This window comes from Prunus mume, linkage group LG7, assembly GCF_029339155.1.
Source record: "Prunus mume cultivar Tortuosa linkage group LG7, ASM2933915v1, whole genome shotgun sequence".
NCBI classification, from domain to species: domain Eukaryota; kingdom Viridiplantae; phylum Streptophyta; class Magnoliopsida; order Rosales; family Rosaceae; genus Prunus; species Prunus mume.
The window spans coordinates 11,663,194-11,733,106 of record NC_142704.1 but is presented as its reverse complement, the minus strand read 5'-3'; the positions used below and the strand labels follow the sequence as shown (position 1 = coordinate 11,733,106).

At 38.3% G+C, this 69,913-nt stretch overlaps 9 protein-coding genes across 14 annotated transcripts in view; 2 read left to right on the top strand and 7 right to left on the bottom strand.

Annotated features, from left to right (window-relative positions):
* The window catches only part of LOC103336628 (RNA-binding (RRM/RBD/RNP motifs) family protein), a 5,228-nt gene extending 2,832 nt beyond the window's left edge, over positions 1-2,396 (bottom strand). For all 5 annotated transcript variants that reach the window (XM_008239694.3, XM_089041142.1, XM_089041140.1 and 2 more), the window contains exons 1-3: positions 1,471-2,396; positions 1,149-1,272; positions 741-870 (exon numbers count right to left, since the gene is read on the bottom strand). In XM_008239694.3, coding sequence (XP_008237916.1) covers positions 741-870; positions 1,149-1,272; positions 1,471-1,695 — 479 coding nt within the window. In that variant the 5' untranslated portion in view covers positions 1,696-2,396. The remainder of the gene's footprint in view (positions 1-740; positions 871-1,148; positions 1,273-1,470) is intronic.
* A 3,350-nt stretch (positions 2,397-5,746) lies between these two features.
* On the bottom strand, positions 5,747-6,726 carry LOC103336627 (Translation elongation factor EF1B/ribosomal protein S6 family protein). The gene is made up of 2 exons (XM_008239693.2): positions 6,548-6,726; positions 5,747-6,464 (listed from the first exon to the last, which is right to left on the bottom strand). The coding sequence occupies exons 1-2, from the start codon at positions 6,631-6,633 to the stop codon at positions 5,888-5,890; spliced, it is 663 nt and encodes a 220-aa protein (XP_008237915.1). The 5' UTR covers positions 6,634-6,726; the 3' UTR covers positions 5,747-5,887.
* A 3,819-nt stretch (positions 6,727-10,545) lies between these two features.
* LOC103336624 (cinnamoyl-CoA reductase 1-like) lies at positions 10,546-12,432 on the bottom strand. The gene is made up of 6 exons (XM_008239688.3): positions 12,245-12,432; positions 11,877-12,046; positions 11,527-11,709; positions 11,281-11,443; positions 10,989-11,181; positions 10,546-10,859 (listed from the first exon to the last, which is right to left on the bottom strand). The coding sequence occupies exons 1-6, from the start codon at positions 12,360-12,362 to the stop codon at positions 10,724-10,726; spliced, it is 963 nt and encodes a 320-aa protein (XP_008237910.2). The 5' UTR covers positions 12,363-12,432; the 3' UTR covers positions 10,546-10,723.
* Positions 12,433-23,154: 10,722 nt separating this feature from the next.
* LOC148915467 (uncharacterized) lies at positions 23,155-27,692 on the bottom strand. Its single transcript, XM_089055647.1, is given in 3 exon segments — positions 23,155-25,367; positions 25,370-26,013; positions 26,016-27,692. Coding segments are annotated over 3 exon segments (2,901 nt in total). The 5' UTR covers positions 27,679-27,692; the 3' UTR covers positions 23,155-24,773.
* Positions 27,693-28,672: 980 nt separating this feature from the next.
* Positions 28,673-30,391, bottom strand: LOC103336625 (cinnamoyl-CoA reductase 1-like). Its single transcript, XM_008239690.3, has 6 exons — positions 30,144-30,391; positions 29,899-30,071; positions 29,619-29,801; positions 29,373-29,535; positions 29,081-29,273; positions 28,673-28,971 (listed from the first exon to the last, which is right to left on the bottom strand). Exons 1-6 carry the CDS (start codon positions 30,259-30,261, stop codon positions 28,836-28,838), a joined length of 966 nt encoding a protein of 321 aa, XP_008237912.1. The 5' UTR covers positions 30,262-30,391; the 3' UTR covers positions 28,673-28,835.
* A 448-nt stretch (positions 30,392-30,839) lies between these two features.
* LOC103336626 (cinnamoyl-CoA reductase 1-like) lies at positions 30,840-34,092 on the bottom strand. The gene is made up of 6 exons (XM_008239691.2): positions 33,894-34,092; positions 33,239-33,408; positions 32,745-32,930; positions 31,698-31,860; positions 31,314-31,503; positions 30,840-31,151 (listed from the first exon to the last, which is right to left on the bottom strand). The coding sequence occupies exons 1-6, from the start codon at positions 34,009-34,011 to the stop codon at positions 31,019-31,021; spliced, it is 960 nt and encodes a 319-aa protein (XP_008237913.1). The 5' UTR covers positions 34,012-34,092; the 3' UTR covers positions 30,840-31,018.
* A 13,864-nt stretch (positions 34,093-47,956) lies between these two features.
* Positions 47,957-50,206, top strand: LOC103336623 (AT-hook motif nuclear-localized protein 27). The gene is made up of 2 exons (XM_008239687.3): positions 47,957-48,341; positions 48,474-50,206. The coding sequence occupies exon 2, from the start codon at positions 48,748-48,750 to the stop codon at positions 49,699-49,701; it is 954 nt and encodes a 317-aa protein (XP_008237909.2). The 5' UTR covers positions 47,957-48,341; positions 48,474-48,747; the 3' UTR covers positions 49,702-50,206.
* A 3,786-nt stretch (positions 50,207-53,992) lies between these two features.
* On the bottom strand, positions 53,993-64,796 carry LOC103336621 (ARID/BRIGHT DNA-binding domain-containing protein). 2 transcript variants are annotated; one of them, XM_008239684.2, is made up of 15 exons: positions 64,520-64,796; positions 64,288-64,403; positions 63,497-63,810; positions 63,237-63,376; positions 63,067-63,106; positions 60,025-60,077; positions 59,431-59,476; positions 58,610-58,702; positions 57,594-57,716; positions 57,411-57,462; positions 57,256-57,322; positions 56,648-56,714; positions 56,487-56,537; positions 54,664-54,756; positions 53,993-54,271 (listed from the first exon to the last, which is right to left on the bottom strand). In XM_008239684.2, exons 3-15 carry the CDS (start codon positions 63,773-63,775, stop codon positions 54,176-54,178), a joined length of 1,200 nt encoding a protein of 399 aa, XP_008237906.1. In that variant the 5' UTR covers positions 63,776-63,810; positions 64,288-64,403; positions 64,520-64,796; the 3' UTR covers positions 53,993-54,175. The 2 variants fall into 2 exon arrangements, with proteins under 2 accessions (XP_008237906.1, XP_008237907.1); XM_008239685.2 differs by lacking the exon at positions 64,288-64,403.
* Positions 64,797-66,043: 1,247 nt separating this feature from the next.
* LOC103336620 (taximin) lies at positions 66,044-66,689 on the top strand. The gene is made up of 2 exons (XM_008239683.3): positions 66,044-66,314; positions 66,422-66,689. The coding sequence occupies exons 1-2, from the start codon at positions 66,217-66,219 to the stop codon at positions 66,543-66,545; spliced, it is 222 nt and encodes a 73-aa protein (XP_008237905.2). The 5' UTR covers positions 66,044-66,216; the 3' UTR covers positions 66,546-66,689.
* Positions 66,690-69,913: the final 3,224 nt, after the last annotated feature.

Here is a 69,913-nt window from a genome sequence, read left to right as displayed (position 1 = left end):
CATTGCATGCTGTAATTGTCACATGCCACACAAGAAAGCATGGAAGAGAGAATAGTTGCTAAAAAAAGATGTACCCAAAATAACTCAGATGTCACTAATCATTCCATGATCAACCCAATTAATATCAAACAATGAAAACATATATACCAGTCAGCTAATAGTACACAATTAAACAGAACTCTGTGGCATCATCAAATCTTATAAAGAGAACAGTAGTGGCTCACAAAAAACATAAGCACATGTGGGAACTGACATGCTTAGATGAAAGAAACGTACACTTAAAAAATCAAGAAAAGTTAACTATGTGCCTACCACATAATCCTACACATATAGTGGTTTTAAAGGCACATAAGCACATATGAGAAATGCCATGCTAAAACGAGAGAAATGTACATTTAAACAAAACAAAACAAAACACAAAAGACTTCTACTTGATGTAGATGCTGAAAATATCTCATCATCGACTCAAAGTATATTTTCCTTGATTTACCGAACAAGAAATTTGAGCAAACTTATTAAAATGGTAAAAGAAGAAACTTGTCAGCATAGCAATAATATTTAAGTATCAATGAATGGCCCAGAGCAGTACGTACTCCAACTTTGAATCATTCCAATAACATAATATTCTCTCAACAATTATTAGATTGATTTGATATTTTAAACCCAATTAACCTGAGAAGACTCTGTATCGTAGTTTAGAGATTATACAATTCAAAACAAGCTTTAAATGCACAACTCACCCATAATTAGGATACATTAGCCCTTGTTGATAGTTGTAAGGAACAGGTTGCTGGTAGCCATATCCTCCAATGTAAGCCCCTCGGGTAGCTTGCATGCTTCCAATGTATGGAGCAGCTGGCCTCGGGCGCCCTGCAAGTAAAAAATGCAAAGTACAATAAGCAAATTTCAGTACTTGGAGAAAGGCTAGGCTAATATGTACAAAAATAACAGTTAGAAGTGAAATGATGGAATCACTCATGAGCATAGTTCTATTTTCTTCAAATCCGTGGAGGATTTTTCTGCTTAAAACAAATAGCGCAAATACAATCATCACCCAACACAATGAAGTTTCAACTGAGCAAGAAATGGGAAACTACAAAGCGGGAACTTTAGGATAGTTATCCATCCAACAGACTGGGAAACCATACCATAATGCATAGGTGGCCTCGGCCGCCTGAGTGAAGCCAGATTACAATTTGCCCGCCTGCCATCGATAACTGGAGTTGGATCGGCGCAGGCTCGTGCAGCAGCCTCCGGTTCTCGGAAAGTCACCTAAACCCTCCATGTAAATACAAACAGAAACCAAGTCATTTCTAAAGTCAGACAGAACACATCCTTGATTCTTCATACAAAAGGTGATTAGATTGCATGTGCTTCGCAGCTAACTCAAACTCATATTCATTTAGAAAATATGAATGAAAATGAAAAATCATACAAACCCAAAAACTGAAAACAATAATAAATACTCACAAAGCCATAGCCTTTGGATCGGCCTGTGTTCTTATCGGAAATAACAACGGCCTCGAGAATCTCTCCGAACTGCTCGAAATAGCGGCGCATGGTGTCGCTGTGAGTCTCCCATGCGAGCCCCCCAACAAAGACCTTGGTGTAGGTAGTGTCACCAAAAGGGGAATTCAGGAACTGGAACCCAGATGGGCCGGAACTGGAACTCGACCCAGAACTCTGATACGCCATGAATGACAGTTGTTTTTAGCCAAACAGAGTAGAACCCAGATAGCCAGATAGCGGCAGAGGAAGACTCGGAAAGGAAAGAAAGAGGAGAAAAGAAGACAGAAATAGAGAGGCTAGTAGAGTTGATAGTAGTAGGAGATGGTAAAGCCGACCCAATAGAGAGAGGAAGGCAATAGTGAAAAGAAAAACCCTAGCAAAAACCCTAGATTTGGTGGGAGATATACTGGGGATCCATTGAATGTTTGTAGGAGATTCGAGGGAACAGGGGATGGTCAATTTTGGCAGGAAATAAATAAGGAGGCACTCAGTGATTTGATTAAATTAAACCCCCAATAAACCTAATAAGAAACGTAATAAAAAGGGAAGAAAATTATGAAGAAAAAGAAAGTTGGTTTAAAAAGAGAAGAAAAGCCCCAGATGGGCCATGAGGAGGGGCTAGGTCGGTGCTAGTGGTGGGATTGGATGGAACATATAGAGCATGGACTGGCTGGCTCTCTATACGGAATAAAAGGAAAAGCGATATCAGATGAGAGAGAGAGAGAGAGAGAGAGAAATGTTTGGATTGGGGGGAGGTTGGTGATGGTGAAAACTTGCTAGGAGTAGCGGAGGTGAAGTAGAAGTGGTTTCCTTTTCTCTTTCCTCATCGCAGTTCCTATTTGTTGTTGTGACCTTGTTGACGATGGAAAGGAAAATGAAGAGAAATTGAAGAGGAAGGACAAACTACCATAATTCACAAAGGCCTCACTCAAGGGAAAGCGTCATCATTTCCACTCAAACAGAAACAAAACAAACAACAATAACCGAGTTTTTGTCTTTTTATTTGTTGAAAATTTAATAAGAAGAAGAAAAAATGAAAAAAAGTATGAGACTTTGCCATCCTTTTGGGTTGGAGAGTTCTCAAACAAAGATGACAACTAGGCACTGCGCGGCTTTGGGACCCACCTTCACCCCCCCTCTAGAACTAGAACCTAGTTGAGTTGAGTTGAGTTGAGTGTTGGCTTGCACGGACAAGTAATTCCGGCACATTATCTACGGTACGACGCCAACGCGGAACCAACACGGGAACATGAGGCCTTTCCTTCGTAGTTTGGATTTGGAGACTCTGATTCTTCTTTTGTCACGAATTTTGAGTCTCGAATGTTCTTGTCACTTTCTCAAAAAAAGAAAACAAAAATTCATAACTTAGTTCAATTTTCTTTTGTCACTTTTATCAATTTTAATGTAATGAAAATTACCTACATATATTATTATTGTTTCACTACATATGCGGCTTCTCATGCATATGCGGCTAGGGTTGGGCAACCCAACCGAATCACATTTAAATGGCAAAAACTGCATGAATTTGCTTTTTTTTAGAATCAACGCCAAGCCAATAATCACTTCAATTGAAAGAGTCGGTTTATTGAGAAATCAGCTCAATTCTGTTGATTTCACCAAGAAACCAGAGACAAAGAACAAGGAAGAAAGAGAGAGTAAACATGAGACGAAGATGGAGGAGAGAGAAGATGTGAGCTCTTAAATATTTTTTTTATACAATAATAACACAATTAGGCTTCTTAATAAAGTGTTATGGCGTTGGCATTATAAGCTAGAGGTGAGGGGCTTGAGTCCTCATGCCTCTAACTTCTACTAATATTTAGCATTTTAAAAGCATCAATTTGGTTCCGATGAACCGATGGTCAGATAATTATGAATTGCGAACTCGAGGCCAATTCGGTTACAAATTTATTTTATAAAAATCTAATCAAAACAGGCTCATCGGTTTTGGTTGGCTTGCTAATATTTAGCATTTTAAAAGCATTAGTTTGATTAAGATGAATTGGTGGTTTGGATATTTGCGATCAACAAATCAGAAGCAGATTCGGTTTAGTTTCCCACTAAAATTCTTTTAAAAAATCAAATCAAATCAAATCAAATCAAGCTGATCGATTTGGTTTGGTCAATTTTTCAATTCAATTGCACAAACCCTAGTTGTGACTGTCTATGACTAAAAAGTGATGAATGTTCAATTTAAAGTGAAATGGTACAATCTTTCTTTTTTAAACCTTTTGTGCTTCTTGTTGTTGGTAGACTATTCCGTATTTGAATGAATCATTTTTATGATTAATGTGGTTCTATATATGTATTAACTTTATATGATTAGTTGTACTTGTATTGACCTTTGTGAGGTCTGAATTATAAATGCAACATATCACCTTTCTTTCCTCAAAAAAAAAAAAAAACAATAGGAACAGTTACGTCCACATCTATGTAAAAGCTGGAGGTTCTTCATTACGGGCTATCAAAATGCGAACTTGTTACGGAGTTTCGTTTTCAACCGTTTGATTATTTCTATGGTGCAGATTTAAAACAACATGTAATAACCCGTCTTACACTCTCCGTCTCCTTCCTCTCTTCCTCTCTTCCTCCCTTCTCTTTCCTCCCTTCTCTCTCCCTTCTCTCACACTTTCCGTCTCCTTCTTCTCTTTCTTCTCCCATCTGTGTGGCTGAAGTTATTTTTTTTTTCCCTTCTTTTGTTTTCCTTCTATCTCCTCTCTTCTCCCATTTCTTGCGGTAGCTCCTCTGTCTCTCCCTCTGATTTCCCTTCTCTTTGTCCTTCCCCATTCTTCTCTCCACAGTTGTTTGCTTTCTTCTGGGATTGGAGAGTTTGTTGGGGGTTTGGATTTTGACCGCGGGGCTTCGGGTGTTTCTGGTGGGGAGCATTTGGGTTGCTGTGTTTTCCTTCTTAGTCCTTCCTCTTCCACCATTTTGGGTTGTTGCTCTGGTTCTTTTGTTTTGCCGTTTTACCACCCTTTTTTTTCTGTTCTATTTTTTTTTCCTAACTTGTTTCCGCTTTCCACGGAAAAAAAAAAGGACCAATTCCTTACTCAAAACCATAAATTAGTCATACATCAATGCAGAAGAACTCAGCCAAAACCATTATAAACAAAATAACAGAATGAAAAGTTATGCAATTGCCACGGATGAAAGCAACGGGGAAGAGAGTGTTGTGGAGGGAGAAGCATGGGTAGTGGACTGGAGACGGAGAAGTGCGGGAGATGGGAGGGAGATGGAAGGAAAAAAAAAAGAAAAAGAAGAAGAAAAATTTCAGCAACACAGATGGAGGAAGAGGAGGAGGAAGGAGACGCCGTGTGCGAGACGGGTAATTAAATGTTGTTTTAAATCTGCACCATAAGAACAATCGGTTAAAAACAAAACTCCATAACAAGTTCTCTCTCACGGGCTACTAAGGTTAGGGTTTCTTTAAAAAAGATTAATTATCCAGTGCCTTGTAGTGGGTTTTCTATTGAGAGACTCGTGTGTTCGACTCAAAAAAAAGAGACTCGCGTGTTTGGTTATATGGAGGAGATCCAAACCAGCTGTGCAAAAGCACCAACATTAATGGAGGAAGGGAAGGTAATGAGGATGCAAGGGCTGGTGCTATTATATATCTAGCTTCTTATGCATAATATATATTGTATAACTTGTACGCATCTTCTCATGTTTCAAAATCTTACTCAATCTCAAAGTGAAAAACAATGTTCATCAAAATCAAATAGAACCTAACACAAAACCAAACCATTTCAAAATAGTAAATGAAAATAGCCTAATGCTAACACTCCTATCCATAAGAACGAATAAACATACAAATTTATAAATAAACCCAATCCTAGAATGTATTTATAAAAAAAACTCAAGCCCTATGAAACACACCCAAAATCAACTCCAAAGTCAACTTTTTGGGTGTGTTTATAAATGGATTTTGAGTGTGTGTAATGATGAATTTTGGGTGTGTTTATATGTTTAAATAGTACTTGACAACCCCATTTTGAAGTGAAACTCCTAAGAATGAATGATGCAGCAACCACACAGAACCACTTTCTCAAAATTTGACTCTCATTGGTAAATCATCAACCAAATAAACACTTGTAAACAAACAAAGAGTGGTGGTGGCTTCCCGCCCATGGCAGTAACCACAAAGAGATTGAAATTATTTTTTGCAGAAGCACTATTTTAGTCAACACACTAACTGGAAATAAAAAAAAAATACACAAGTCAAAATAGCAGGAACAACTAAAAACACTAATTAAAAGCATATATCACCATATAAAGATCAAAAGTAAGTTTCCTCACGAAAATTCATTCCTTCCTACCACAAGTCCAAGTCCAAGTCGAATCAACAATTATGAAATCAACAACGAGCACTGCAGTAGATTTAAATTTTGTTGAAGGCAACAATGTCACAGCTCTGGATATACTCGTTGCGCGGCTCAGCAGTAAGCTGCTCCTCAATGAGGTCATCGACAGAGACCAGGTCATCGACAATGGTGAGCATGATCTGCAACTTCTTGATCCCATAACCAACTGCAACCAATTTTGATGCTCCCCAGAAGAGACCCTCCATCTCTACACTGCGAACAGCCTCTTCGAGCTTCTTCATGTCAGTTTCATCATCCCAAGGCTTGACATCCAGAAGAACAGAGGATTTGCCGCTCTCCTTCTTCTTGGTAGATGCCTTTTTGGCTGCCTCCCTCTCTGCTTCTGCCTTCTTGTCCTCCTCGGTTTCATCACCGAAGAGATCCAAGTCGTCGTCGTCATCTCCTCCGGCCGCAGCAGGAGCAGCAGGAGCAGCAGCCTTGCCGCTTCCGATTCTGACTCCGACTGCCTTGCCGGGGAAGTTTGCAGCGAGTTGGGATGAAACGCAGTCGTACCACTTGCTCACATTCGCAAAGGAATCGGGCTTCCCCAACACCGCTGCGTACACCTTTATGTCATCCAGAGTAAGCTGGTCTCTGGTAGGGTTTTGAATTATTCATCAATTTTAGTATTTATACCAAAAACAAAAACAAAACCAAGGAAAAGAAGAAGAAATTACCCGGAGATGTAAGATTTTCCGGCAAGGAAGTCATCGAGGGACTTGAGGCCGGCTTCGGTGTAGAGATCTGAGAATGTAATGGCCATTTCGAAAGAGGGTTGTAGTGAGCGGCCAAAGGCTTAAAGTAGTGAGAGATAATATGCGAAGAGGGCGATCTGAATCGTCATCGTCTCCTATTTATATTATTATATCATTGGACAAACCCTAGATGGGTATGAACGGCATATTGGGAGGATAATATTCGTTTTTCTCTTCATATCTCCTGCCCAGCGACCCGGCCCGGCCCTTTTCCCTATTCTATTTTTTGTTTTTGGTCAACACTTTTCCCTATTCTGTTTGCTTTGGGTAAAATTATCCACTGTATGACAAGGAATAGGAGGAAAAATTATTTTGTTAAAAAAAGGGGAAATATACGAAACTATACTCATCGCAAATGCTTAATAAATGCAAGAATCAATTACAAATATTCATTAGAAGGGCTTTTAATCGCAATGCTCAGTGAACTTATATATGAGTTTTCTTTTGTCATCTAACTAATTTTCGTATGGTTTTGGTCCTCCAACTTTTTCATTCTTGTTGTCAATTCAGTTTCTAAGTCACATTTTATGCAAATTTTAATCACGGGAATGACATGTGACCTATATGACCTACTTTCTTGGAGGTTTTAGGGATTTTGAAAATTTTGGTGAATTATGCTTTCAATTTGAAGGAAATGGGACAACTAGGTTAATTAGGTTTCAAATTTTGGGAGTAGAGAGCTAGGTAGGCCGTTTTAGAAGATGTTTGTGTCCAAATTGGAGGTTTTTACCTAGGGGTGGAATCGGTTTGGTAATCAAATCAGTAGGCCAGTACTGATGACCGATCGAGAGTAGTCAGTTTAACGAAAATTGAAATTGTCGCCAATCAATTTGCAATCGATTCTCTTACTATCGGTAATACCGCAAGTAGCGGTCGGGCCGACTCGGTGGTTGGCCTACCGAAAACAAATAGATTGGGCTTTTTTGACCAATTTTTTTATAGCCCACTTCATATTTTCTGGGTTGCAATTTGGGATTTGAATGCAGTTTTTAAGTCCAATTTTGTTGGGCAATGTTTTAAGGACTGTTTTTGGATAGTTGTAGTTGGGCAAACATGATAAAATGAGAAATTGAAGCCTAAAAGCTAAAACTACAATTAAACATGCTCAAAACATAAATTGAAGCCTAAAACTAAACATCCAAATCCAAAGTACAACATAGTTAACTTAAGTTACAACCCAACAAAAGAAGAAGTTTGAATTAGTTTACAACCCAAAATAAAGTAGAAGTTTTAATTAGTTTACAACCCAAACAAAAGTAGGCACTTGGCTTGAGCATTACAAATGTAATGGAGTTGAAGGAGGCAAAATGCTTGTTGAATTAGAAACTTGAGCATTACCACCTTGAGCCTTAGCGGCCGCTACATGAAAAAATAAATAAGAATATGTATATATTAGTAGAAGCATTAAACCATCAAAGCATCAATAAAATCTAAAGATAAATAATTGAAATACTTACTTGCTTGAATTTATTCAAGTTCCTTATAAAAGCAATTTCCTTATCCATTGGTTCCTTGTTTAAGTTAAATTCATCCTCCCTAAGCCAATCATGAGTACACACTAATGTCTCTACCATTTTTGGAGTAAATTAGCTTCTAAAAGGATCCACAATCCTTTTGTCTAGACTAAAGGCATTCTCACTAGCAACCGTAGAGGAAGAGATTGCAAATATGTCATTGGCAACCTTAGAAAGGATTGGATATCTTGATTGATTCCCTTTCCACCAATCCAAAAGGTTGAAGTTTTTGTTCCTTGGGTTTTCAAATGGATTGGCAAAGTATTTATCAACTTCATTAGAGATTGTTGGAAGTTTGAATGAAATTCAAGAACATTTGTCTCACAGTGATAGAAAGTAAAAAGAGTGAGGTCTTTATAAATATGGAAGTCTCACACTTAGTAAATGGAAGTGAGCCAAGTAGAAGCCAATTGGGCTTCAAAAACGATTTGGGCTTTGAATATTATATAAAATTATATAATATTTAATGGTAAAAAAATGGGCCTTGGGCATTGGGGTACTTTTAGATTTAAATTTATTTTTTGGTTTTGAATTAATAATTTTTTATTATTAATTCGGATTAGTTTAATTAACTGTTTTTTAACAGTTGTGACTTTTCTAATAAGGTTTCAGAGGTTTATTTAAATCAAACAAAGCCTCATTCGTTTGATATAGAAAAAGCATTCTACAAGCACATTTCATCCTGTCTGAGAGAAAGACAAACAAAGTTCGCCAGATTCTAAGTCCGAGTGCTAGGGCATAGAATACTGATAGTTAAATCTTGGGAGGCAGTCGCTTGTAGAACTTCAAGCACAGAGAATGAGTGAAATTACTGTCTTTAGGACATTGCATCAAATCTGCAAGCCTCTATCTCGAATCCAAGTCAGTTTCATTTATTGTTTATATACTTCATTTTGTATTATAGTTTGTTATAAATTCTATTTAGTTGATTCATATATATATATATATATATATGTTAATATATAATTATTTTAAATTGTCACTGATTGTTGTTTTTCCAACAGAGATCTCCATTTGTTGTTCTTCCTTCCTTTGAAGCAACATCTCCCTCAACACTTGAGAATAAGCATCATAACCACATGTTTGGGCCAAAGAAATTGGCTTGAGTCCCGAGGCTCCCAAGCAACCCGAGACTTTCCATTTCTCGACCAATCAATGGGTCTCATGTTGATTTATTACCATGCATACCACAACCCACTCAAGCAAGCCCCGAACATTTGAGTGGCTTGGGCCCACTTAGGCTTGTAGCGTGGTTGGGTGTGAGATAACAATTTTGTGCTTGACATGACATGTCGCTTGACATGTTTTAATTTTATCGTCCTTGGGAAAGACTGTGATGTTTAATTTCAGCATGGGCTTGTAGAGCCTGTATATTTTATCTCAAACCCTAGCATGACAAATTTATTTAGCATGGCACGTGAACTACAACTCGCATGTGGCGGGTTTTCGTATACTCCGCTTTACTCTTTTTCTTAATGAAGTGTCGTTTTGGGCTGATAATTTATTTGGGCCCAACTATGGATTTTTTGGGCCTCAACAAATTGCAAACCCCAATTATTCTCTCGACCCTCATATGATTTGTTTGTTATGTTCAATTTTGTCAAGTTGAAATTGCTAACTTTCTTATGTTGGTAAAAGGGGGCTTGAAGCGCATTGCAACTTTTGCTAATTGGTGTGTGGTTTATACCTTGTGCTTACTCTACGCTTGGGAAATAATTGTGTTGCTATGCAGGTAGATTTCTGGGTTTTGAGCCTTTTTCAAGGGATACTCTACTTGTTTTCCGGTAGAAGTCAAACCCTAAAGCCATTTTTAAGTTTAGGGCAAAAAGGATATTTTGGTCATTCGTGCCCAACACTTGCCAGGTGTTGGACATGCATAGGGTTCAACACAGATTCCAAAGTGAAATTTGGGTCGGGTCCTTTCATAACCAACCAATCCAACTCCTAAAAAGTTCATGAGAATTATTAGACTAAAACAAACTAAGAAAGAAGACCACCGCTCCACATCTTCTTGGGCAACCTAAAGAGAGCTATAGAGCCATACCGGCTAAACCCATAGTTCTGCACCGGCTGAACCCTAACTTCGACATCATCCCCACCTAGTAGCTCCAAATCTAAATTGAAGGCTGACAATTGGAGCCAAATTCTTGCATGCGTGGGCTAAAAGACAACAACTATTTAATGGTGACGCCAACGTTTCACAGTGGCACATCACAAAACAAAACAAAAAGACAAAAAAATGTGGGAAAGGAAGGGAAGGAAAGGAAATGGGATGAGAGGAGAAGAAAGGATACGGAGTAGGAAGGGTGGTAGGCGACCTCCAAAAGGGGCGAAGGCTAGGGATTTTTCTTTAGGGTTTTCTAAACACGTAACTCTAATTAAACAGAAAAAAAAAAAGAGACGAAATGAAACCAAACGATTTCACAAGGAATAAGATTAAATAAATTTTAAAATATAATTTCATGATATAAATGAGGGCAGAGCTTGCTAAGAAGGCTGATGACGATCATACTTATTAAGCGAAATTATTATCTTCATTGTGCATATGATGATAGGGAAGATACAATAAACATGTGAACTTTTTCTAGTCCACAATTCCAGCCTTCCGGTAGCTTTCAATGGAATCAATAAGAGTTTCATCCACAGGCCGGAAAGTCCAACCCAACCTCTGCAATTTTTCCGAACTGAAGTGCTCTTTTTCCTCCTCTGTGTGGGTAAGGCTGCCAATACCAATACAAGGGCAAGGCATCTCAGTAAACATCAACATGGATGGTTAAGGCGCACAAACTGAAAGATGATGAAAAAGAGAGACCAACTAAACTAATTATTGGAGGGTAAGAAAAACTTACTTGTTGGGATAGTTGTAGTTAGGATATGCAGGCCTCAAGTACTTCTCTACCACCTCCTCTGCACCGATCTCGTGCGATGTGCATATGTATCTCTCTCCGGCCTCAGACTTGTTGTATACAAGAAGCAGTGCTTCTGCTAAATCACGAACATCCACGAGCGTCCAGTAATTGTATTCCAATGACTCAAGCCCACCTACACAGAGTCTCAGACTTGTAATCTCAATTTATATATGCATATAATAAATTGATTTGAAACAACTATCATATGCCATAGCTAAGTAGATATAGATACCTTTTACAGTCGCAACTAGCAGAGAGCTACTTAAATTCAACGTGGATTGCAAAATTGGCCCCAAAATGACAGAAGGACAAACAGTTAGAACCTCAAGTTCATTTCTTTTTCCAAACTCCAAAGCCTGGCTTTCTGCTTCTGTTTTTGAAAGATAGTACCATTTCTGGAACACAAAATTAATGGTCTGGCTTCAGCATAAAAGTAAGGTCCTTCTTCCACCAAATATAAGTCAAAATGGACAATTACCTTGGTCGTTTTAATATATTCAGGAACAGACCAACAGGTCTCGTCCTTGACTTGACCCTTAGGCCAGTCAGGGTTCATAACAATAGCAGCTATGGAGGACACAACCACAACTCTCTTCACTTTGGCTTCGACGCAAGCCTTAAGTACATTAAGCGTTCCCTTTACAGCTGGTTCAAGAAGCTCCTGCCGAAGAACAAATTTTGAATTATTCTCTCCGCTGATCTGAAGCACCCTGCCGAAGCAGGACAGCTTGAACTATAATATAATATATAGTTTGAGGTCTAAATAAATATAACAAGGGATTTATATATTGTAAGAAAATTAATTAATGTAATATAATATATTCTTGCCTGATCAGGATCTGTAACACTAAGAACAGCAGGACTGGCAACATGGAAGACTCCACTGCATCCTTCAATAGCCGAACGCAGAGAATCGTAGTCCAACAAATCTGCCTTGAAAAGTTTCAAGTTCTCTGATGCTTTCTCAAGCTTGTTCAAGTGAGCATACTTGCTCGCCCCTACACATCAATACATTTAGTTTTCATTTATTTTTTGAGAAGGCATGCAATTTACCTATAAAATCCACAATAATTTTATATCATATATGCTGATATTTTTCTAATCATAACAATTAATTAATTAAAATGACTGAGGAAAAATAAAATAAAACCAAGTAAGAGAAGAGAGAAGAGAGAGAGAGTGATGAGTTGAGTGACCTGGCTGTCGGACTGTTCCATGAACAACATAGTCCTTTGAGAGAAGAAGGTTGACGACCCAAGAGGCTGCAAATCCTCCGGCCCCAGTCACGCATACTTTTTCTTTCTCACCCGCCATCTATAATCTATGTATTATTAGCTGCTATGTCTTCTTGTTTCCATTCATTCTATCTATCTATCTATCTATATATAACTATTTAATGCTGTTTTTTCCTTCTGAAATGCTTTTTTGCCTCGTTTACTCCGCACACTGGTTTTACATTTGTAAATATTCATGCAAGAGTCTACACCATACAAATTTAGATAAATGGAGTTTTCACAATTGTCTAATTCCTTTAATTTTGTTTTCTTTTGAATTCCTTAAAAAAAATATTCTTGGCTTAAATGTCAAAGTGGTCTATGTATCGGTCAATTGAGTGGTACTTGAAACAATATAATTCCCATGATGCTCACTTCGCTGAAACAGGTTGAAAAATCCTTTTACTGGCATCAAATAATACAAAAACTTCTCTATGTTTGATTATGGTTGAATGTGTGAGGAGGGTGTACTTATTAAAATTATATTTTTCAAAATTCAATATATCTTTTTTGGTCATTTATATTAGGGTAAATTAGTAATTCAATAAATAGTTTAGTAGTAAAGTGTACTCAGATAATTTTAGGATTTATTTAGCAGTACTCTCATTTTAACATTTAAGTTTTTTTTTCTTTTGAAACTTGACAAGTGTCAAAATTCCATTTGTTGTGAGGAGGACCTCCTCCTTAATTTTAAGTAGCCAAGCCTTGCTCCCAAATTAACATTATACATACTCATGCAAGAATACAAATAATATAAATTTGCAATATACTTAGATCAAGATTTTTTCGCTCATGGGTTTGGGAAAGATGGGCTTCTAAGAATGGCGGCAATGAAAGAGGAGATAGCCTTGTGCCTGAGTTTCAACTTTCAAAACCCATATGGTTGGATTAGGAGAAGTACAGGGACCGAACTGCTCAGATAAGGGGTAGTCTGCCTCACCCGGAAGGCAGACCAGGGAAACTTGCCTACTTAGTGCTTGCGAGTCAAGACAAGAGGGATAGGTAGACACGTGGCCGAAAAGATTCGAAAGTCAACAAAAAATAACAATATAAATAAATCCGACATAATATTATTCTTTATCAGCCTCTCCATATAAGAACATCTCCAATGAACATTTTACATATGAAAAACAAATTTAGAGCTCCAATGAGTCGGGATATTAAGGATGTAATTTACATCTCGCTGGAAAGTGTAAAAAAAGTCATAAGTCTACATTATTTTTTACATTTTCATTTGTTGGTCACAACTAATAAAAAATTGAACGTGGGGCCTAAGATTTTACATTTTCTTACCGAGCAAAATGGTTTTACATCTTCAAATATTCCAATCAAGATACCACTGGAGATGTAAAAGTGCCATTGACATCCTCATGTTTACATCTTTGCATTGGAGATGCTCTAAATACCAAATTTTACAGAGTCAACATGCACTAACGGCCCAATCAACAAGACATAAAATTGATTATCTACAAATGCAATTAATCGTAAAACATATAGACCATGTTTTTGTGTGTTTAATGTTCTGATTTTTTTTTTAGTAGAAGTGAAGCGATAGTCTAAACTACGGGGAGTGGGATTTCACACACATACACAACTATGACGTGAGAATTCAAATATGAGACCTCTAGTTTATAAGTCAAGACCATTTTCTCCTAGACTATACCCCGTTAACTTAATATTCTGATTCTAGAACTACATAGATAGCATCTCCAAATTTAACTCGTAAACCTCCAAATAAATGAACAATTTATTGAATAAACCCACCATAAACAATAAGATAAATAATGATATAGCGACGGCAAGGATGAGTGGATCAGAAGAGACAACAAAGTAACTATTAGTCCTACGTAGTATTGGTACTACTACTCTTCCTGTATCAGTAAATTGAATTCCCTTTGTCGAAGAGGAGGCTCATGCCAAGGCATTCACACAATCATTGTCCCTATTTTAAATTTTTTGTTATCGCTGAGACTGAGAGAATTGTATTTGTCCTTACTTACCCCTATTCTTAATTAATCCACAAAACCAAGGACTTGGTCTTCGGTTGTAGCTAAGCTAATTGAGCTTTATTTGTTATGCATTGTTAGCATTAACGTGAACCAAAGATTCTGATTGAAAGTGTCCAAAGGATTGTGCCGTATCACCATTCATTATTTACTAATTAAGAACCCTTAATTTAATTCTTGTAAAGGCCTGGGCCATTAATTTATTTCATTGGTTTGGAGACTGAATCAAACTTGCACTAAATTAGACATGATCGAGACCCGTATGTGATGGCCTAGAGGGAAAGGCTAGACAAAGACCCTTTTCAAGCCAATCCAAACAATAAACGCCTAATCTAATTGGTAATTAACTCCCATTCCAAAGACAAATCTTTCAATGTGGATTATGCCAACTCGAACTAGTCAATAGTAACTATCAGAAAAGACAACAGAAAAGATAACGAACGTGCAAGGCCCATGGCCATCGCCCTCCTTGCCCACCCTCAGGGCTGGCACAAGACATAAATGGGTGGACTCCACCAGGCTAATTGCAACAAGCCAAACTTTCCTGTTTGTAAGATGGGTTCAGAATAGGACATTATCTTGTCTTAAATCACTTTATGTGGTCTTCTAATCATAGAAGGCTTGTATAGATTAGGAGCATGACTAAAGCCCATCTGAGAAACCTTGTATAAGTGCAGTTTCAATGGAATACAAGGACTGTGAAAGGTTCTGTTTGAACAAAAATTGGAAATTTGGTCTAGAATGAATGAAGAATTATGGCTCATACAATATGGCCAATATATGGCTAAATTTTGTTTGTTCATGACTAAGTCATCTTGTCCAAAATGCCCAAATGAACAACTTCAATGTTCAAGCAAAGTATTCATGACAGCTGCAGCAAATGTTTACATCAGCAGTGGCAAGTCCTCCTTGTTTGGGCAAGAAAATCTCATTTACTGCTAGCGTCCCCTTCACGAAACTTGTTCATTTGGATGTCTACTACGACATAGCCAAAATTGACAGAATTTCGATAAGTATTGAGTCTTCAGGACATAAAATACTGAAGCATATTTTCCAGCCCGATTGAGCTACAGTACCAGCCTGGTGAGCCAAAATGAGAAATTTACAGAACTCAAATGAATTGGCTTGCTTCATGAAAGTTGTTTATCTAGATGCTTCCTATAACATATCCAATATTGGCGATTTTTGGATAAGTATTGAATCCTCAGAGAAGCAAACACCAGATGACAACAACAGTAGCAGCATTAAGGCCAGTCCAATGAGAACTTCCAGCACTCACATGAAGAACTTTCTTCATGAAATTTGTTCGTCTATGTGTCTAGTATATTGTGTCCAAATGGGGTGGAATTTAGACAAGTGTTGAATGCTCACGGAATTAAACACTGTAGTCAGGTCGAAGGCAATGTCTGTGAACAGAGCATGTATTTAGGTGAAGCACGCTATGCTGTCTTTTTAATTTAAGAGTCCAGCCCCCTTGTAGCTTTGAACAGAGTCAACGAGCGTCTCTTTCAATTTATGATGATTTTTATTTATGATGTGGTGTATGGGCCTAGGCCTCATCATTTGGCCCGCGGGCTCATGGGCCGATGGGGGTTCTCCCGGCCCATTGGAAAAAGCTCGGTCCGGCCCGTTATAGGCTTTGAGATGGCTCGGCCGCCAGACTTGGGCTTGGTGTCTGCCGGCGGTCCATAGGCCCGGCCCGATTAAGCCCAAGAAAGCCCCCGACCCACCCACAAAAGCCCGGCCCGTTAGGTCCGCATAGATATATAATAATGTATAAATAAGAGTTTAGGATTAGGATTATATAACTTAAATCACATATATAATTTGTTTCATTTCATTTACTTTTCTTTACTCATTCCTAGTTTATAATTGGATGATTAGCACATTAATTTGTGTCAATTATTAATACAACAATTATATATATATATATATATAAGATGAACAATATATCATATCACTAAACATAATCATATCACGAAACATAATCGTACTACTACCACCAAATATAATCATGTTTTTCTTGAACACATCACCAAACATTTACATATTTATTTATACCATCCTTTAAAAAAAATATCTTTTTGATACTTATTATTTTTTTAAATTATTTCTTAAAACGTATTGTGATCTAATTATGTAATAACCTCAAAAATAATACTTTGTTTTATTATTTTTGTGGAAAATCTTATTAAGTTGTGCGACTTTATTGAGTATTTTATGAATTTGGTTTGATGTGAAAATATTGGAATTAAGTGAGTTTAATCTCAAATTTAGACTAAAATGCCCTTATGATTAAGTTTATGATTTTTTTCGAATGAAGTAGGCCCGTTTCGGCCCGCCCGTTGGGCTTAGCCCAGCCCGCCCAATGGGCTTTCTCAAGCCCGACCTATGGGTCGGGCTTGGGCTTTGAATTTTCTAAAAACCCGACCCACCCGGTCCGATATTTTCTCTCTCTCTTTAAAGCCCGGCCCGCCCAAGCCCGTTAAATTTGGACCGGGCTAGCCCAGCCCAACCCATTGACGAGCCCTATATGGGCCTCTACTTTCCAGTTTAAAGGACACAAAAACTACTTCTTGTTGTAAAGTCTAGAGTGGAGTCCACGCGTTTAGAAATAATGAAGACTTGTTGTTCGAGTGGGTAACGTGGTTGTAGAAGTGGAACTCACATATTGAAAAAAATGATTGCGCATCCATAGGAAGCCAAGAGGCTTTGCCTATAAATAGACTTCCTCCCTTCACTGTAAGACAACACACCATCTGAGAAGAAATGAGAGCCGAGGTAGAGAGGAAAGAAAAGAAGAGAAGAATGAGAGAGAGTGAGAGGTGAGAAAAAGAGAGCAGAGAGAAAAATCAGTTAGCCACATATATTATAAATACTAAAGTTGTAGCCCTATTATTTTACATAGTGAAAAAGTTACTGTTGTTGCTTTCCAAGGACGTAGGCATGGCCGAACCCCGTTAAATATTGTGTTTTATTTACGTGTAAAGAGAATACTACACCAGCAGATCCCATCCAATCTGTCAGTCCCAGGAAATCAGCTAATCCCATTACATCAGCCTTAGAAGCCTCCTAACCACAAGCACGGCATTCATCAGCCAGAATGATTAATTGTCAATTCCTATGTAATATATGTAATTGATTGGACTTACCTTATATCGTTAAGTTTCTGTAAATAGACTTGAGAAAGTCTAACCTATGTACCAATATTTATACTGAAGATAATACAGAGAACGGTATCTTGACTGTGGCAATTATTCTTAATCTCTTTGTTCTCATCCCTCTCTCTTCCTCTTGAGTTCATTTTCTCATATGGTATCAGAGCTCTTCGGAGCTAACCCTCAAAATATCGATCCTACCCAAACCAATGGCCGACACACCTAAATCTGGAGAATCAAGCAATATTGATATGTCAAAACTGATTTCTGAAATGTCAAAACTTTCCTCACATCCATTCTCATCCCATTCTTTGCCCACCTCTTTCAATATCTCATCGTTGTTCCCAGTTCCTATGGATCGCACCAACTACTTGAGTTGGAAATCCCAATTTGAAGATGTATTGGAGATGCACGGCCTTGCAGCAGTTGTCAAGAACAGCACAGACCCACCCAAAGTGCAAGAAGATGGATCTGTGCACCCAGAGTTAGCTAAGGATAAACTGGTCTTGAGTTGGATCAAATCGACTTTCTCATCTTCGATCAAGACACTTCTCATCCCTTGTACCACTGCTCATCAAGCCTAGACCATGCTGGCCAAGCGCCTTTCACCTCTTGCTAGTACCCACGTACGGATTCTCCGAGACCAAATTCGCACTCTCAGAAAGGACAACAACACAACAGTGACTGATTATCTCCATTATGCCAAATCACTCTTCGATTCCCTCACACAAGCTGGTTCAACAATGGATGATGATGAACTCATCAGTTATGTTCTGGATGGACTTGGTCTTGAATACAAAGAGTTAGCCACAACACTTCACCTGCATTCCGATATTGATTTCGATCGATTCTATGATCTAGCTTTAAGAGAAGAGCATATGCAGAAACGGATGTCTCTTACTGTGGCTTCAGGAGTGGCTATGGATGCCGACCGTGGGTCCAACGAGCGCACCTTAAATTCAAACATGCCCAGTCACAATCACAATCCTCATCACGGATCTGGCAGAGGACGTGGTCGTGGTAGGCATTGGAATCAAGGGCGTGGATCAAGGAGAACAGAGCATTGGGAGCCAACTCAAGGGGCTTGGTTTCCAGATCGTCACTCTTAGCCTCGCGACCAACAATCTGCTGCCTTTACTTCTTCTCCTGCGACTCTCTCTGATGGACGCCCTCCTCTTCTTCCAACACCACAAGGCAATTCCTCAAATACCCAGCGAACTGAAGTAATTTGTTTTTGGTGCGATAAGCAAGGCCACATAGCTTGGTTTTGCCCTGACCGTAAGCCCCATGGATACATGGCAGAAAATTTGACAACCTCTTCTCCTCATACTGCTGATGTGGCAAATCTCAATTGGTGTTTTGATTCAGGCGCTACTCACCACATGACAGCCAATGCCACCTATCTCCCCAATGCTCATCCCTATATAGGTACAGATAAAATTATTGTTAGGAATGGCAATCAGTTAGCAATAACACATATTGGCAATACAAAGTTAACTGGGTTGCAAAAATCATTAAACCTTAATGAAGTCTTGTGTGTGCCTGTGATCCGCAAAAACTTGATTTCTATTCGTCGTTTCTGCTGTGATAATGATTGTTTCTTTGAGTTGGATGCTAATGGGTTTCATGTGAAGGACAACAAGACGGGGACGGTACTCCTTACTGGCAGTAGTTCTGATGGCCTCTATCATATTCAAACAACCCCTCATATTGCTTGTCAAATTGCTTGTTATGGAAAGCGTACAACACAAGACGTGTGGCATGCCCAACTTGGACACCCATCTCATTCAGTTTTTACTACATTGTTGAATAAGTACCACTTACCACTTGATGGTACAATTGTCTCCAATAAAAATTGTCATGTCTGCCTATTGGGAAAATCTTGTCGATTGCCTTTTGAATATAGACAATCTCATGCTCAATTTCCATTAGCTCTATTACATCTTGACTTATGGGGCCCTGCACCAATCTCCTCAAATTTTGGTTACCGCTATTATTTATCCATTGTCGATGATAATACTTGGTTCACTTGGTTATATCCATTGGCTAAGAAATCAGAAGTTTTTGCTACATTTATTCACTTCAAGAAGATGGTGGAAAATCGTTTTAGCTCTCGCATCAAACAACTACAGATTGATGGTGGCAGTGAATTTACTAGCAAATTATTCCTCACATTTTTAAGTGATCATGGAATATCACATCAAATCTCATGTCCATACACTCCCCAACAAAATGGAGTGGTGGAAAGGAAACATCGGCATATTGTTGCAACGGGACTTTGTTTGTTGGCCCAATCCCGCCTGCCCCACAGCTTTTGGGTTGAAGCCTTCTCTACTGCGGTTTTTTTGATTAATCGCCTCCCAACTCCTCAACTTGACCACATGTCTCCTTATGAGAAATTGCTTCAACGCACATCGGATTATACATTTCTTAAGAGTTTTGGTTGTGCATGCTTCCCTCATATGGTGCCATACAACATGCATAAATTATCTTTTAAATCTGTTCCATGTGTATTTATTGGCTATGATGATCATTATAAAGGCTATTGTTGTCTTGATCTTATTTCAGGTCACATTTATATCTCCCGGAATGTGATTTTTGATGAGACAAGTTTTCCCTACCAACAACCTCAGATTACACCTACCGCCCAATCCACACCTGCCTCTCAGTTTGATATTGGGCCCAGCCTGGACTCTTCACAAATCAACACTTCTACAAGTCTAGCCCAACCTCCCCCAATTGTTCTTGACTCTTCATCAGTCAACCCGTCCGCCAGCCCACCTCCATCCGATCCCACACAATCTGACCCAGCACAACCTTTCTTCCCTGTTCCAACAGACGCCATTCTTTCATCGTTCTCCCACTCCCAAAACCCCTTGCCGTTGTCTCTGTCTCCCTTGTCGCCTACGACCTCAGCTTCATTCACAGACACCATAAACCCATCACCCAAGTCGACATCCCTCTCTTCCCCTCCTGATCCGTCCACTCCTCCTTCTTCCCCTCTTAACCCATCTCTCTTCCCTAATTCTCCAGATACACCAACTCCCCAAAATTTTAAAAGCCTCAAGTCTATCATCCCCTTTGGTCCTGCCACAAAACCCCTGTACTCTCCGACCAACCCTCACTCCTTACCCCATGCTCTCTCTGCCGCCTACTCTGATCCCATGTCCTTCGAACCAACAAGTTTTACCCAGGCTTTGAAATACAGTCATTGGCAAGCTGCTATGAAGGATGAATACGATGCCCTCTTGAGGAATCAAACATGGTCTTTGGTTCCAGCAACCTCTCGAATGAATATTATGGGATGCAAGTGGGTTTTCATAGCTAAACGGAAAGCCGATGGCTCTATTGACCATTACAAGGCTCGCCTTGTTGCCAAGGGATTCAATCAACAGGAAGGATTTGATTACGAGGAAACATTTAGCCCGGTCGTTAAACCGGCCACCATTCGCACTATCTTGTCTCTGGCTATGTCTTATAATTGGTCTCTTCAGCAGCTTGATGTTCGGAATGCCTTCTTGAATGGGTACTTGCAAGAAAAGGTGTCTATGAAACAACCTCCTGGTTTTCATGATTCCTCGCATCCTCAAGATGTATGTCAGCTCCATAAGGCTCTCTATGGCCTTAAGTAGGCTCCTCGAGCTTGGTTTCAACACCTCAGTGCCTTTCTTCTTGCTCAGGGATTTGTTCACAGTCACTCTGATGCATCACTCTTTATTCATTGCTCCCCTTCCTGCACAGTCTATGTTCTTGTATATGTGGATGACATCATTGTCACCGGGTCTGAAGCTCAAAGTGTCCACCAATTTCTTGATCAATTGTGCTCCACCTTTGATAGTCGCCGAATGGGTGAGCTCAATTTTTTTCTTGGCATGGAAATTACTCGGTTTCCCAATCATTTATTTCTTTCTCAAACCAGATATGCAGTTGATCTATTGAAATGGTTTAACATGACTGACTGCAAACTGTGTCCTACATGTTGCCTTCGACACTCGATTGTCTTGTATGGATGGTGATCCCTTATCTGATCCCTCTACCTATCAGAGTATGGTGGGTGGCCTCCAATATCTTACTCTATCACGGCCTGATATTTCCTTTGCTGTTAATCAGGTGTGTCAGTTCATGCACAACCCTCGTTCTTCTCATCTTCAGGTTGTCAAGCGTATTTTTCGGTATATCAAAGGTATAGTTGAGCAAGGTCTTGTGTTTCACAGGTCCAATGACTTTACTTTACGCAGTTTCTCTGATGCTGATTGGGCTGGTTCTGTTGATGATAGACGATCTACCACTGGTGCTTGTATTTTTTCGGACCTAATATTCTCACTGGACCGCCAAGAAACAGTCTACTATTTCTCGTTCTAGCACTAAAGCTGACTATCGTGCTCTTGCCCATACTGCCGCTGAAATCCGCTGGTTTGGTTTCTTGTTTCGTGAACTTGGTATTCCTCTTCGCTCTGCCCCTTGCATCTATGTTGATAATCTCTCCGCCATTTATATGGCTGCCAATCCTATTTTCCATGCTCACACCCGTCATATTGAGATCGACTATTATTTTGTTCGCGAACTCGTTGCTCGCAAAGCTCTTCATACTTTCTATGTTCCCTCATCTCATCAGATTGCTGACATATTCACCAAAGGCCTTAGTCGTGAGCGATTTTCTCTTCTTAAATCCAAGCTCAATCTTCGCGTTGCTCCGTTACGCTTAGGGGGGTAAAGAGAATACTACACCAGCAGATCCCATCCAATCTGGTCCCAGAAATCAGCTGATCCCATTACATCAGCCTTAGAAGCCTCCTAACCACAAGCACGGCATTCATCAGCCAAAATGATTAATTGTCAATTTCTCTGTAATATATGTAATTGATTGGACTTACCTTATATCGTTAAGTTTCTGTAAATAGACTTGAGAAAGTCTAACCCATGTACCAATATTTATACTGAAGATAATACAAAGAACGGTATCTTGACTGTGGCAATTATTCTCAATCTCTCTGTTCTCATCCCTCTCTCTTCCTCTTGAGTTCATTTTCTCATAACGTGCAGCTCAATACTCCTTCATATCCCGTTCATTTTACAACACGTTATCAGCACGAATATTCTTGCAAACCAGTTGAGTTACCCGAATAAAGAGATAAGTCATCCACATTTTATTACCTTCATCATTTATTATTATTATATCGTTACTATTTAATTTCCACATTGACCAAACAAAGCTAGTTGGAGCTCGTGGTGATGTCAGGAGAAAATGAAATAGGATTGGGGCCTTGCGTTCAATTATGCACAAAGACCACTTTAACTTGGTAATGGTGGTCCATCTTGATTGCACTTTGTCATGCTCTTCACTACTGTATTACAATATTATCATGGCTTTTTCTCAATTTATATTTCATGCCCATTTGAAAAAGGCAAATAAATTATGAGGTCATATTTAGCCTGGGCCAGAAGTTCCGGACTCACATGCACTGAAATATGTAATTTGAGAGATTTGTTGTGGTTATTTGAACCTATAAGGCACAAAGTTCCAAACCGTCATTTTGAAAAGACGTGAAAACTGCAGGTACAAGTTTAAGTATTTGCCCAATTATTATAACATGAAAAAAGCATACAACAGATAGATTCTTTTCACATGCAAGGAAGGAGCAGGATCTGTAAAATCTGTAAAATTCTATTATTATCTGGAAGCCTCTGGAGAAAGAGAACGGTGCCTCTTGAGCTTAGTCATGAGCCTCTCTTGTTCTTCTAGAATCTTTTCATTGGAAATCTGCAGCATGTCAAGCCTTGACTACGTATTAATGAAGTATGAACCCACCAGTTTCAACAAAGCCTTATTTTCCTTTTAAAGGTTTTCAACCTCTTGCTGAGACTCATGAAGCATTCTCAGAAGAGATGAATTTTCAGTGTTCAATTCCTGAATCTTGTTTGCTCTGGCACGCAAACGATCAGCCATGTTACCTTCTTGTTAATAGTATTTCATCCATAGGAGTAAGGAAATTCCTAGCTACTATGACAGTAATTAATACTTGCTTAAAACTCCTGAAGAGTTCAAAAAATATTTGTCTCGACTTGAAGATCGAGCATTATGCCAATGAAATTCTTGCTTATACTAAGAAAGTATTGAAGCATTTTTATGTCGATTATCCGTTGGGCACTTAAATGATTTTCCGAAAGTATATTGGACTGGACATTGTATTTTCCAGATAAAGCTCAGCTCCATCACCACCACTTTGGGATGATGTGAGAAATATTTGATGTTATCTCTGCATAACACCATATACAGGCATATTCTTTCAAGTGAACTTACAAATAGCCCAAGTTTTGTTGGATACGCGGACTCTGGAAATTTCTATGATTTACATAGAGATCACTTACTGGAAGTATATTTCCTAATGAATTTTTGATGGCTACATCCTTCTCTCACTTCGAAAGATTTTCCCTCCAGAAACTTAGTCATGAATGTTTTAGGGAGAGATATTCATCAGGGGGAGCATCCAGTATGCTACACTGATTACATGTAATCTTCTTCCTTCCATCAGTTTTCTGCATCACTAGGTTTCCTTCTAGCAAGATTTTATTGAGGCAATAATATGTTACTCATGGTTTCCAAGGGGGAGTGTTGTAAAATCTAGAGTGGAGCCCACGTGTTTAGAAATAATGAAGACTTGTTGTCCGAGTGGGTAATGTGATGATGAAAGTATTGTAGAAGTGGAACCCACATATTGGAAGGAATGATTGCACATCCACGGGAAGCCAAGGGGCTTTGCCTATAAATGGACTTCCTCCCTTCATTGTAAGACGACACACCATATGAGAAGAAATGAGAGCCTAGTGTCACGGGATGACTTTTTCGGAGTCTTCCTTCCGTGCGGCCTTAGACTTGATCGTCTCTCGAACAAGCTAAGTCAGCCTCCTTCCCACAATACAAGATCGAACCAAGCAAAGAACAATCGCAAGAGCAAGAACAATAAGAATGCTTAACCGAGTTTGGGAGAATATATGCTTGTATTGCTACTCAAATGCTTTACAAGTTGTGAGGTGAGGATACACAATGTGTCATCCCCCTTATATATTATCCCTATCCCACCTACCACCACAGTAGGTGGGTAAGATACAATGTCACCTACCAACATCTACCAACTACTGTCACCAACTGTAGTCTACCAACTATTGTCACCAACTGTAGTCTACCAACTACTATACAATGAATCTGGACATGTGGGCTAAGAGGTCTAGCATGATCAATCCAACGGGTTGGGCCTTGAACATGCGGGCCGTGACATTCTCCCCCACCTAATCCGGAGACGTCCTCGTCGCCGAGGTAGATCCTTCTCGTTCGAATGCTTCGATGATGTCTTTGTACTTCCACAAAGACTCTTCTTTCTCCCAGTTGCCTTCGGACTCTGGCAGGCCCTTCCATTTGACAAAGTACTCAAAGTACCTCGGTACACCCTTGCGTCGCACTTCTCGCTTGGCCATGATGCACTCAACCTCCTTGTCAAATGAAGTCACCATCAAAGGTGGAGCTCGTTGAGACTCTCCACGACTTGGCTCCTCGGGGTCGGCATGGTAGGGCTTGAGATTGCTCACGTGGAACACCGGATGAATCTTCAATCGGGGTGGTAGTTCCACACGGTAAGCAGCTCTTCCCACTGATCGGATGATAGGAAATGGGCCCTCATATCTCCTCAACAACGCCTTGTGTAACTTTCTAGTGGACTTGTGTTGAGAAGGGTTGAGCTTCACAAAGACCATATCACCTGGTTGGAACACAACATCTCGCCTATGCTTGTCCGCCCATTTCTTCATCTTCCGAGTTGCCTTCTCCAATTGAGCCCGAGCCAGCTCATTAGTCTCCTGCCACTCCTTGGCTGTCTTGTATGCACTGGGCTACTCCCCGTGTAGCCCGACACCACTGTGTTCGGTGTCATAGGTTGTTGCCCTGTTGCCAACTCGAAAGGACTTGACCCTGTTGACTCCGACCGCTGCAGGTTGTATGAGAATTGAGCAACATCCAACAACTTTACCCAATCTCGCTGGTTGGCACTCACATAGTGCCTCAGATTGTCCCACCTTGGAACATAGATCACCTTCCTTGTTGCATAAAGAACACCATCATCGGGCCAAAATCTTCTTGTCTTCCCATCTTTGACAAGCTCCAACAGATTTTGGGGATCATGCAACAAGCCCTCTCGTATCCTCTGCTCCGTGTCATTGAGCTTCCGACTCTTGAAAGCCAATGGGTGTCCATCCTGCATGAGTACACCACCAATAGCAGAATCTGATGCATCAGTGTGTACCTCAAATGGTTTGCTAAGATCAGGAAGTCTCAGCATTGGTTCCTCCATAGGTGCCATCTTCAACTCCTCGAAGGCATGATCCACCTTCCTCTTAGGTGGTAAGGTTTTGGGCAACTCCTTGGGCATGACCTCTGAAAACGCCTTATGGATTGCCTCCATAGCTTTCAGGACGGGTTGGACTTCCTTCTGAACTATATCCATCTTCATAGTTGCAAGGAACGTCGGTTCGCCCTCTTCCAAGACTTTGAAAATTGCATGGCTGACAAAAGCTTCGTCTCGCCTTGTTGCCTCACCACTGGCACCATGCATGGCATTGCTCCACCCTGTGCAATGCACATAGTATTGTAAAATGGAATGGGGAACGCCTTTACCTTGTCCATGAACTCCATTCCCAGCACGACATCGTAGTCATCCATTGAGATCACGGAGAAGTCAGCTACTCCCTTCCAAGTGGCAATGTGTAGCTCCACACCACGAGCTACTCCATCAATCGGTTTGGCAGTTGAATTCACCGTCTTCATACTGCCTGCTTCCTTTGAGACTCGACACCCAAGTCTCTTTGCTTCCTGCACGGACATAAAGTTGTGCGAGGCACCTGTATCCACCAGGCAACGAGTTGTCTTGCCATTCACCATGGCATCGACGAACATCACACCTTTGGCTTGAACCTGTGGTTGAGCGACTTTGGCCTGCACAGCATTGAAACGGTGAATGGCCCCCATTCTTGCTTCCCTGTCGGCCTCCTCTTCCTTCTCTTGGTTCATAGCATTCAAGGCTTTCTTTTGCGGACAATCCCGCATCATGTGCGCTCCATCGCACAAGTAGCAAGCTAGCTTCGACTTGTCTTTCCCCTTGTCACCTTTGTCATTCTTCCTCCCGGATGACTTGTGACCGTCAGACTTGTCTCCTGGCTTGCTACCCTCTTTCGGCTCGTTGTCTCCCCCACCGGATTCACTGCCATTTTTCTTTCCTTTGAACTTGGAGTCGCCTTGATCATTCCTCTTGAACTCAACAAGAGACTCAGCTGCGGCAATCGCCTCTGACAAGGTTTGGACGTGTCTCCTTTGTAACTCCAGCTTGGCCCAATTCTGTAGGCCACTCATGAAGTACATGAGCTTGTCTTCATCCGTCATGATAGGCACCTCGAACAGTAGGTTGGTGAACATGGCGACATAGTCCTTCACGTTCCCAGTTTGCTTCAACCATCTCAGCTTCTCCTTTGCCTCATACTTGGCATTCTCTGGATAGAAATGCAACATAATATCCTTCTTAAATTCATCCCAAGTCTCAAGTGTAAACGTACCTTGTTCGATCTCCATAGATCGACGACGCCACCACATGAGAGCATTGTCGGTGAGAAACAACGTTGCCGTGTTGATCTTGGGCTCATCATCCTCGAGCTTCAGATACTTGAAATACCTCTCGATATTCCACAAAAATGTGTCTAGCTCCTTCGCCTCCCTCTTCCCATTATAGGATTTGGGCTTGAAAGAATCTAACACCTTTGGTTCCTTCGGAGTCCGGGTCTTGTTCAAGACAGCTTCCTTGCACAAAGCCCAATCTCCTTTCACATCCCTCACCTCCTCACGAAGCGAAGTAAGCTCCGCTAAGAAGTGATCCATCTTGGTTTGGACATCTAGCCGCATGCTGTCCAATGCGGAGTTGAGGGCTCCTTGGAATTGGCCTTGAAGCTCATCCACCACAGCTTCGAAGCCACTCTTCGTAAGGACGTCCTCCTCGAGTCGCTGATCAAACTCGACCACGGCCATCTCCATCTTAGAAAGCCGCTTCTCCATCATGGCTACAACATCTCTAGATCGTTCCCTCTTTGATTTGCCCCCACGATCCATATTGACCTTGGACAGATCAGTCTCCACATCGGATCCGCTCTTCGACATGCTTCTTCGAATGATTCGAGCCGCTCGATACCAACTGTCACGGGATGACTTTTTCGGTCTTCCTTCCGTGCGGCCTTAGACTTGATCGCCTCTCGAACAAGCTAAGTCAGCCTCCTTCCCACAATACAAGATCGAACCAAGCAAAGAACAATCGCAAGAGCAAGAACAATAAGAATGCTTAACAGAGTTTGGGAGAATATATGCTTGTATTGCTACTCAAATGCTTTACAAGTTGTGAGGTGAGGATACACAATGTGTCATCCCCCTTATATATTATCCCTATCCCACCTACCACCACAGTAGGTGGGTAAGATACAATGTCACCTACCAACATCTACCAACTACTGTCACCAACTGTAGTCTACCAACTATTGTCACCAACTGTAGTCTACCAACTACTATACAATGAATCTGGACATGTGGGCTAAGAGGTCTAGCATGATCAATCCAACGGGTTGGGCCTTGAACATGCGGGCCGTGACACTAGGCAAAGAAGAAAGAAAGGAAGAGAATAAAGAGGGAGAGTGAGAGGATAAAAAAAGAGAGTTGAGAAAAATCCTTCAAGAGAGAAAAATTAGTGAGCCACAGATATTGTAAATACTAAAGTTGTAGCCCTATTATTTTATATAGTGGAAAAGTTACTGATGTTGCTCTCCAAGGACGTAGGCATGACCGAACCTCATTAAATATTGTATTTTATTTACTTACGTACATCTCAATATTCTCGCATATCCCATTCATTTTACAACACTTGTGTGTTCTCTTTCAATTTTGAATTTTTTAAGGTTTTTTTTTTTTTTTTTGGTTTACTTTCATATAACACTACTATATATATACCAACTAGCTAAGATTGCTACATACATTGAGATGTGTTTCCTAAAGTAATAGGTCTTATTGGAAACCATTGGAATCCTAACACGAGGCGTTATACGCATTTAGTCTACTTGATTTGAAATTTAATTTGACTATAGAAGGATTTAAAAGAGTGCTAGTGTTATATGAAATCTTTTATGATATTATATATTTCTGAGACATCGCTTGTGCAATTCAAAATGAGAGCAGAGATTGCTAAGAATGCTGATGATGATCATAGCAAAATTATTATCTTCTTTGTGCATATGATGATAGGGAAGATACAATAAACATGTGAATTTTTTCTAGTCCACAATTCCAGCCTTCCGGTAGCTTTCAATGGAATCAATGAGAGTTTCCTCCAGAGACCGGAAAGTCCAACCCAACCTCTGCAATTTTTCCGAACTGAGGTGCTCTTTTTCTTCCTCTGTGTGGGTAAGGCTGCCAATACCAATACAGGGGCAAGGCATCTCAGTAAACATCAACATGGATGGTTAAGGCCCACAAACTGAGAAGTGAAGAAAAATACTGGAGGGTTAGAAAAACTTACATCTTGGGATAGCTGTAGTTAGGATATGCAGGCCTCAAGTACTTCTCCACCACCTCCTCTGCACCGATAGCGTGCGATGTGCATAAATATCTCTCTCCGGCCTCAGATCTGTTGTATGCAAGAAGCAGTGCTTCAGCGAAATCACGAGCATCCACCAACGTCCAGTAATTGTATCCCAATGATTCAACCCCACCTACAAACTCACAGCATCAGACTAAGCTTGTTTATTTATTTAAATTTGAAACAAACAAGTATGATATGATATGATATAGAGCTAAGTAGATAGAGATACCTTTTACAGTCCCAACTAGCAGAAGGCTACTGGAAGTCAAATTGGATTGCAAAACTGGCCCCAAAATGAGGGAAGGACAAACAGTTACAACCTCAATTCCATTTCTTTTTCCAAACTCCAAAGCCTGTCTTTCTGCTTCTGTTTTGGAAAGATAGTACCATTTCTGGAGCACAAAATTAATGGTCTGGCTTCAGCATAAAAGTAAGGTTCTTCATCCACCAAATATAAGTCAAAATGGACAATTACCTTGGTCGTTTTAATATATTCAGGAACAGACCAACAGGTTTCGTCCTTGACTTGACCCTTAGGCCAGTCAGGGTTCATAACAACAGCGGCTATGGAGGACACAACAACAACTCTCTTCACTTTGGCTTCGACGCAAGCCTTGAGTACATTAAGCGTTCCCGTTACAGCTGGTTCAAGAAACTCCTGCAAGGAGCAGGACAGATTGAATTATAATAGTAAATAAAAACAGCATAACTTGTATACTTTGAGAAAATTAATTAATTAAATATAATAGTCTTGCCTCAGGATCTGCAACACTATGACCAGCTGGTACAGGACTGGCAACATGGAAGACTCCACTGCATCCTTCAACAGCCGCACGCAGAGAGTCGTAGTCCAACAAATCTGCCTTGAACAGTTTCAAGTTCTCTGATGCTTTCTCAAGCTTGTTCAAGTAAGCATACTTGCTGTCCCCTGCACATCAATACACATCTTTTATAAATTATATATAAAAACCAACTAAGAGAAGAGAAGAAAGAGACTGGCCTGGCTGTCTGACTGTTCCATGAACAACATAGTCCTTTGAGAGAAGAAGGTTAACGACCCAAGAGGCTGCAAATCCTCCAGCCCCAGTCACGCATACCTTTTCTTTCTCACCCGCCATCTATAATCTGTGTATCTATCCGTCTATGTATTATTAGCTGCTGCTATGTCTTCTGGTTTCCCTTCATTCTATCTATGTCTATATCTATATATAATTAGTTAACCCTTTTTTTTCTTTTTTTTTTGGGTCTGAATTTCAACGACCCCCCTTAGTTAATGCATTTCTTGCATTGCGACATTTTGTTTTTTTGATGACACGGGGCCCAAGAGCATTGCGACTTTGTTGCCTTGTTTACTCCGCACACTGGTTTTTTAAATTAATTTTATAAATATTCATGCAAGAATGTACACCATACAAATATAGACAAAATTAGCACTGGAAATAATATGAATTTACAATATGAGAATATAAATAAATCTGACGACAGAACAGGGTTAGACTACTACTACTCGTTAACATCAGAGACGTTTCGCAATAAAAAACCTACGCTTTTCGTATTGTCCCTATTCTTAATTAATCTACAAAACCAAAGGACTTGGTATGTGGTTGTAGCTAGCTGAGCTTTCTTTGTCATCCACTGTTAGCATTGACAATTTGATATGAACCGAAGATTCTGATTGAAACAGTCCAAAGCACTATTTTCCCAACAAACAGAAAAGATAACATAAAAGATATTCAGTATAATGTCATTAGCTAAAGACAGAAAAGTAACATATGTAATAGGGTAGACTCCAAGCTACTTGCAACAAGCCAAACTTTCCTCTTTGTAAGATGGGTTCAGAGCATCTAGTTAGGTAAAGCACGCTCTGATATCTTTTCAATCTAAGATTCCAGCCTCTTTGTAGCTTTCAATAGAGTCAATGAGCGTCTCCTTCAATGGCCGGGCATTCCAACCCAGCCTTTGCAGTTTCTCATAGCTCAACCGCTGCTGTTCTTCTACTTCAATAAAGCTGCCAAAACATACATGTGCACAATCATCAAATTAGTTTTAGGAGAAAATCATAACGACAGGAATCACAGTCAGTTCTACTTTTGGATTGCATGACCATGATGATCAATAAAGTAATATATAGAATTTGAAAAGTCCCTCAAGAATCAACGGGAAACCTTACTTCTTAGGATAATTGTAATCAGGATAAATGCTCCTCAGCTCCTCGACGAGATCTCTTGCCTTGATATGGTGGGCGGTGCATATGTATCTTCCTTCAGCCTCGGGCTTCGCATACGCCAGAAGGACTGCTTGAGCTACATCCCGCACATCAACTATCATTCGGACCTTGTTTTCCAATGACTCATACCCTTCTGCATGGATACATTGCTAAACCCAGTTAATATAGATACCAGAGATAATGAACGGAGGATAAACCTGAAATCTGTTTAATAAAAACCGAAATGGAGCCAAATACATATACTACCCCAACTACCTATCTATACATTTGTAGATTCTAAAGCAATAGAATTAGTTATGCGCCATGTGGTTATGCAAAAGTAAGTACCTTTCAAAAGCTTGATGAGGACCAAGGTGCTTGCATTTACAGTGGACTGCAGAATTGGCCCCAAAATAAGTGTAGGACAAACAGTTACCAAGTCAAGCCCATTTCTTCTTGCAAACTCCAGAGCCTCCCATTCTGCTAAAGTTTTTGAAAGACTATACCAATTCTGGAAAATTAAACAAAGAACTAGACAGTCAACATACAAATGCAAATCACTTGCATTAGAGTGCACAGACAACGCTTCATAATTGTTAAACTGGTAACACATAAGAAAGTGATATACTCACACTAGAATAACTTTAAAGAGTCTGCATAGCTAGACGATAAGATCACACTAATGGATTTGCTTCATTCTAAATTTCTACGATAGTGAAATGGTACTGGATGAAACTATGAGCTAAAGTTGCAGAACTGCTCAAGGCATTGCATCTCATAGGCCTAATAAAAAGCATGATTTCACCATTTTATTAAGTTGTGTTTTTGTAATAAATTTTAGTCTAAATTTGGATTTCAATTAAAAATAGTTTGTCATGATTCTAAAACATACGTAGTTTTAGAATTTTGGTGGTCATTCTCAAAACCTCCTGTTTTTGGTAAGTTCCTTTATTTTTATTTTCCTGTTTTGGTGGGGATTAATGATATTGCTTTAGGATTTCTAATTTTACACATGAGAACTCTAGACACTTATAGTCTATCGACAACAGTCTTTCACTATTATTGACTAAAGAATAGAGTTTCCTTTCTTTTATTCCTATTCTATTGGCATTTGCTCTTGGAATCCTTGGTGAAGAATCAGCAAATCCTAGCATGACCCTAAAGGAAAGTTGTGTATACGTGTTCCTATTTGTTGGTTCTACTGCAAGTCGCGTTGATCACCAAGACCACCATGAGTTCATTGTACAATTAAATATGGGGAGCTGCTATGGCACTCCTAGGTAGTCATCATCATGCACTTGTCCCTAATGAAAAAGATCACAGATTTTCGAGTGTAGGATGCCGAGTTTTGGAGTGCTAATAAAAATTCCCTAAATACATACATTAATTTAATACCTCAGTTTTTCTGCAGTATTCCTTATCCGACCAAGAAGTTTCATCCAACAATTGACCTTCAGACCACCTAGGATTCATGATCACAGCAGCAACAGAGGACACAAAAACAACTCGTTTGACTTTTGCTTCAAGGCATGCTTTAAGTACATTAAGTGTTCCCTTCACGGCAGGTTCAACAACTTCTACCTGGAAAAATAGTACAACAAGATGCAGGATAATATAAGCATTAATTTGGTAAGCATATCTTAGCACATTCAAATTATTTGAGTATGAAGCATGAACGTATACTATACAAGTGAGCAATGGCAATGAAGATAGCAATGGTTGTAAAAATTTTGGCACCCCTTCAGTGCCCTAATCAATGAAATAACTTAGAACCACTTATATGAGCCTCACTAAATGATTTAACTTAGCAACCATAGAAACTGAGTGTAGTAATTAATCTATTGCAAGTGAGATCGAGTATGAAGGGGACGAATTGGAGAGATTATTGCCTCAGGATTTGGCACAGTGGTGGAGGGGACTGGACTAGCAACATGAAACACTCCGTCGCATCCTAGAATCCCTGCACGAAGAGACTCATAGTCCAATAAGTCAGCTTTGAATAGTTGAAGGTTCTCAGATGCCTTGTCAAGTTTTTTCAAGTGGGCGTACTTGTCATTGCCTGCATGCACAATACAATAATGTCACTAATTCCACATTAGTAGAGCAATTTCCAACATTCTTTGCTAGCTAGTGGAGAACAATGCTTGCTGAATCAAGAAATTTATTAATGTTTCCATTGGAACTTGAAACTGATAACAAAATCACCACTTTGTTTTTGTTTAAGCAAGCATCAGATAATGAAAAGAACACCAATTTATTAATTATGAGATGACACGAAATGAAAAGGCATCAGCTTTTAAGGACAAAGTTGGGTCGACCAAAGATGGCAGCCCAAATTTGCCTAATATTTAATCTGCATAAACGAGATCTAGCTTAGCAGAAAATGACAATGAAAATGAAAGCAGATTTATTATATGATGATGGAACAGTAGAGACTTGAGTAACAATCGCATATACAGTGAACATAATTTCTTAGCTAAAGCAAGAAAGAAAGAAAGAGCGGGGAAGGAACGTTGGTTATGAGTGGAATTTGTATATAATTACTGGGATCTCTAACGGTGCCGTGGACAGTGCAATCCTTGGAAAGCAGAAGCTTAACGACCCACGACGCAACGAACCCGCCAGCCCCTGTTACACAGTACCTTCCCTTCTCAACCGCCATTTTTATTCAAACAACTCTCTCTGTTCCCTGTCTCTCTCTCTCTCTCTCTCTCTCAATCTTAACTTAACTGACCCTGAGTCGGTCTGGCTTCTTCTCGAGGGCTTGGAGCCAGACTAAGATTACACGTTGCATATCAAGGGCTTCCAAAGATTACACGTCATTTGATTCTTTCTCTTTTTTTCGTTTTTTTTTTCTTTTCTCTGGTCATCCCAAAATTAGAATGGTTTCAAAAAGTTGACACTGGACCAAAATTTGATCAGAATCTTTGATCGTAGTCAATTTTTCTAATTGAAAATTTTCCTTTGAAATTTCGGCAGGTCTACTTTGTTTTTAGGTTTTTTAGGTTTTAGACATAAAAAAATTTTCACTTTTGGAAAAAGCCAAAGCTTTTTCAAAAAGACAAAAATCGCTCAACTTTCAAATCAAAGACAAATGTATTGGATTCCTTAGAAATCTAAAATAAATAAGGGCATTTTTGTCCATTTTTGCTTCTTTTAAAATTTTTCTCTCTTCTTTTGCTTTTTCTAAAATGTCCCTTTGTTTTTTTATGCTATCTCCAAAATTGTATTTAACTTGTTAAATACTTCTACATCTTTAACTACATTATCAAGAGTTCTCAAAAAAAAAAAAAAAAAAAACCTACATCATCAAGAACAACATATACTTCCAAAGTTCACATAAAAACCAAGGTCCTAAATATCTTGGACAATTCATAAACAAGAGTTCATATGGAAGATGAGAAGAAGATTGGAGCAGATAAGTGTCAGAAATTGGTGAGAAAGTTGAAAAGAGAAAGAAAAGGATTCGAGCAGGAAGCGGTGAAATGGAAATAGGATGGGGTAAAGGGAGAAAGAAAGAGAAAGGTGAGGATAAGTATTTAGAAGGCCATTTGAGGATTATGCGCCAAGATGTTTGAGGATAAGTATTTAAAAGGCCAATCCATTCTTAATACTTCCTCACAGTCCAAGAAGGATGGTTCTTCTACCTGAAAGGGTATTATATATGGTGCCCAACTTTTTGGAAAAGGTATGAATTGGAGAGTTGGCAAGGGTGATACTATTCAGTTTGGATCACTGGCTCCATGAGGGTCCCTTGCTGCACCAAGGAGTGCTCAATGTAGTTGAGCAAGATTGTACAGTGGATAGCTTTTTTTAAAATAGATGGTGAGATATTGATCAATTGAGGGGTGTTGTGACTGAGGAAATTGTACAAAAGATCATTAAAGTTCATGCTTTTTCTAATGCTGTTGTCAAGTCTCGACTCTTAAGTAAACTATGTTCTAAGGCCACTTGGGGGAAGGAATTCCTTGGCATACTGGTTTATCTGGAAGTGGAGGAACCATCAGACTTTTGCTGAGCTTGAGGAGTTGCCTCATTGTCCATAGAAGATTATTCAAGTTGCTGTGAAGGAGTGGCTTCGTTCCGTCAATTGTGTCAAATCCTAATTGCCTCCTCGGATTGTAGCTTTTAAATTAAATGTGGATGGTATTTGTAAGACTTGTTCTGGGGCTATTGGTGCTCGGTGTGTAATGCGTGACTACTTGGGAGATTGGATTGGTGAATTTTTTATTCACTTAAAATAACAATAATCTAATTGAGTAGTCAAAATGTTTCGGATTCAAGTAATTTTTTGCAGATATGATCTTTGAGTGAATTGTTGACGCCCAAAAAATTCAGGGTTGGGCCCAAATAAATTCTTAACCCAGTGCGACACCTTATTAAGAAAAGATTCAGTTCGAAGCACGCGAAATTCGTCATGCACGCTTGCACGAGCCACGACCACGTGTCATGCCAAATAAATATGCCACCGTGCACACTAAGAATTAAAAGAGGCCTATAAAAGGCACCGGCTTTATAAGCCCATGCTAATTATTCTGTCAAGCATCATATCCCTTTTTAAAGGCGACAAAATACAAGCATGCCAAGTGATATGCAATGCCAAGCGAAAATCATTATTATTACACATAGTCACGTTACAGGTTTAAGTGGGCACAAGCCACGCAAATGCCCGGGGCTTACTGAGTGGGTTGTGGTATGGATGGTAACGAGCTTTCATAAGGCCCATTGATGATCCGAGAAATGGAAGTTTTGGGATGCTTGGAAGCCCCAAAACTCAAGCTTATTTCTTGAGCCCAAATATGTGGGTAAGCATAAAAAAGAAAAAAAAAAAACCCAATACTCTAGAGAAAAAAGCCCAATACTTTAGGAAAAATTAATCAATCATCTCAATAAAATAGTCTATCATTTTAGGAAATTAGCCCATTTCCTTAAATGGGTTAACCCATCACCTTAGGAAAGCCTAAGCAACCAAAGAAATATCTATAATCTCCAACACTTAGCTGGAAACAAGAGCCACGATGAAAGCCAAAATATCCATGTATGTAAGCTGCTGGGAGGCTCCAGCACATGGGCAAGAACAAACACCAAGAACACGCAAAGAACCAATGGGTATTAGTGTGCGCAGAGCAGAAGCACCCTTCAAACCAACGCCTTTACCAATTTTTTTCTCCTACCAGCTCTTGTCATGGAAGAGGGAAGGAAAGAAGGTGAGGAGGTAGTCAAAAATAAGAGTTCAACACTGAAGCAGCTGCGGGAAGGCCTTCGAACTCCTACAAATCTTGTCTTTGTGTGTTTGGACAGAGGAAGATTTCACAAAATGGGGTGAATCGAAAGGAAAGAAGAGAAATGAAAGGGGAGACTTGGCAAAATTAGAGAGAAGCCGTTAGGGTTTCTTGGAAAGGAGGAGCTACCAGTGGCTATAAAAAGAGGCATTTCCTTCTCATCAACACAACCACACACACTACTTCACCACTAGCTACAACCCACATCTAGAAAGCAAGCATTATCTCTCATCCTTGAAGCCCTGCAATTGCGTGTCTTATTCATCCTTCTCCTCCCATTTTCTCTTCTTGCAAGCCATTCTAGAGTATAACATAACTTTTGTCAGGCTGCCGGAAAATTACTCAACACACTCATTGTTCTTCCCATCTCTCTCTCTCTTTAACGAATCCTCTCAAAATACCTTTCTCCCCTTACCTTAAACCCATGTTTCTCATAGGAAATCACAACCCTCTCTCTCTTTAATGCTAAACTCATGACTGCTTTGCTTCCATGCCACAAGCCTCTCATGCCAAGCTAAGTATTTATCTGTAAGCGACTGTTAGTTTTGCTGGTGAAGGTAACTAAGGTGCTTCTTAAGGCTCAGCTACCCTTTCGAAGCATTCTTGGGGTCTGAGATTCTTGAACTCAGACCCAGAGGAAATTTTCACACATTTGGCTCTTTACAGAGCCCAGGCTCGTAGTAGCTGCAGGAACAAAAAATCCCCTACAAATATCTAAAAATTAAACGGTTCGGATCATTGAAAAAACAATGTGTGGTGGGCCCTATAAGGGTGTCCCTGAAATAAGCTTATTTAAGAGATCCCTCAATCGAAGCTCACTGTATATATATAATGATTTTTCCACTCCAATTTTATCCACTAACACTCTTTTTTTAGTTATAGAATGGAGTTTAAGTGGATAAAATTGGAGTGGGGAAATCACCACTATATATATATATATATACACACAAACTCTTCTATTGTGGAACACCTTTTGGGGCCAGCGAAAAGTTTTATTTAAATGATCCAAATCGTCTATTTTTCAAGTCTTCACTCATAGATTATCCTTCAAAAAAATTAGATAAATCGGAAAACCATCAAGATAGGTTGTGCCCAACAAAATCGACGAACACAGTACTTTAAAAAAACACTACAATAATAATCATTCAATTAAGTGGTCAAATTATATACATATCCTTTCTATTGAGGGACACCCCCCTACGATTATTATTTTTTCAACGATCCAAACAATTTATTTTTTAAGTCTTCATTTATAGATCATCCTTACAAAATATCAGATAAATTGAAAACCATTAAAGCATTTAGTTGGGACTAACAAAATAGACGAACACTGTGCTTCAAGAAAAGACTATAATGACAACTATCTAATTGAGTGATCACATGATTTCATATTCAAATTATTTTTAGCAGAGATGATATTTGAGTTAATATCTAAAAACTACCATGTTTAAATTATTGAAATACAATGCATGATGGACCCCCTCAAATAAGCTTATTTTAGGAATCCCTCAACTGAAGTTCTCTATATATATATAATATATTTTTAGTTTTTCATGCCAATGGATTAATAATATTTATTTATTTTTATATATTAGTTGTGGGAGCAAATAATTTGGCTTCCAATCACAAAGGTGCGGATAAGAAAAATATCTCCTATATCAATAATTGAGCCCATTTATTTGGCAAATTAATTGATACCAAAAATAGAGATTTTATCTTAAATATGGGATATAATCACCAATTAAAAGATGATACCATCAATTTAGGATATTATCATCAATTAGTGAAAACACGTACCCTTTTTAGTTATTGCCGCATCTTTTTTTAAAGAGCCAATCGAACTAACTTAGGCATCGAAGGGTCTTTGGCCAACACCCTCGGGTGTGGTCTTTTACTTCTATTTATTTTACAGGAATTGAGGAAGAGAAAGAAGGAAACCCAAAAAGTGAAAGATCTATACGCGAATATTCTTCTGTGAGAAATTTACACAAACATTAATAATGAAAAAGGAAAAAATTCAAACTTGGAACATCTCCCCGACAATGAACTAAACGTACACTGAGCTGGATGTTGAGTGAATTATGATTTATTCATGAAGGTAGTAGGTGCGTAACTGTGAGAATGAATTAAGCATGGAGAAGAAATGTGAAAAGTTGATGATGGGGAGGACAAGTTCACGTGTGATTGTGTTGTGGGCCTTGACTTGACAAGATAGGATCCAAATTATTGGTTGGACTATCTGAGCCACTAACTTATCCACGTGGATTTGGGCCATGTGAAAAGATCCATGTCAGCCTTCCTCACCTGTTCTGTTTGCTGAATTCTATTCTAGGTGCCCAGGCCATTTCAGAATTGTTTTTTTTTTTTTCAAATTCAACCTCCAGTGAGCATCTGCTGCATAATTTTGCCTTCTTACCATTTTAAAATGATACCTTGTCCCAAAAAAAAAAAAGAAAGAAGAAGAAGCAAACACTTCACATACAACAGCATCATCAGACTCTTGTTTCTACGATTGATCTCTTGATATGAAAGTGTTAGCTGTATGCCATATTTGATGACTGAGATTGAATTGGATTATGAGTTAGAATTAAATTGCATTGGATTGAAAACGAAAACACTACTCCAATGATGTGCTTGGTACTACGCAAATTAAGGGTCTAGATACATTTAATTGAAATGTACTATTACATGACAGTAGGATTAAACATAATCCAATCCAACTTATAATCCCAATATTTTGGTAGGATTCATAATTTTACTACATTTGGCCCTAGTAAGACTATACATAATCTAATCTATGTTGTCATTAGGTCACCAAACATTTGACTAGAATTATGAATTTTATTCAACTACATAATCCAACTCATCACCAACTACATAATCCAACTCGTCCGGGTCTACAGGCTTTACCTCGATGCCGCGCCAATATTGTCCTAACAAGAAACTTAATAGGGTATTACAATAATAAAATAAAATTTAGAGTAAAGTAATGAAGTGATTATTAGGTTAAGGGATGTTGTCGAGAGAGAGCCGATTTAGATCGGAAGAAAACGACAATGGGGAGCTGGTGTTTGGGACCATGGACTATGGACTATTTCCATAATTTCCATTCCCATCAGCGCTGCTGCTGATAAAGTGATGAGGACAAGCAAAGCATGGGAGGCACACAGTCTGCTCTGCATTATTTTATTGTGATTAATAATTAAACGAAGTTGCTTGCTTATGCTTTTTAATTGATAATTAGGTCATGTGATGCGCCTTGTTTTTGTCCCGGGGGGCCTTTTCTCAACCTTAATTATTATTTTACTTACTTCTGCTCTCCTTCCCTATTAAAAGCCTTTTTAGTGCCTCATCTTCCTTGTTTTATTCATTAATTAACCTTTCATTTTGAACTTTCACAAGGAATTATAGTGGCATGCATATGCCCTTTCTTTTGATTATATTTACAAAAAATTCTACTATGCGGTCATTCGGACGTTATTATTGTGCAGACGTCATATATTTTTTCTACTACCGCTCCTTGCTTTCTTCCTTGTTTATAATGACATTCGCATAGTAATAATTTGCGGACATCCGGATGAGAAAATAAATATATATATAAATACATAACTAATTAAGTAAGCATTGAATGGATGATATGGAGAATGATAAAGTAATCCTAAGCTTGAGTGTGATACTCCAGCTACCCACAAACGAAGGGGAAATTGAACACCTCTAGTTGCTGCTGGTGAACTAGGTTTTTGATGATCAATTATGAATGCATAAAATAATTATAACTTCAGCTAGCTATAGTGTTGGCTGAAATGATGTTTGCCTTTTCTTCATCAGTGGCCTGTGTGGCTCGAGAAGAAAAGGCAAGGGAAAAATAGTAATAATATATTATTCAGAATGAGATTCCAATGTTGATTAATTATCAAGTGATTCTCTTCATGTTAATGCTTTTATTTTATTGTAGTTCACTTTTCATTATACAAGTAGGTTAACTAGTTCTATTTAAAATTAGAGTGACATTCAAGCAATTGAAATTGGAATCTTGTTCCAGACGGCTGAACATGATTGGCTACAAAGTTTATAAGAACACCAGTTCTCCAACTACCATTGAATTATATAAAATAAATAAACAAACAAATAAATAAAATTTGATGGATGGATAAATTATATATGTTTGTCAACTCCAACTGCGCTAATCATTGAAAAGGAATTTAATAAATATTTATTTGTGTATATATATAGTCATTTTAATTGCATAAAATAGATTTGAAATTTGTTCTTGAGGTTAATAATATTGTATCCAAAACCTGTCTGACTATATATTTGTATTTTGTGGAACACTCTTTCGTCAACTCTTTGTTTTTCTTCTTTTTTTTTTCTTTTTTTTTTAATTTTCACTTCTTTTGCTATGCAATAGCAAACCACCCCTTCATTTATGCAATAATAGCCATTTCATCTTGTGTCACGGATGTTCGTGACTATAATGTTGTTTTCTTGTAGTGAAACAAGAAACAAGCTCAATTATATATGTGCACTGAAGAACAGAGATACATCTCATCATGTAGTCTTGTAGGACGACTTATTTATCATGAAGGGCGCATCTGAGTCGGGTATATGCTAAGTGTGATTGGATAAGCAAAGAACAATTGAGCGCCCAAGTGGGATGACTAGAAATAATAAAGGCAAGGCAATGGAATCCCGGTGCCCTCCAAGAAGTTGCGCCTACACACATTCATTCAGGCATGTCACCTCACTCATCAAACTCCAACTTCCTCCCACTTTACTTAATTCAGTGGGCCCCGATTCATTACATACATAATGAATTGAATTGAATTTCGATATGCTGAGACTTGGTATCTATCTCTATGGGCCATCGTCCATATCTCTTCACGTACGTACGGCTCCACCATATGCTTACCAAGTTAAAAGCACAAGCAAATTTGAAAACCGATTCTCTCTCCCAAACACCATAAAGTTGTCCTCAAGGAAGAATCATTTGCATGTCATCAAATTCGGCTTAACTCAGCTTATGTATGTTCTTACTTATTTCACTCCTCATCATCATGTTCGAATGAAAAACAAAAACAAGAAACTGTTTAATAACTTCACAGTTAGTTCTTATTTTAGTGATATTTCTCTTATCAATGTTTGAAGAAATCTCAAGTCCGAATTCACCTGTCTGTCTCCGATTGACAATAAAGAAACACACTAAATCTCAACACTTTAATCCTCAAATTTCCTAATCAGTAGTATTGTCTAGAAAGTCAAGCATCTCATGCTTCATGGAATATTTTGTGAGTAATAAGTGCTGCTGATGTGTCTGATACGTACAACAAGAAAGTTATGGCCCCAAGTGTGAGCCACGTAGTCAAATTGATATTGACATGTTATGACTTGAGTTATGTATATGAGCGAGGAAGAGACAAGGTTGGGGTCCATGCACGGACATTGGACAAGCATGATTTGGTTTTTTGAAAGAATGTGTCAAAATTGTTGAGGGTCTTTGTCCTTGTATAAATCCTGTTAGTAGCGTGTGTGGCTGGGGACTCTCATAGTCTCATTTGGGGAAGGGAGACCAACAAACAAGATGCCACTGCTGAGAACAAAATTGCCGCCAAAGTTACGGCCCAATTTAGAGCCAGCTCCGCTGAATCTGACCATAAAATTTATTTATTTTTGTATATGCATGCAGATTTATTATTATTATTATTAATACATCACTCATCGCATCCGATAAGGTTGACCAAGTTCCGATGTCCCGACAGCTTCCACGTGGTCTGGTGCTGACCTGTTGACCGCACGTGTTTTCTGGTCTCCTCTCTCCTAGCTAATAGGCTGCCTAATCCTTCCTTCCCTCCTCTGCACTGTACAAAGCTTGAACCCCTCGGATGACGAGCGACCCACTGCACTCCCCTGCCTCCCTTCTCAAGCAAGCAAGCAAGCATATAAGGGCAACCATGGCAGCCCCCGCTTCACCTCAAAGGATCAACTCTTCGGTTTCTCCAAGGGTCAGTGCAGTGGGTCCTAACAATCAGCGACACTTCTAGTGAGCTATATACTGTACCATATGTGCTCCTCGTTGGTGTTTGTGTTGAGTACTATGTCATCCTCTTTCAATTTATTTAATTAGTCGGACAGTGGTCTAGTACTATTTGTATTAATTTGATTGGTGGAAGTCTTTGATTCACGTGGAAAACGATATCCATTTATGATGAGTTTGATACTTAGTTGTGGCGAATCTCATTATAATGATGTAATTTTGTTGTGGGTGTATGGTCCGTTTAGAAAATTCTTGTAAATATCCTATTGTTTGTAATAATAAAAAAATTAGTCCAGTGGTTAGTGTTTAGTATGATACAATCAAATTTTATAATTTAGTTCTATATTCTTCTATTTTTAAATTGAACATTTATAGCACCTATAAGTTGGGGGACACAATTCGAATTGGGTCGATTTGACTTCAAAAATCAATTATAATATAACGATTTTGTTTGGCTCAATTCATTTTGACAAACGATAATATTTGTGAAAACTTATAACACATTTTATAGGGATTGTTGAAAGCTAAGGGGCCACGGTAACTTCAACTTCATATCCTCTTAACTCCTTTTCCATGCACACCCTCTTTCCCCCACACCCTCTCTCATTCTCCTTCTTTCTCACTCACTCACTCATTCTAATGACATGGAAGGAAAGGGTAGAGAAAGAGCGTTAGGGCCGGTCATAGGCAAGCTTCATAAGAGCATTTTCACCCTATTTGCCATGGCAAAAGGAAATGTGAGTCAAGGGCTATTACTATTCACTTGAATACTGCATGCCCTAGCAATTTTGTTGTTGCATTTCCACCCCATGCCATGGCAAAAAAGGAAATTACTACTCACAATAAATTAATTTTAATTTTTATACTTATAAGATTTTTGGTTGCTATGTGTCCATATTTATTATAAATTCACTTCTCATATTTCAGATAAAATATTCGAATAAGATTTGCGATTGCCACATGTCTATATTTATTATAAAATTCACATATCAGATTTCGGATAAGATTTTCGGTTGCTACTATTGTGCCACGTGTCATCTCTATCTTCTAAATTCTATTATAAAACCACACCCTTAACTCACACCAATCATCCATATCCACTATGTCCTTTCATTTATCAGATTTTACAATACACATTCTACTTTCAATGTCTTACACGAGGAGGTTGTTGGAGAGGGCTAAGCGAGAAAATGAAGAAAGAATGTGCAAACATGCTAAAAAAGAAAGGGAATGGGAGCAGAAGATGATCAAGTTATTTTAGCGGTGGGTATGCTCCATAATCAAGCTAACACCACCGTTGTCAGAGAAGGAAAAATACTTTGCTACCTACCAAGAAGGTTATAGGAAAGATGTGAAAATGTGTTTTTGGTATCCTTCAAGCACGATGGGCAATCATTAGGGGAGCTACTTGTATGTTTGATGAAGACATGTTTCAGAGCATTATGATGACGTGCATCATCCTTCATAACATGATTGTGGAGGATGAGTATGATTATGATGAACTAGAGATGTTCGAACTCAATGCCATGAATACAACATTATCAATAATGTATGAACGACCTGTAGGAGCAAATGGACAACCTCTGGAGCACGAACCGTTGATTAAGGGTTATCGTTACAACAACCGTATGATTGACCGTTATACGGAAATGCAATCTTCTTATGTTCACGAAAGATGTCAAGTTGACTTGATCGAGCACTTATGAGCACTGAGAGACAATCATGGTCAATGAAGTAATGCTTTGATTTGAATTATGCTTTGTTTTGTTTGTGGTTTGTTTTGAATTATATGCTTTGTTTTGTTTGTGGTTTGTTTTCAATTATGCTTTGTTTTGATGTATGTAATGTTTTACATAAATGGCTATATTATTGAATGCTTTCTATATTCAATAAAAGACAATTAATACAACTAATTAAGAAAGGGCATCCCTATCAATACAACCTAATGGTTTTTTTTCATTTAACCAATCTGTATTGCTAGGTCCATCGTCACGGAAAAGTCTTCTTCTCATAACATCCCTTCGTTCTTACTTCCAAAATGTCTTTGTTTCAGGGGATCTATGGCTTATATCCATGGTCATGGTTTCCCGATCTTTCTTGTCTATGTCTTGTTTGTGTGCAAACTCCATTTTCTTGCAAATGCGTCATCTTTTGCCTTGTCAACCTCATCTCTTTTTATGTCGCTCTCAATTCTCAATGCGCTATTGATAAGAATTTGCTCCAAAAATTTTGCACATTCATTGTTCAAAGTGCTCCTCTCTTTGCCTTTGTCGCGTTTCTTCCAATAGGCCTCGGCTCTATTTGGATTGGTGAGTCTTGATCAATAGAGGAGTCCAACGGTGAATTCAATGCCAATGAATCTTGGAGCGGCGTCTCATTCAACACAACGCTCGGACTCGTGGAAATAATTTTGAATCTCAGACAATTCTTCACAGCCTCCCAACATTGGTGATTGTTGAAAGATTTGTTGCCTTTGCCAATGACACCGAACCACATTTGTGCTTGAATAATTTATAATAAAAAAATTAAATTGGAAATACAAGAAAATATCAAAAAATATGACATTAAATTTAATAAAATGACAATTACAAAAATTTTACCGTTGGAGGAAAAAAGGCGTTGATGCTAGCCTCATGTCAACTAAAGGCGCGGTCTTCGCGTGCACTTCACACGCCAACGGTAAAAAAAAATTAAACCTGTGCACTGACGTCACAACCTACGAGCAGGAGCTCGAGCTCATCTTGCCTTGGGTCTTGGCAGGGTTGGTAGAGACCATTTCTTGCCCTGACAAGATTTGTGTGCTGGAAGCTGCTTTTGAGGCCTAGATGGCCTCTTGCCTAAGCTAGGTTGTTAGGGTGGAAATGCTCTAAGACGGGCCTAAGGCCCCGAATTCATTAGGCCCCTATATTATCTATATATTAATTTTGGTTTAAAAATTATTAAATTATCAAACTCACAATCCATATATTAATTTTGGTTTTATCTATTTATTAATTTTGGTCTAAAAGTCAAATAACAAATTCAAAAAAACACACTCAACAATTTTCAAACTCACAAACCAAGCCTATTACTCTATCAATTAATTAGAAATAAAAATTACATCCATAAAGCCTAGCATATGTCATGACCCATAGAAGCTCACACCACCTCAGCACTATACCCCGAAAGGACTAGTCACTAATAGGGTTCCCTGCAATTGATTATGAAGCCCAGATAAACCTAGTAGTTTACCAATGTAGGACTCAACATGCCAACTTAGGTGTTACATTCTCCCCCACTTATGGCTCACGTCCTCATCAGGGGTCACAGTTAACTTGATGTAAGGGTCTTTTTGTTTCAGCAGCCTGACGAATGGGCCTAGGCTGCTGTAAGAGGAAAAGAACAAAATTCCCCAAGTGCTTAAGCTCAAGGACCAGGCTCCAAAAGAGTTTTTGAAAAGTTTGCTGAAACTTTAGAAAAACGATTTTAGGTTTTTTTTCACCAATAACCAAATGAACATGACAAATTGATAAGTGACTTGGCTTGAGGAGCTTGTGGCATGGGAGCTAAGCTTTCACAAGTTTAGAAATTTGAGGAAGAGAGAGAGAAAGAGAAGCGTGAATTTCTCATAGAAAGCAAAGGTTCAAAATGGAGAAGAGGAAAAATAGGGGGATTTATATTTCAGGAAGAGAAAAGTAATGGATGTAGAAGATGGGGTATCTTGAGTAAATTTCTAGTTGCTTGACAAAGCTTGGTCACGCTCTAGATTGTGATTTTGCTGGGTAGAGGAAGCCCCCTTTTATAGGTACTTAGAGCCCTAATTCTAGCAATCCTCCATTCTCACTTTTCCTTTGCTTCTTTCCATTCACTTCCTTTTGGTGAAATTTCTTTAACCAGAGTGCATGGGTCACAGGCTCTTTGGGGTTCCAAGGTTTTTGTTAGGCTGGACCTCACCCATGGGGGTGAGGCGCCACCTGCTTTCTTCCTTGGTTTTCAAAATAGAGCTCACAGAGGAAAAGAGAATGGATGGAGTCGTTTGTTCTGTGGGTACTCTTCTTACACATATGGATTTCATTTGGTCCCTACCATGGCTCCTCGTTGACTATTTTGGAGTTTTGACAAGGGTGGAATATGATGCTAGATTTTTACAAGGCGCTGCGCTGGGCTTTGTTTACAGTATTGGGTTATTGATGTTCTATTTCCAGTCCGGTGGGTTTTCGTCAACTGCTGGAAATAGTCCTTTTATTTTGGGCATTTTACTGGTGTGGGTTTGTTTAAGTGTTGCAGCAGACTATTAGATGTTCTCCTAAGGTATTGGATCACTTTTTTTTCTCTCTCATGCTAACCCATGTGTTTGGACCCGAAGAATGGGCTTGAGTTCTAGTGCTCCTAAGTGGCCTAAAACTTTCATTCCTCGAACCCTCAATGGGCCCTGTGAGCGCTTGTTCCCGTCCATACCACAAATTTCTCAACAAGCCCTAGGTAATTATGTGGTTTGAGCCCACTTAAGCCTGCAACATGACTTGGTATTAGAATAGCGGTCCTTTACATAACATTACGTGTTTATTTAGCATGATTGTGCTTGAATTTCATCGCGTTACTATAAGTTGTGATTGGGCCATGTAACATTGGATAGATTGGTAGGCGTGAATTTATATTGCCGGTGTGTTTTGGTCCTTTTGCGTGGCGGACGCGCGTGTTTGGCTTGGTGTAACGCATGCCCCATGGCTCACACAGGTGCGTCCTAAGAATTCTTTGATGTCCCAATTGGGCTCCTTTTGCGGTCAATTATTTGTGCTGGGCCAAGAATAAAACTGGGCATAGCCTTTGGATTTTTGGGCCTCAACACTTGACAATCTATTATAGAATATGATTATATTATATCATAATCATACATGGCTATATTATATTATATATCAACTAAAAATAAATATGTTACTTATAGGGTCGGGTATGGAGTCGTGGATAATAATATCATCCCTGACTCATTTTCGACTGAAAATTTTAAAATTCAGGGATCTTCAACCTGCCCCCAAATTTTTCCTAAAATCTTCCCCCACTAAAATTGGGGACTCGATGGAAACCCGCCCCGACTTAAATTTATGCCCATCCCTAAATGTGATATTAAGGTGTAGTATAGAAGTAGCTTGCCTTAGCTTATCCAATATGCAAATATGACATAACCGTAAGTTGTGCTACAGTTTTGACCAAAAAGAAAATAAGTTCTGCATTTGAAAATGTAGACGCGCCAGGGGGCGCGTATAGCAATTTGAGGTCCTTTTTTTTTGTCTTGGTAATTGCTTGAATTGTGCTTTTACCTCACGCTTTTCCACCAATTCCTCCTCAAAACTCTCCTCTCTCTCTCTCTTCTCCAACTCATTCATTCATAGACCTCCAAATTTAGAAATTGAAGAATTTCATATACAGATACAGTGGTGTTTTCGCTTCACAGTCCCCTCCACAGCTCAACTCCGGCAACTTATTTGAGAAATTTCATAAACATAAAATCGCTGATAAGTGACTATATCTTGTTTCTAGCTCCTTAATTATTATTAATTTCTAAGTAGTGAGTGTATATCTGTTGAATATCACTCCGATCCCTTTTTTTGTTTGAAGATTGATCAGATCATTCCCATTGATCTTTGGATTTTTGAGGGCTTGACTTGCAATTTTGAAGTTGCTAGCACAAACAAACCTACTGTAAGGGAAGTAAGAGCTGTAGTTGAATCTTGTATATATGCATACATAGAGCTAGTAGGTTAAGCCAGCTAGCTTTATTTGGGAATTGGGTGTTTCTTCTGTGTGTATGTAACTGCTGATATGTTTGAATAGATAGAAGACTCAGCTGTGCAGTGTGCACCACTCAAGTCTCAAGCTACCCATTTCATTTGTAACCGATGAATCTCAGACTCCCATCAGATATTGACCGCTGCTGCATCTCAGTTTGTTGAATCAAAATATTTGACCCTATCAAAGAAAAGAAAAGACCGCCCAAGTTCACACACAAATACACTTTATAGACATATATCTATATATAAAGTGGTGAACGAAAGAAGAGAAAGGAATTAGGCTGGCAAATAAGTGGTGGGAGAAAATAGATGTGGCGATGGCGGGCTACAATGAGTCATTGTCTACAACCTCAGCCCCAACTGCTTCTCGCTACGTCCACCAGCTCTTCCACCCCGACCTCCACCTCCAAGTTCATCAACAACAACAACTACACCACCATCATCAACAACAGTCCTCCGTTTCCCACCACCAAGACGACCAAGATCACAACAATAACAAGATAATCGAATCCTCCGACACCGCCGCCACCAGTTCCGGCGGAGGAGGCGACGGTGGTGGTGGAAGTGGAAGTGGGGGTCCCACACGCCGCCCCAGAGGCCGCCCTGCAGGCTCCAAGAACAAACCCAAGCCCCCAATCATCGTCACGCGCGACACCCCCAACGCCCTCCGCTCGCACGTGCTGGAAATCTCGGCTGGCGCCGACGTCATGGAAAGCGTCTCCATCTACGCCAGGCGGAGGGGGAGAGGCGTGTGCGTGCTGAGCGGCAGCGGCACCGTCGCCAATGTCACTCTTCGTCAGCCTGCGGGGAGCGTAGTCACTCTTCACGGACGCTTCGAGATACTTTCGCTCTCTGGGACGGTGCTTCCTCCTCCGGCTCCTCCAGGTGCGGGCGGACTGTCCATATTCTTGGCGGGCGTGCAGGGACAAGTCGTTGGGGGTTGCGTGGTGGGCCCGCTGTTGGCTTCTGGTCCAGTGGTTTTGATGGCTGCTTCGTTTGGAAATGCTGTGTTTGAGAGATTGCCATTGGATGATCCGGAAGAGGGTACTCCTACTGGTGGTAATGGTGGCGGTGGAGGCTTGCAAGTGCAACAACCTACGGCGTCGCAATCTTCCGGGGTGACTGGCGGCCTTGGTGAAGGTACTGGGGGAAATAGCGGCGGCGGTGCTGGCCTTTTCAATCTGGGAGGGAATATGGCTGCTAACTATCCGTTTTCGGGTCCTGATTTGTTCGGGTGGGGTGGGGGAAGTACTCCACGGCCTCCGTTTTAGTAGTTACTTGCGATTCTGATTTTGAGTATGGTTTCCATGACATGGGGGTGTTGATGCTACTGCTAGCTAGCTCGTGTGAATCAAGCAACTACTTTTCTCAGATTTCTGAAGAGTTGTTGAAATTAAGGAAGGTAGCTTGCTAATTTGGTTGTCTGAATGTGATAAAATTGAGGATTAGCAGTCATCACATGAACATTAATTGAAGAGATTTCTTCAGTCAGTGGCTTCAATGGGAGCAAAGTATATATATTTACAACGGAAGAAGAATGATGAAGGCTTGGTGTGTTGAGTAGGGAAAAAAATAAGCAACAATTAAGGATATAGTAGAGACTTTGCAAGGTCAGTAAGTTATAATATTTATAAATCGATGGTGTTCTTTCCCATCTTCTTTCTTCAATATCCTTTGAATATGTCTCTCTCTTATAATTATAGCAGCTATGCTAGTTGTAGTGTGATGATGCACATTTCTAGGGTTTTATATATTAATGTCTCTCATGTTTCTCTAGATCTGTCCATCTTCTCCGGCACCAGTAATAATACTTCATATCCAACATTATGTTATGTGTTTCTGTTCATTTCTAGGATTGAATTAATATAAACTATGCGTTTCAGTTAGTGAATTTCAAACTTATATACACACACATGCTCACATGCATTCATATACTAAAAATGATTATATTCCATTGATTGCTTCTGTCTTACAAGATGGCCTGAAATGCTAGTTGAGAGTGTGGAATTGTTTGTGGTGCATGTGACGCTATGAGTTCTTCCTCTTTTTTTGATTCCTTGATTTCATTTTCTGTTACCCAACATAGAAAAAGCACTTGAGCACCTTGGAAAGCCTGCTTCACTCTTTTTACAGAGAAGAAAAAGAAAACCCTAGAAACTGAGTTCGAGAAACGATGACGATGCCAAAACCATCCTCTCTTACTGGTCACCCACAAACTTACAGTCGGCTGACCAAACGTTACAGCAGTAGAAAACTAGAAATTTAACGTTCGTGTCAGTTACAAAACGTAAATACAGTGTTGGAAAGGAGAGTTAAAAAAAAAAATATTTTTTGCACGTTTAAACATGCCTGCACTGCACTGCACATATGAACATCTGTCTCTCAGTCACTTTGGGATTTTATGTGAAACTTGAGCTCCTAGGGAATTAGTAATGTTTACCTATAGCTATATATAGAACAAAAGAAAACCCAATTCCCCAAAAAACTTGTAAATTCTTTATGATATGTTGAAAGCTGGAAAGAGGTTAATAAAAAATACCAAGAAATATATGGAACTTCTGTGTGATAAATATCATTAGTGTATGTGTTAAATAACTAACTCCCTCCCAGATCATATCATTTCATTTGAGAAAGCTATAGATGAATGGCTGCTTTGACCTCTTTCTGTATATGATGAGGATCACAATCTGCCCAACTGTAACGTTTTCTACTTGTCTATACTATAATATGAAAAAGGAAAAGAATTTCCAGATCTTTGGTTTTACACACTTGTTCTGCATAGCTTCTTTTCATTTGTTTCTTTTTTGACCGCTTTAATTAGTCTCAAGGTCTGACTCCCTTCAACATTTCAAGAAAATATGCAAACAAATCAGAGAAAATTATTTTCTCTCAGTTTCTTCTTCTAACATCATTAGGTTAGTTTGCTTCTGGCTTTGAAATTCTGTCTGAGCTACCTTACATATCAGATTCTTCTCCTAGCTTCAAGCCAAACAAAACAGAAGAACAATATGAAAAAGCTGCATATATGCATGTGGGCTTTCTTTTTAATAAGCAATATATTAGACACGCAAAGACTACATTCTTACTTTGAGTGGAACTAGAATATAGTTGATAGATAGCCAAAGGTGTGTCTTGGAAAAATCATATCAAAGTCATCTTTTTTTTTTCTTTTTTTTTTTTTTCTAATAAGAATTATTAAAAATCCAATAATAGTTTTAGGGCCCATTTGGGAGTGCTTCTAGAATAGTTAAAAGTGCTTTCAGACAACCAAAAGCGCTTCTGATAGCGTTTGACAGAAATGTTGAGAAGCGCTTTTAGGCCATAAAAGCGCTTTTTGGAGAAGCACCTGTCATGTGCTTCTTCAGGAAGCACTCCAAAGTGCTTTTCCAAGAAGCACTTATGTTTCTTATGAAAATTTCAACGTCGTTATAATAAAAGTGTTTTTGGTAAAAGTGCTTATAAGTAGAAGTGCTTCCTAGAGAAGCACTCCCAAACAAGCCCTTAATTGTATTAATTGTTTCCCTTGTAGTTTATGCATGTTACCAGTTTTAGTCAAATATTAAATCTACAAAGTGACGACATTTGAAATTTGACTAAAATTGGTAGCGCATCTAAACCAGAGATATAATATATTTAAACAATCACAGTGGTAGTTAATGGAGTCTAGCTTAATGAAAATGGTCTTAATTTGTAGTCTAATGGTCTCAAGTTGGAACTCTCATGACACCTCGACAATGTATGCCAGAAAACCCCATCTCCTTCCTAATTTTGGCAACAACAAAATAATCACAAGCAAAAGACGAAACTAGCATGAGGGCTGCCATGGGCTCTAGCTCGAGTAGCATTTTTTGAAAATTAAAATGTACTACATGTTCAATGGGGATTGTATCCCAAATGGTTAAGAGCATTTACACTAGCACCATTAATGTGATTAGCCGTATAAATACTTAGTAGGCCATTGAATGTAGCCTAGTAACCCATTGTCCACTCAACTTTGTAGGCCTATAATCATTTTAGATTAACTTATCTGCTCATTAAGAAACATAATCCCGCAGTAAACACTCATGACTTTTAACTCTCTACCCTTTCCTATTTTCTCCCAATGTTTTCTTAACTTGTCATCAATATTCAATTAGCTAGCCCACGGTGCGGGTTAAATGGAGAATGAGTTTCTAGTAGATTCTATATGATTATCTTCTTTGAAAAAGAACTTGCTAACAATATCAATTCATATGCAATAACAAAATATTTCAATTCTCTCAAGGATCGTAGGGCTCAACTTAAATAGGTATACTTTCAAATATGTTTGTTGAACATATTTTCATTTTGATAATATGTGTTTTTTAGTTGGATTTACTATGTATTTGTTTTATGTTAAAGCTTGAACTAATGTGGTTTATATGATTTAATGTGTACTAATGTTTCTAGAAAAACTATAGGAATGGTAAATACCAACAACAAAAATTATTAGATTTTAAGTTAATAACTTTAGCTAGTCCATCCGTTGAAGAATTTATAGTTCCACCCTTGCCCACAAGGGTATTGTTAACCAAATTAAAATCACTCTTACCTTGACATGTATGAATCACAGAGAGTATCACCAATACCAAACAACAACAAATCATGGCCACATGCGACTGCGAAACAGTTTACAATCACTAAACTAGTGATCCATAGTAAGGAAAAGGCTTGAAATCACCCAATTAGCAGAGCATCAACCAAAGAACATGTGGGGTCCAGTTGCCTCAAAGGCTTGAAATCAATTTGAAATCAGTTGGTGAAATCTTTGAAGAAATCAGGTTGAAAATCAGTATCTTTGAAGCATCTTTTTATAGGGCTTCCGAGCTCCAAGTCCACTAAAGATTTTTCCTTGACGTAAGGTACTTGGACAGTTCAAGTCAATGTGGGCTTCAAATTGCAGTCAAAGATTGCTTGCGGGTCATGACTTTTTATGACTTGTAGTTAAGTTTTGACCAACTTGTGAGACCCACCAACCAACAAACAACTCCGGCCTTCCGCCAAATTTCTGACATATCGGGCCATTTCTTTCTTGCATGATCGATCTGTTTTACTAAAACTTGAGGCGAGACCTGTAATTTACTCCAATTGATAGCCGCCTTGCTGGCTCGCTCTTGAGTTGCAAAATCGAGTTGTCTTGTAGTCTGAATTAGCCTTGCTGGCTTTGCATGCTTCTAAGGTACAACCGAATTAAAATACGGCACCCCCCCGTTTGGGAATGTTTTATTATTATTATTATTATTACATGCAACTTCTGTGCATAGTTGCATTCACGCAACTCTACTAACGTAACCGAGAGAGCATCATGGAGATGGCATCCCCACAAAAGAAACCTAAGTAATCGATTCGAATCAGCACTGAGCGTACGGAAGAAAATATAGCGCCGCCAGACAGTTAAGGAGTTAACCCAAACATCAAATGGGATTTTAAAAGTTGGGTTAAGAGTGGGTGGTGCTAGGATTATTGCTGGGGGATTCATGTTCACGTTCATGGGGGATTTTAACCCAAACGTCAAATTTGGCGGAGCAAGTTCCACTCTACTCATGCAGAAAGCACATGGATGCTGGTAAATTTGACTGAAATAACGGATTATACATCAACTCAAATTAGTTCCAACCTTCAACCTAAATCTCTCCCAACATAAAAATAAAAATAAAAATAAAAAATGTAATTCCTACACTGAAAAATTGATCAACTAGCCCACTAAGGGAGGAAGGTTCAAGCTGATCACTGTTCAAAAGGAACACGCACGAACAACCGGCCATGTAGGCTAACCACAGCAGATGTTTGAAGCGGATCAATTTTGCCAGGTAAGCTCACAACCTGAAAACCAGGACAAAGACTAAATGTAACCTCTTTTTTTGTTTTAGCTGGTAACAATTCAAATTTATAAAGAAAATGTGCACTGAAGTAACAAATTGTTGATTCTAACGGTTTTGCAACCAGCTCAGACACTCCAGGTAGATAGTTTAAACACCACAAATTCCAGCAAATAGAAAAAACAAAGTTTCTTGCGGTCCAAATTAGTTTATTGCCTATGGGGATTGAAATGGAATTCCCAGCAGGTGACATCATTTTATTTTACTTTTTTTTTTTTCGGGGCATAATGCTTCCTTTTCTCAATTCCAACCTTGTCTACCCATTTCTGACATGCACAAACCTTAAAAGCCAGTGGCGACCTTTCTCATTAGTCAATGCTGAAGCTAAAGAGATACCTTTTTAAATGGTGTAATACCCCAAGGATTGTCAACCTGCTCTGGTTGGCCTGTTATAACCAGACGTCCAGCTGGATCTGATTGGACTCGCACCTGATACGTACCATAGATTAGAACATTCAATCATAGATGTCAAAAATGATGCTGTGAAAATTTTCCAGCCATATGTCAAGTGATGCCATATGATCCACAATTGTATTCATGGTCCACAAGTATTTAAGGACAATACAAAAAAATAGGGACTTGTATATTTTCACTCACACATATTGCATCATGGCATGAATACATACGGAGAGAAAAAAAAAAACAAACATAGACATGCAAATGAAGATGATTAACCTACAAATTGTCCGAATTGTCACATGATTGACTTCCTCTGCCAGTCATGAACAAATGTTGTGGAGATGTTGATGACATGGGGAAAGTAACAACTACTGGTTTTTGGTGGTTGTAATTCAGAAAAATCTTATGATCTCATCCAAGGGAAGGTACAGTTAAATTCCCAGGTTTTTGAAAATGGAAACAACAATCCAGATGATGTTTCAACTGGACAAAATGCTTCAAACCATCAGCTAGCCAAGTGTTACAAGTCTCTGACCAACATGTACAATACAAGCAAAGTGTCCAAATAAGAACTTCATAAGCTCTATTTTTGGAAGACGCTACAAAAGAGGATAAAGACCCTGCTTAGAAATGAACTCATAGAGGAGCTCTAGTGATTCGATGAAGCATGAAGACTTGGCATGTTGAAGGCAATGACTGGTTAAGCAACATTATTTAACACACAAGATTGACTCCCTATTGTGAGAATGTGAAAGTATAAAGTCCCACATTGGAAAGTTAGAAAACCTTGCAAGGGCTTATAAGGAGTTGAGCTACTCCCCTCATTGCCAATTGGTTTTGGGGTGGAATCTCAACTTCACCTATGAGAAAATATGTAATGTGATCATCACACAAGAAACGTTCGACAAGCTCAAATTAACATTTAAGAAATGTCCCATTTTCCACCAGCTTTCTTGGTTTAGAAACGGAAATGAGACAAATGGTTCACTTGTATCAATTTCTATTTCTAAGTTGTGTCAATACGAAGTATGGTATGATATAGTGCCTGTTTGCCATCTCTAATGTGGATGTGTGGGACTTAACAAAGGAATTAAGTCCTGCTACTACATTATTAATTTTGATGGATCCATTTTACTAAATGGAAATTCTTCTGCAGGCTTCATTATTCGTGATACAAATGCTAAACCTTTAATAGCAGGATCTAGTCCGCTTGGTCATAAATCTGTTTTGCAGGCAGAAGCTCTCGTTTTAAAGCAAGCAATTTATATGGGCATCGAGGTTTAGATTGTCGTCTTTGGAAAATGAAGGTGACTCCAAAATCTTAACTTTCCTATGGATATTTTACTTGGGTTTAATTTTGATCTGTAAGGTTATAGCATCCCTAGAGGATCTTCATTGTAATTGTACTTTGTTTTAAATAGTTTGACCCAAAAAAAAAAAAACACTAAGCACATGTAGGCTCAGACACAAAACCCCCCACATAAATGCATTCCTTAATCACAGTTATTATCTTTCAACAGATCTCAGGGATCAAAGGAAATAACATATCATTCATCACCAATAGCCACACTAAATGTGGAATAACTAATATCAGAAGGGTGGTAATAAAAAATCATGCAACTGCTCCATCTCAGCCATCCAATTATAACCATTGAAACAATGATCATGCTAAAATCCCCATGTTAACATTCATTATATAAATAAGTACAAAGCAGAGATAAACAGAAGGGTAACAGGAAGAGGATTCTACAAGGGCTCACCTCCTCACGCAGAAGACCAGGTACCAAAGCATATACCTCAAAGCAATCTTTCTGAGCATATAGAGAGTGAGAGTAGTTAGAACCAACAAAAGATAGCCAAAATTTGAATCAAATCTAGATCTTGGGAAGAATATCAGGAGAAGAATACAAAACGCACTTACAGTTTCTCGTACATTGATCTTCACCCAATCAGCTGGAGGTCCAAGATCAACAACAGTCGTGACTACCCTACCAGATGAAAACATGTAGCCTTTGATTTGATCAGGAAAAAAAAATAAAAAAATCAAATGCAGCCTTAATGTAAATCAGATTTGTTGCTTAATAAATGTACTTAACAAAGTTTTACCTTCTTGATGGCATGGGGATGTTTTGAGGCAGTTAGGGAATATATTGTTTGTTACTTATTACAGCCCTCCTAAAAGGTGCACTTCTATTATTTCTCCAACACCCAAAGCACAAAGGATAGTCAAATGTCCAATGGTCAAAATCTTTTTAAAGTCCTTTCCTTCTTTTGCAAATGAAGATTTATGAATCCAAAACTATACACAAATGTTCTAGTAAGATTTCTTCCAAATTCAGGTATAACGCAAAAGAGTCCACAAAAGTAAAATGAATGCTAACACAATCACATCTTAGCAATGCATGAAAATAAAAATAGTTAACTTAAACTAGTACAGAGAAGAGGTGATCTAAAACAGAGAAATCATAGCAAAAATATAACATATATAATATATAATTACAGAAATGACCAACGAATAACAATCGTAACTGCTTATCTGCCTCAATATTTGCAGTTGCATGCTCCAGGTTAGTTGGTGCCCTGTGTTTAATCGAACCTGACAACACAAGACAATATTATTTTAAATGCATTTTTGCATAAAATATAGATTGGCCAGAAATATATTTCATTGTTGGGAAACATACCAATGCTTTTAAGATTCTTTTCACGCTTTGAGGTAGAACTTAAGTTCTTGTCCTACAAAAAAAAAATCATTTTCAAGATAAAAAAAAATTGAACTGTAATGAAAGATGTACAAATTCTCCAGACATACAAAACTAATAAAAATAAGTAGAATCATTATATGAAGACATAGAGTTTCAGTGCACCTTAATAATAGGCTCAGCAACTTCACCATATCCAACAAGACGCTGTGCATGCCAACCCTGCATAGCACGAGCTGCAGCATCCCTTCGTGCCCTGCCTGATCCAGGAGTTTGATGACCACTTGCCTGCACAAGAGACAGATGAAAGTATCACTGAGAGAGAGAGAGAGAGAGAGAGAGAGATATATATATATATATATATATAAAATATTATGCAGTTAGTGCCTTATACTGATTACTAAGAAAGTCAACTAAACAACACCATGAAAAGTTTCAGTTAAGTAAAATCAACACTAACCCTCAGCCTATGTTGCACAGATACAGATACAGGTATGGCGATACGATACGATACATATAGCAATGCGGAAAATCTAGAAAAACTAGCATACCAGTATGGCAAGGATATGGACATTAAAATAATATATACTTGTAAACATTATTTACATTGCAAATTAATTGTTCATCTATCATGTTCATTTTCCATGATATCACACAAAATAAAATAAAAAAATATTAAAGCATGCTTATTCTCCGTGCAAAATAGCAAATCTTCTTCTTTCTTCTTATTTCTCGGCGCCATTTTTTTTCTCATAATGAGAAATCCTAGGTCATTTCCTCCTTCTGTCAAACATGAAGAAGTGGGGTAGGTCTGATTAACTTTTAAAAATTAAATTTGAAACACATATTTTTTTTAATGTTTCAAAAAGACCACTGAATTTTTAAAATAATTTCAAAATGACCCCTGGAAATCTCTTGACCATATCACGCTGTCCTGCGTATATCAATGCTGTATTGATGACATTTCCCGTAGTCAACTAAATAAAAACCCAACAATACCCCATTTTCTGTATTGGATATGTATCCCAGTGTATCTAACCGATATCATTATCCGTATCCCTATCAGATTCTCACCCTGGCTCAATTTGGAAGAATCAGTGCAACATCGCCCTTAGCCTAGTACAGAAAAGGATATTCTAGATGCAATCAAAGAAGTACATAATAAATAAATGAAATTCCACCTCCTTCTCAACGGTCGTGGACTGAGTGATGGGTCCAACAGGAAGTCGAAGCTCACCAGTTTGCCTCTTATGCTTCTCATACTCCAAAAGTGCCTGCACAAGTTGATATATTCAGGGAATAGAAGACAAATGAAATAATACAATCATTGGCAACAAGTAGCAATTTGATATGATGACTAAAACCATAATACCTCAGAAACAGAGTCTAATAGGAACAGATTCAAGGAACTCATTTTTAGTGGGGTCAAGCTCCCTGTGAGAAATAGAGCTTATACACCTTTCACGACAGTAAAGATAATCGAAAAACATAGCATATCCCTTTTGTATGTTAAGAAACAGGAAGCATATCCCCTTTATTATGCAAATGTAACAACGAATCCACTTTATTATTAAGTATTAACCTTATTAACTAGACTAGAAGACCCAAGTCATGATCCTCCCACTTAACTACTATCCAAATAGTGTTCCCAAAACCTATATGAATAGAATCATACATAGTACAGTAATCATCATGAGTTAATGCCTACTGTTAAATCAAGTTTCCTTTTGTTTGTTTTTTTTATACACATAAATCCACCAATCGGCAAAGTGAAACAGCTTTGAAACTGCCCTTCCCCCAAGAACCTACACAACCTTTGGGAGGCAGGAAACACTAAGAAATGGCTAGATAGGTACCTCTGGGGGTTTCAAACCTCAGACCACATGGGAGCAAACCATGGGCCTGGCCATTCCACCTAACCCATCGTTGGTGATAGATCAAGTTTCTATTAAAGGAGCAAAATTAGTAGTTGATCATCATCTCGTCCCTAAACAGGCATTACCTTCTCATAAAATATGCGGAATGTCCAAGATACTGTTGTGCAAGTCCTAAAGGAGATAAAGAGAAACAGTTCAGTCCATCAGATGGAATAATGTACTTTGCAAAGATTTAGATAAAAAATAAGAGCTGTATTAAATCCAGCAACATAGTATGTTATGAAGCTAACAACCCAAATAATAAATAATAAATAATAATAATGGAAAATATAGCAGCAAGATTTTAGTTGTCTGCAACATTTCTTTTCTTTGCTTTTTTTTTTTTCTTTCCGAGGACATGATCCATATGCAGATCATTAACCAAAATCCATAATGACCTCCAACAATAAAACAGCTAAACTCCAAATGTCTAAGAAATTCAGCTTCTAAATTTTTTGTAACAGCAATCTTTTCTTTTATATTGGGGACGTGAGCTATATGCAGCTTACAAACCAAAATCTGTAACAACCTGCAACAGTAGATCATCTAAACTCAAAATATCAAAGTAAGGTAGGTTCCATGCTATATTTTATATAAGAGTACCGCAAGTTCTAAACTTTAAGATTAATGCAGGTTCTAAATGATTGCTAGAAAACAACTACAAACAATATATCCCTTACTTGGGCGGGTGGAAGGACTCTCCTACTTGCCGCCATAACTTTGATGCAGTCACCTGCAGTTACCCAGAATATAATCCAACAAATAAATATTTAGACATGATCTCTTACTCCAGCACATAATTTAATGTAATCAAAACTCCAATTGCAGATTCATATATTGAAGTGCAATTTTAAACTCAATCAAGTTTTCAGGAAGTTTTTAAATACTCCTAAAGTCCTTGTAGCTTATAAGTTTAGGGTTTTAATGATAATAAAACCAGGGCAGCAAAGACTCTTATGCAAGCAATTATAAACCACAATAACAGTTATCTTTTACTAATCAATAGAAACAATAATAATTCCTCTTGTCAACGTCAATATTACATGAATGGAAAAAGGTAAAGTTTTTTAAAGTGGCATAACGCATTGTGCAAAGGAACCTACAGAATCTAAGAAACAGTTTCCTATATCATCAGGGCCAAGGCTTAGTCAATATTCCAAGCATATGCACAACTTCCTAAATAACTATGTTCAAAAAGTTTGTCTGTGTTCCAGTTCCATATAAAGTTTTGAGGAGCGAAACAAAGAGTTAGGGATTTGGTTTGATATGAGCCTAGCATTTTGCAAATTTAAGCTCAAATTTCTGTAATGTTGAAAGGCCTTCAATGCTGAAGGTACCTGAGTAATTTAAAATGCAAAGTTAGAAATGAAGTCTTTCATTTAGTTCACCAAATAGGATGGTGCATACAATCAGGCAATAGATGTGCACTTCCACACATTGCACCCTTTTGTATGTGTCAAAAAGAAAGATAGTAGATGGAAAGAGAAAAGAAAGAAAGTATATGGAACAATAAAGAGAGAAGAAGAAGACAAGGAAGAGGAAGAGGAGGAAGTCAGCTAGGGTTTTCTAGTCCTCACAGTTTGAATACCAAAGTCTAAAAAATAATTTACATGAAGGCGGGAGGCCAATCCAAGTCAAACAAGGAAACAAAAATAAAATAAAATCACACCATAAATGGAATCTAGAATAATGGAAAGTTCCCAAACAAATTAAATAACATTAAATAAACTGCATAAATTCTAACATTCCCACTCAAGCGCAATAAACTAGTACCATAGCACGGCTGAAGTGATGCTACAAACAAATATTTTTTTGACACATAGCCAAACAGTAACAGGTCAGCCAATAAACTTAAGAGCAGTGTTTAACATCAGGCAAATTAATTTATGACGGCTCACGTTTTAATGTCCAAGGGATTCTTCTTTAGAGTTACCCAAATCGAAACCTTAAGAGTTTTAATAAATCGTTGAAGCTCTTCAAAATTCTCTTTGATTCTCATAGTATTTATCTATACATTGTATCAATGGACATGGCTCCACCTCTCCTCATGTGTGAAGCATATGGGTAGACTTGGGGTGACTCCAAGCCACCTTTGGTGTGTTTCTCAACACCAGTGTGATGCCAGAATTTTTCTTTAGGGAGTGATTAAAAACACCCAAAGGACGGAGTGAGTCCGGATCTCTTTTTATTCCTTCCTCTTACTATTGTCCTACATCACATTTCTGGAAGACATAGGAACTATTGTTTCATTAAATGTTTCTTTGCAAATCATGTTTCAAAAGCATTCTTTCGGAGCTGGTGATGGATACAAGAAGACAATTTGCATTTGTCTGAGCATAACATAAATCTTAGAAAGGAAGTTAGTAGAATTATACTTGTTTTCCTTTCGTCAAAATCAATCCAGAACCAAACCAGTTTTACCTGCCTAAGTTCCCTATACATAGATGGTTACGCTTGGTTCTTGGTTAATTTGAACAAGTTCAATTTGTTTTTTCGCGCAAAATTGAACTAATTTGTGAGAAATTAATTCAATTTGCTTTGAAAATTCAAAACTTTTTGGGTGAGATTATCACCATCATACCAAAGTTTTGAGATTGGAGGTAGTTAAAGCTAAACTCCCTACTCCTCAATAGGTAATTTACTATATGGAATTTTCATAAGCCTGTTGAATTTCAGAATTTAAGATTAGACTTGAAGTTGTCAAATTTTTGCTTTGAATGTGATATATTGTAGAACCTTGCAATCCAATACTATTCTTGGATTATTAATGGTTTTAAAAATCCAGCAACCCCTACACAACCACCTCTAATACAATAACAAATTCTACAATCTAAAAGATTGTAAATGTGGTTCAGAACATTGTTTTTTCTCAGATGCTTTTGATGACCAAATGTTTGTGATAAATAACATCCAATGTAAGTCCAACTTATTGGTTGGTGCAGGTTAAAGACAAGACTGCACACCAGCAGTACCCTTAGTCATTTTGAAACTTCAAACACCCAAATTGGAACTTTGTAATACCCTTTTAACATTCTTCTATTTGTCTCAAACTTCCATCAAATATCTTCATCTTCTATTTCTTTTATTTTTTTCCTCTCAGGGTAAAGCATTAAAGTTGTGAGTGAAAGCCTATGGGAAACAGAAAGAGAATCACAAAAAGGCCCATAAATGTTATACATATGGACCATAATTGTTTTAAAGATCAAAATTAATAGAGTTGAACAATAACGTCCTGATTTTCTCAAAGTTACCAAAATTTACCAAATTCACTATATATAGTGGGTGAACTTTCCCTCACATGATTCAGACAATATTTCATATGCCACAAATATAGTTGGTGAGCTTTTCCTCACCAAAATCATTGTATAAAGTTGGTGAACCTTCCCACACATACCATGAATGAGCCCACTATAATTCAACTATCAACTCGTTTAATCTACTTATCAGGTTCCATTCATTTGCATCTATCATAAGATCCCAGTATTTAACAGTCCAGACAATAAATTAACGATAGGACAAACATTTTTAAATTGCAAAAGTATAGTTTCAATAAGTTTGGCACGGTTTGGTGAAATTATAAACCAGTAAATCTATGGAACTTTCAATTAAATTCTAATTGAGTACAAGCATTCTTTGCAATGCTTTGTCTACAGCAGACAGATATGAAATTATGCTAAGCATTAAGTTTAATTAATCCAAAGAGAAACAAGATGCATACATACCACATCGTAGCCACCCAATCTAGTAACAGCCCTCCATAACCTACATCCCACAAAAAGTATGCAGAGATTAGACCACACCTGATTTCAGTCTTCAGACACACATAATTACTCTTTTATACGCAAAAGACACATAATTTATACAGTGAAAATAATTATTTCCAGAATCTTACTTAAGGCAATTCAGCGGCTCTCCATAAAACTTAGGGGCCTTAAATTCCAAGGTGTTTTCCTTGTAGAAACTTTCCACCTCCTTCATAAATGCTGCTTGCTGCGATGGCGTACCATCCCCCGTATCCTCAGCCTCAGCCATCTGCAAATTAGAAAAGCAAAGTAAAAGAAGAAATGCAATTGAGAAATATAGCCGGGAAAGAGAACACTCATTGCATTAAAGTCATTCATAAACAAAAACATTATGTCTGGAACTAGGTACCTCAGTATCGTTCGACCCATTCTTCAACTCCCCCACCCCTACATGTTTATCTACAGGTTTGAGCTGATTTTTGACAGTGGCATTGCTGCCATCAGCCTTGTTTTCTATGGGCACATCACTAAGAAGAGCCTCATTGACTTTAACATCATCACCAACATTCCCCTCATGAGTAGCCGGCTTGTCCTGAATAGCATCCCTCATAACTTGATCATTTGTTTCTGGCTGAGGTGGCTGCCCAAGTTGATCCTTCTCTTGGCCCAATTTTTCCTTGTCCTCCATCTAAATTATACTGATTTGATTTTACACTCTGAAATCTGAATACAATATAATATTCAATCAGATAATGTTCATTTTATATATACTAATAAAATGAAGTAATATATATACTGCTTCCTTCCTGGCACTGAATGGAATAAAACAAACACATAAATTAACAAAACACAGGAGATGCAATGGCACTTTTGGTTTCCCCTGTTCTTGAGAAATAGTTTCTGGAAAATCCAAACCCTAACATTCGGCCTGGTCCTAGCAAGAGTGTGACGTGCTCAATCTCTTGTTTTATTTTTTTAAATTAAATAATATATAAATAAATAATGTACGAAAGAAAGAACGCACAACCAATCGAAGTTGTTTGCTGCGGTTTCGTTGATTTAACTAGGGGACCGAAGAGAGGAATAATAAAATTGGATCAAAAGACACGAAAAGAGTTATAATTTATAAATTCAAACACTCAAGAGAATACCAAGAAAATGGGTCTTAGAGATAGAGAAACGCGGTGAAGCGAAGCTTGCCTTTGTTGCCTGTAGGCTGCAGGGGTAAAAGTGGCGGCCGAGACTGAGACTGAGAATGAGAGTGAGAGATAGGACCGGCAGAGAAGTGAAACGGCGTCGTCTAGGGCAGGGTAGGGCTTTGGGGTTGGAAATGCAGCAGCAGGAGGTAAATTAATGGGAGGGCAGAGACAGATAAGTAAATAATAATACAAGGAAAGTGAATTGTTGTTATCCGGAATACATGGAAACGTACCTTTTTGTTTTTATGAATGAACTATGGCATCATGTTGAGTAGAGCTTGTAAGTAAGAGAAGATAACAGCACCTCTCAGTGCTGCAATTTTATTTAACGCCGGTCGACAGTTGACGAAGACGACACCAAAATTCAGCAAAAACCAAAAGCCACTGCTGTGGTGATCTGCTCCCTCTCTCTCTCTCTCTCTCTCTCTCTCTGTGCTCTTTTGTTCCTCCTCTCCGATTTTAAAGCACTTTTGACTCGACATTAGTGAACACTCAACATCTGGACAATTTACCTTACCAAATTCAATTCCAGGGCTTTTTAAATGGACCTGTTAATCGGTTTAGTTTAACATGTTTTTTAATATATTATTTTTAAAGTTTTAAAAGGGCTTAAATGTCTATTTGGGCTCTAATTTTGCATGACCATGCCCAGTTAGATGGCCCATACTAAGCAGTTACGAGAAGAAGGCCCAGAAATGGGTTAAGGAATCATGATGGGTTAAGAAATGGCCCATACTAAGCATCAATTTTTGAATCTCAATTGGAGAACATCAGAAATTAACCAAATAACTGAATAAAAAATAAGACGAAATAAATTCTATTTATAACAATAGATCAAATCAATACAACAGTAAATTAAATTAAAAATACTGATTTTGTTGGTGATAGAGTCCTGCAGAGTTGTAGTGTCCTTATCACAAATCAAAGCCTATAATTTGATTCCAAAATTCTATGTACTCTAGCTTGAACGAATTATCTATTATATAAAGGTTTGAAGACCAGTGACGAACTCAGGAATCTTACCTTATAAGATCATAGTGTAAAAATTCTCCCTTTTTTTTTTTGGGTGGCAGAGGCGGCAATGGAGGAGATGGGGGTTAAATGGTTTTGGAGAGGCTGGGATCGGGTGGAGGGGTTATGGAATGGCTGGAACTATTTTAACTTTTTAAAACGACTCTGTTTTGGCCGGTGTGTTTAAAAATAAAAATAAAAGCGCTAGGCCTAAACCAAGCCGTTTTGGCCAACATGTTTTAAAAAAAACTGATACCTCAAGAAGACCTTCAAACTTATTTTCATAGAGTCCATAGAATCGTTTGACCCCATTAACCTCACTATAGGTCCGTCTCTACTAAAAACTGATACCTCTTCATCGAACAACTGTTAACAAAATTTGAATTTCAGATAATGATATTATATAAAAAAATGAATTTATCATTAATTATATTTAGTAATGATTAAGCGAAAAAATAAAATCTCTGTTGAGTCGCACGCAATGAATACAAAAACAGAAGAAGCTTCAACGCGGAAACCATCCGGAGGAAGTCTTCGCACGTAGTTCACAATCTAGACTTTTGACCAATAGAAAAACCGAAGAAGCTTCTGGGAAACGAATTTCCTCAAATAACCCCAACAACTTCAACAAATTCGAATATCCTTGAGTTTGACAAAGGACAATTCTGTCCAATCCGAAAACATACCAGAGAGGGTGGCGGTTACATTCCGCGTCCTCCTCACGTCAGGCTTCCCTTCCTTGGAATTAATTTACAAGTCCGCGTCCGCCTCACAGCAGGTTTCCTTCCTACAATTTAATTTACAAGTCCGCCTGCCTTTATGACAACTTCAACATTCTCCATCTTCTCCTTCAACCCATGTATATTAAAGAGATATGAGACAAGTGTTTTAGGTGAAGGCTTTTTGTTGATCAATTAGCATGGGAGATTGCAGGCCATTGGGTTTCTTGCTGGGTTTGCCTTTTGCTTTGGTTGCATTGGTCTTATCTGTTGTTGGTGCTGTCATCTGGGTTCTTGGGTGAGTTCATTCTTACACATGCAATGGCTGTCTTCTAGTCACATGAATTATCTTCTTGTTAAATCAATTTCTTAGATGTAATGTTCTTTCTTCTTTTTATTTTGCAGGTCGGTTTTGAGTTGCTTGTGTCCATGCTGCTGTTGTGTTGGTGGGCTAGCGAATTTGGCGGTCACTCTTATCAAGCTTCCTGTAAAAATAATTAGATGGTTCATCGATCAGATCCCTTGTTGAAGATGTCAGAGTAGGGTTTCTAGGGAATTTGTAAGATTATTTGTTCTGATTTTTCAGAAAATTCATGATTTGTAATTAGGTAGTATATTCGATTACACCACCATATATTGTTTGATTATATGTTGCATTTGTTATTTTTCTTCATCTGTGTCGAGTTGTTTAAGAGTTTGTGCACTGGGCTGGTAGAGGACTCCATGATGGTGGATCGTGGGATAGGAAGTTTTCTAATTGAAATTTTATATGATATCAACACATGGCACCTCACACTTCTCCTCAAATTTTGCGATTATAATTTTTATTTTATTTTTGGGTATCAATTTTGCGGATATAAAATTTCATTATCATATTTTAAGAATACAATCTACATTATGTGGACTTTATTGGAAGATTGAGGGCCGTTTAATATTTTACTTGGATCTATTTTTTAAACTCAAAAACAATTTTTGAGTCTAAAGCCCATAATTCTCTTTTGATAAAGCCCATTTTTCAAAAGTCCAACTAAAAACAACTTTAAAAAGGACCAATTTTTTTTTTTAAATTTAAGAAAAAGAGGTTTTACACTCTCTCTCTCTCTCTCTCTTCTTTTGTTAATTTCAATTTGGGAATCTATGGTTTCTGATTTAAATTTCAAATTTTTTTAGGTCTTAAAAATATTTTGGAGTTCAATATCAAACAAGTTTTTAGATCTTAAGATCAGTATATAAATACTCATGTTTTAATAAAAATCATGTGTTTTTAGTAAGATATTATATAGTCCCTTAAAAGCTTTGACATAAGCCCACACACACGCACTCAAGATGGTATCTAGTTTGAGTTACAAACATTTATTAAAATAACTTGGTGGCTATTTTTGGATCATATTCCTAGTTCTAATCATTGTCAAATTTTTTTATTTGTCAAATGGGGTTTAGTTTTTAATAACGGTACGGGCATCAACTTGACAAACTTATAGTTATAGATACCATCACATGTGGCAGTCCATTTTGTTCTTTCATCTCATCTTTCTTTTTGAAATTCCATAATTTTTTGCAACAAAAAGAATTTCACCCAAAAAAAAAAAAAAAACACTTTACGATTCCCCTCCCTCCTCCCTTTCACTTCAATAAAACCCTAAAAACACGAGGACTTATATCATAAACAAATTAGTTAATGATGACCTTGATACAGAAACAAAAAGAATAAATGAGATTAACCTGTTGATACCTAAGAAGACGCCCACAAATCAGCACAAAGAAAATAAAAGTTGATGATGGCAATGCGTGAAGTAAACTACAAATGCAGCAGAATCAGAGCAGCATGATTGTATATTTATTAAGTTGCCTTACTTTAACAGGATTTGCATGAGTGAGCACCGGAGTGAGCTCAAGCGAACCAGCAGAGTGAATGACGCGAGAAAAAAAATATTCAAGAAAAATGCATTTGTTTTGTTTTCAATAATAGGGGTCTTTGAGTTTGATTTGAGTTTGAGTTTTTAAAAATGGGCCTACTATACGAGTTTTTGGGCCTTTAGATTTAAAATCTGTTTTTGAGTTTATAAAATTAGACTCAAATCAATTACTAAACATGCCCTTATTTTTTATACAAATTTATAAATAAACCCAATCCTAGACATGTATTTATAAAAAAACCCAAGCACTATTTAAACATAGAAACACACCCAAAATTAACCCCAAAGTCAACTTTTTGGGTGTGTTTATAAATGGGTTTTGAGTGTGTGTAATGATGGGTTTTGGGTGTGTTTATATGTTTAAATAGTGCTTGGGTTTTTTTATAATTTCAACCCCCATTTTGGGTGTTTTAGTGAAACTCCCTATTTTTTATTCCAAGAACAGGAAGGTTCCACCAAAAGCAAACAAGGTTGAGATTTACGACCCTTTTTGCTTCATTCCTTTTGACATTGATTGTCAATGAAATTGAAAGACAAAAATAGGCTATGATAGAAGGACTAGCTTCATATCTAAAAGTTTCAAACTTTTAATAAATAAAAAACCAAATGGTTGTTCCCTCATCGTTGTGCTACAATGTCAAGATCTAATTAAGAACATGAAATATGATAACCAAACTTGCAGCCTAGCTTAATTCAATTTCATCTGATGCAGTGGCAAAATCGAAGATTGGTAGCGTTCAAGGTTTCTTCTTTCTGTTAGGGGTGGGGGAGGCTAGGGGTTTAATGTCAAATGCTGGTCTTTTTTTCTTCCTTTTTTGAGAACAAAATATGTAATTAAAAAAAAATGAGGCGGTGGTGACATGGTATGCCATGTCATGTGCCACATGTGCTAGTGTTAATAAAGTTAGTAAACAAGTTAGTGCCTGTTTTAAGGATAATGCTAGGGAGACTATCTATTTGTATCATGTTGGTGTATCATCTAATGTGGTTGTTGAGTTGGCTATGCCACATCATTAAATGAGTTTTTAACATTTTTATTTTTATTTTAAATTTTTTTTCACCCTTCACTATATAGAAACCTAAGTGACACCGAGTGCCAGTACATCCCCTAAGGCCTCCATCTCGTCGAGGCACAGTACCTCCAGCTCAACGACTCCTTCCTCCCCCACCTGATGCCTCCGAGTCCTGTTGGGCCGCCTACCAAGCCCTAGCCTCCTAGGTTGTCCCCAATTTCGACATTCGCACCTCATGCGGCATCGAGACTAGCTGGAGCTCACAAGCCTACATGAATACCACCACCAGGCAGCAGTTCAAAGCCCTAGTCTGAAATGCCACGCTTAAGAACGTCATAGGTAACTGTAACTAGTCTCTCAGGAACAGCTTGCCATGTGCCTCTTGCACCACCAGCTTGTCCAGCTTAAAAGCCTTGTATTTGACCAGCAAGTTCATAGAAAATGTCTCCACTTGCACGGCATACCCGTCGATCTACGTGGCGACTTTCGCCAATCAATACGGTCCGACCAATATCAGCATCGCCCAGTGCCTGTTTGCACTCAATTTCTAGACGCATAGATCTGATAAGACGAAAATGACTATTATTTTGATTTCTTTGGTTGCTTGTGCTGTTGCATTCTTGTGGCATAAATATGACCAATTTATGATCAAGAAGAGGAGAAAGGATTATAATGATAAAATTGAGAAGGGTTTGGGTTCTACCTTAAATTCAATTAGTGGAAGCACTAATTTGATTAAGTTTAAATATGAAGAGATTAATGTCCATGGCCGGTCCATTGATTTTGGAGACCCTGTGCAAAGAGAGATGTTGAGGCCCTATATATACAAACTAAAAAAATTTCATAATCCATAAATAGAACCAAATGCACCCTTAGTGATATCAATTACATCCATAAATAGAACCAAATCAATCCTTAATAAAGTCAATTACATTTACTTTCTTTTATTCATAGCCCACTCAATTGTA

Bases quoted from the DNA above. Each gene is read 5' to 3' on its own strand.
- LOC103336627 (XM_008239693.2), bottom strand. From the start codon at position 6,633: ATGGCCATTACATTCTCAGATCTCTACACCGAAGCCGGCCTCAAGTCC. The intron at 6,465-6,547 runs GTAATTTCTTCT...AAACCCTACCAG, and splicing joins GGAAAATCTTACATCTCCGG to AGACCAGCTTACTCTGGATG.
- LOC103336624 (XM_008239688.3), bottom strand. From the start codon at position 12,362: ATGGCGGGTGAGAAAGAAAAAGTATGCGTGACTGGGGCCGGAGGATTT. The intron at 12,047-12,244 runs GTCACTCAACTC...ATTGATGTGTAG, and splicing joins TGGAACAGTCCGACAGCCAG to GGGCGAGCAAGTATGCTCAC. The intron at 11,710-11,876 runs GCAAGAATATAT...GTTCTTCGGCAG, and splicing joins GTGTTACAGATCCTGATCAG to GAGCTTCTTGAACCAGCTGT.
- LOC103336625 (XM_008239690.3), bottom strand. From the start codon at position 30,261: ATGGCGGGTGAGAAAGAAAAGGTATGCGTGACTGGGGCTGGAGGATTT. The intron at 30,072-30,143 runs GCCAGTCTCTTT...ATTGATGTGCAG, and splicing joins TGGAACAGTCAGACAGCCAG to GGGACAGCAAGTATGCTTAC. The intron at 28,972-29,080 runs GTAAGTTTTTCT...TGGTATTGGCAG, and splicing joins AACTACAGCTATCCCAAGAT to CCTTACCCACACAGAGGAAG.
- LOC103336626 (XM_008239691.2), bottom strand. From the start codon at position 34,011: ATGGCGGTTGAGAAGGGAAGGTACTGTGTAACAGGGGCTGGCGGGTTC. The intron at 31,504-31,697 runs GTACTTACTTTT...GTATCCATGCAG, and splicing joins CCTCATCAAGCTTTTGAAAG to AAGGGTATGAGTCATTGGAA. The intron at 31,152-31,313 runs GTAAGGTTTCCC...ATGTTTTGGCAG, and splicing joins GATTACAATTATCCTAAGAA to CTTTATTGAAGTAGAAGAAC.
- LOC103336623 (XM_008239687.3), top strand. From the start codon at position 48,748: ATGGCGGGCTACAATGAGTCATTGTCTACAACCTCAGCCCCAACTGCT.
- LOC103336621 (XM_008239684.2), bottom strand. From the start codon at position 63,775: ATGGAGGACAAGGAAAAATTGGGCCAAGAGAAGGATCAACTTGGGCAG. The intron at 54,757-56,486 runs GTGAGCCCTTGT...GGTACGTATCAG, and splicing joins CTGGTCTTCTGCGTGAGGAG to GTGCGAGTCCAATCAGATCC. The intron at 54,272-54,663 runs GTATCTCTTTAG...CCTGGTTTTCAG, and splicing joins GTATTACACCATTTAAAAAG to GTTGTGAGCTTACCTGGCAA.
- LOC103336620 (XM_008239683.3), top strand. From the start codon at position 66,217: ATGGGAGATTGCAGGCCATTGGGTTTCTTGCTGGGTTTGCCTTTTGCT. The intron at 66,315-66,421 runs GTGAGTTCATTC...TTTATTTTGCAG, and splicing joins GCTGTCATCTGGGTTCTTGG to GTCGGTTTTGAGTTGCTTGT.